At 33.0% G+C, this 72,089-nt stretch overlaps 1 protein-coding gene and 1 pseudogene across 1 annotated transcript; one reads left to right on the top strand and one right to left on the bottom strand.

The window, feature by feature from the left end:
• The first annotated feature begins 31,341 nt into the window (after window positions 1-31,341).
• Window positions 31,342-33,824, top strand: LOC128185242 (uncharacterized; annotated as a pseudogene).
• A 10,561-nt stretch (window positions 33,825-44,385) lies between these two features.
• On the bottom strand, window positions 44,386-71,778 carry LOC128186135 (antiviral innate immune response receptor RIG-I-like). The gene is made up of 15 exons (XM_052855871.1): window positions 71,424-71,778; window positions 64,619-65,333; window positions 64,219-64,521; window positions 62,640-62,804; window positions 61,807-62,034; window positions 60,373-60,534; window positions 60,121-60,203; window positions 59,772-60,029; window positions 58,932-59,094; window positions 57,482-57,580; window positions 54,522-54,727; window positions 50,133-50,268; window positions 47,987-48,217; window positions 47,711-47,878; window positions 44,386-46,902 (listed from the first exon to the last, which is right to left on the bottom strand). The coding sequence occupies exons 2-15, from the start codon at window positions 65,205-65,207 to the stop codon at window positions 46,271-46,273; spliced, it is 3,423 nt and encodes a 1,140-aa protein (XP_052711831.1). The 5' UTR covers window positions 65,208-65,333; window positions 71,424-71,778; the 3' UTR covers window positions 44,386-46,270.
• Window positions 71,779-72,089: the final 311 nt, after the last annotated feature.

Here is a 72,089-nt window from a genome sequence, read left to right as displayed (position 1 = left end):
ATATACATAAGACACGGGATACTTCAATATTAAATAATAATCTGAATATTTATCACACCTACAATAACAAACCTATCACCTTCATTTATACTTGCAGAGCTACAAACATAAGAATGAGATTTTCATGATCCAGCCCATTTGAAAAGAACAGTAAATAAAGGGAACTATATACTAAGTAAATATTCATGCATAATACTTTAATAGGTTTAAACAGTGTAACTTAAGAGAATCAAAAAAGTCTGGGGGCCCTTATATAAATATAAGCATAGGAAACAATCTTATCTTTAGGAAAAATCAGAACTACCATAAAGTATATAGTTCATATAAAAAGGTAAATTTATGTCAATAAGTTGTTTAAAGTTCGTCTCTTTGTTAAGTGTATCTTGGCCATCCAGGGAAAACAATAACATTTCCTTCAGATTCAGACCCACGGTATAAACATCGACTCTCATTAGTTAAAAAAATCCTTAAATAAATAAGCTTTACTAGCTTTATTCCGTAATTGATGTAAAAAAAATATTCCCTATTGCCTTAACTGAAATGTTTGTAAGCTGTATGTATATTTTCTTTTTTAAGTTTTGACTTAGAGAAATATAAGAGCTCATTAGACCTAAGATTATACGCATGTTCAGTTAGAAATTATGATTGAATTCAATCTAACATATCTTGTGGTGCTAAACCGTTTATAATCTTGTAGAATATCATTAGTCTATGTTTATCCCTTCGAGATTGTAAGGTTTCTAAATTAAGCTCACTATATAAAATGATTATAAAAGAATTAGCTCTGATCCCTGTCACTGTCATAGTTGCTTCAATTTGTACATGTTTAAGCAATTCGAATTTTTCCTTGATACAGCTGCTCCACAAAACATCACCATGTTCCAATCTAGGTCTGATAAATGCCGATGATTCGAAAAGTGTTTATCAATCAATCGTATGCTTGAGTAATCTTAATAAATTTAACTATTTGCATGCCTTTTCATGTATACCATTAATATAATTAGATCAACCATCATCCGACTGTATATTTAGGTGCAAACCTCCTTTTTTTTAAATTGATAACATTTTTGCTGTAGAGGGTATATGTTTTAAATTTTGAGAAAATATATTACGTCAGTTGCCTGTGTTTCTAATTTATAGTTAAATAATGGGAAAACTCAAAATAATAGAAATGAATTGCATTTTTAAAAAAGAAATATGACTCTGCATATGCAGAAATTTGGATGGTGCTTCAATAAAGTTAATCTGACGAGTTTTTGAAAAATTATTGTTAAGTCATAAAAAATAAATTAAAAACGTGTAAATATGTATATGCTGTGTATACATGTATATGTATAATACAGTATATATAAAAAGGGATAAAAATATGACAACCATTCAATTATTATTTTGTCAGGGAAATATTCTGACTTCTTCAAATTCAGCATATTAGGTATCTGACATTATATCCTTTTGTCTTAATATATTAAATATATATATACCCTTTACCCCCCCCCCCTAAAACAAAAGTATAGAAGTTATATATTTTCAATTATAAGAAAAATATACAACGTCTAGTGCCTGTCGAATAGAGCTCTGTTAAATTGCCTTAAAAGTGACGATAACGGGCAATACATTTATCAGATATGTTTATCAGAGATTATGACAAGTTTAAACTTTAAATTCTTACACACAAGGGAATGAAAATACATTCTATGTCAAAAATTATTCTAGCTCTACTCGCCTGTTCCATTCCGAAGCAAACGATCATCTTCTTAGCTTTATTTGTATAGCTTGTAATAATAAATGAATATCATATTTTCAGTCTCAAAATTAAATGATTAATCGGGCATATCAACCTAAAAGAAATTAGCCACGTCCGCATATGTGTCGGACAGTATGATCATTTTTAAACTGAAACTTTCAAATATGTGCATGATTGTATATTTAAACCTTGTAGAGTACGTAAGTTCTAGTTCAGACGAAAACTCTGAGATTGGGGTCAATTCTCAACAGGATCAATATTCAACGTGTCGAGGTCATCAGAGTTTAGAAAAATCTTTCTCATACCGTTGAAAAATGACCCCGGGTAGAAATTTCACGATTTTGGTCTCAATTTTCAACGTTGAAAAATGACCCCAGGGTCAATTTTCAACCCGGGTCAATATTCTTCGTTACACCCCCTCTGACTCGCACGAGCATTCGTTCCATGGAACGCATGATCGCACATCCAATCGCATTGGCGCACGTTCAATCGCCCGATCACCTGGTCTCTCGCGCGATCCTATCGCATTATCTTTCAACAGTCGCTTTTATTGTACAACAGTCGCATATAGACGCAAGATTTAATGCGTTAACATCGCAAAACGCTCTCTTAGATCGTGCGAATTTCGTACGAATACTTTTTTCAAATGCGATTATTTTGGCAACAGTGTTACGAGTCATATCTAATTTTATCGGTCGCACGAATATTCAGTCGCTTCTGCTAGGATCGTGCACCAATTGTGAAAGGGGCTCAAAAGAGAAAAGAGAAGGTAAAATGGAAAAATTAAAGTTACAGATTTTGATGTAATTCTCTTTTTGCTTGCAACGTTGTATATAAAGCAGGGTAGAATTTTATCTGGAAAGATGATTTTTACTTTAATAAGAACATTACATAGAATTGAAAATGGTTACACAGACAAATGTGGCAGATTTAACGCTTTATAAAAGAGGAAATTTCGTTGTAAAAAGACTGCCTCCTTGAAAAAAATTAATTAAATCTTAAAGTTTAGATTAAGACATCTTTGGAAAACTGCCATTTCCGTTTTGTTTCATAAAGGCATATTTTTAAAAAATGTAACTTTTGCGAAAAATCATAAACACCTTTGAAATGTAAGAACTTTTTGTTAAATTCCCCATCATAAAGTCACGTCTAGGTTAGTCGAGTGGTAACGGAGAGAGAATAGGAAGTAATCATGACCGACTTTTTTGATAGGGGGTTCGAATCCCGAAACAGTTGGAATTTTTATATACATATTTCTTTTAATCGCATGTAAATTAAAGGTTATGTATAAGAAAATTTAAGAATGTCAGAATAATAAAAGTTATTTAAACGTTTGTCAATGTAATATTCTGCATGCGTGCTTCATTTTTTTTCAAGATTTCTTGCTGTGTCCATGTGAAGTCCCCATTATCAACTAGAATTATAAACATTCAAAGGATTTTAAAACAATGTTCGCATATAATATAATGTAGAAAGTTGATTTTCCCCATTTTTAGGTAATAAGCGGGTACGCCGATCTCAGAAATACATGTACAGGTTGTTAAAAGCTAAAAAAAAAAAAGGTAAAAGAAATCAATAAAAAAGTATGAATCGGTAATGAAGCAGTAGGTTAATGAAAATATGTACGGATAAATTTGTTCAACCTTTTTATATGGACTTAGCGTTTATCTTCATGTACATACTATAAAAAAAATGCGATGATTATAATTACAACTCTGACGGTTTTGAAGACCCCGAATCAGACATTTCCATGTAACTCCATAGAACTTCATAGATAGTCTATCATAAGAATGATACTTAAAACACGCTGGACAATTGAAATCCATATATGTTAACACCAAAATAGAGTAAACATAACCATCTTCCTTACTGTATTTGGTGGTTGCCGTGTTCGATAGAAATACGCGTAAAATGTTTGTGTATCACTGTATTTTGCATACAAACGGAACATACCCGCTATGTAAATATAGTCGTCTACGTATAAATGTGTCTATATTTAGATATGACTCTTCAAGCGATACGGATATTTAAAGGTCCTTTTCAGGTTAGCGAATATTCCCGCTGTTTTGCAACACTCTGTTTAGACATATATATATATATATATATATATATATATATATATATATATATATATATATATATATATATATATATATATATATATATATATATTCAGACATTGTATAAATACGTTTTAAAAATCGATATTAACCAAGCTATCCAAGAAACATGCTAAGCAGGAATTTACTGGGATATGACTAAGTTTTGGCTTCAAGGAAGCCAATCAATTTTTTTAAGTTTCAATTATTAAATATCAAATTTAACATACAGTTTTGAAATATGAATTATAATTTCGAGTTTCACAAATAGTAAATAGTAAAAGTGTATATGCAACAAGAAACATACATAAATCTTCATTATTCGTTGCTTTAAAAAATGATTTTAAAAACATGTTATGTAAGTTTTGGCCTCATTTTTTTCATTTACATTTCAATTACAATGATAATTACAACATCACTTATGAAGTCAATATAAAAAGCAATGAAAAAGGCTAATGACACGAGCAATTTGTGTACATATTTATATAAACAGCAGAGGGAAATACAATATATTTGAGCTCTACCTCTGTCCCGGTGTAACGACGAAAAGTGACCCCCGTAAAATATTGATCGAGTAGTCATTTTTCTACGTAGAAAAAATGACCCACTCAGTTGTAGAATACTTGGATTACATCGTAGAAATTATGGCATTAGGGTCATATTTCTCCGTGTGGGTTGTAGAAAAATGACCTCGTAGAATATTGACTAACTTTTAATACATATTCTTTATTCAATGTTTGGGTCTATTCTATTTTGGATACAGGGATGGTAGTGATGGGAGGGGATTACACTGCCTGTTTGGTACTTAGATTCTTTTATTGTAAAACCTTGTACAAATAACCAGCTGAAGTTAACTTTTCTGATCACTTGTCTTTGCTTATCATCTGTGTTTCAGTCTGTTTTTTAATTTTTCAAAAAAAGAAAAGATATATATTTCTTTTACTAAAGTGCATTGTTCAACCATGACTGAATAGGAACGATGTTAATATGAATGGAAAATTGTAAACAGGAACTGCCACCAGTAAATTTACTGGGGAAGAGAAAATTAAATTGTTCATCATGAACTCTCTTACAATGAGAAATTAATCATTAACCATTGGTCTGAAATAGGCACATAATCATCTCACCACATGCGCGAATTAAGAAAATTTTATCCGGGAGGGGGGTTGGTGGGGTGCGGATGGATATTTATTGGAATGGGGTCGAGGCCTATTATAGGTAAATTTAATAAGTGACCTTTATATGTTTGAATTCCCCATTCCTTAGATCTGCGATCGGTTTTCATGCACCATCCATATTTTTCACAATCATTTCTTTATTGTTACAACAGACTTAAATGTCACGTATGTACATGTATTTGTTGTGAAAGTGGAAAATTCAAATAAAAAAAGAGTAAAAAAAGAAGTCATCATCAACGTGTTGCATATTGCATATAGAAAGTCGGAAAGGGGACCTATTAGTCTTGCAGTGTACTTGACGGTTCGTTATAGATCTGATTAGTTATAAGGTTTATTTTAGGCAAAATGCAACTGTCAGGTAAACAACATTCGGTCTGATATAATGTCATTTGTGAATGACTGCAACATTTCATCCCCCAATAACTTGATTCAGCGATGCCAATAATCATTACCGTTTGATTTGAGTATAGTTTTATGCATGTGTATATTTAGGAAACAAATTTAGGAACTTCAATATCAGAACATTGAACAACGCAAAACGTTTGTGACCTTTACTGTTCGTTGAAAAAAAACCTGAAACTGGTCTCTGCAATTTTTTTTCTCAAACAAGTATTTGATATAGGTATTGGCCGATACTGAGAGCAGTCTGAGTTAAATTACAATGCACATTTAAAAAAAAACAGATGCCATGCTAATTCAATGGCAGTATAACATTCTTAAATTACTTTGGAACTTAAAAGAAGACTTGAAAAATCTATTAGAATCAATCATTCGTACATGTGCCTGTAGTTATAAAGATGTTTCAATAGAATTATCACTATAAGACACTAAAAGCCATCTAGTGTGATGATTCATGTGTATTGCACTTAAATAAGTAAAATTCAATACGATCATCAATTATGTAAATCAAATATGAAAATAAAATAGAGGCCAAAATTTTTGTACAGGCCAAATTTTAGGCCAGGCCAAAATTTGGGGCCTAGCCTTTGACACCAAAGTCTTCATTTAAAAAAGTGTTTGTTTCTGTTTATTTGTTTTCCAGCTTTTGATTACAAGAGCCAGCCACTTTCTTTGTGGTTAAAACAACGAAGTCGAATTTCAGACCTCTGCTCCCATGGTAACATTTTTAAGTTTTTAAGTAAAAAATTGAAGGAGCCCCTTCCCAATCCCACCCCCCCCCCCCCTCCGTCTTTGGAGGCAGATAAAAAATAATAGAAAAAAATCCTCCCACTCCGCAACCTTACCGACCCCCACGCATTAGAATTTTGAAAACTGGCGGAAAATGTTTGCCTTTTTTCTTCTTTTCGCTTGTCCTGATTTCGGATTAGCCTGTCCTATTAACTTTAAAAATTGATGCTACGTGCCTGTACTTACACAACTTTATTGAGCATATAATTGCGGCGATGCAGAGACATCAGACATTTAGTGGAACGTAAGCGCAATCATTCCAAATTTACACGCGAGTCGCTGTCTTTTGTGTACCGGTTACATAAGTCTGTTGGTGTGACGGTGTTTTGTTTGGCCGCTTTATTTGTCGAAATTTTACATGTCTTCTGGGTTTTTCTTCTAAAAATATGCAATACGTAGTCATTAATTTTAGGTTTGTCTATTAAATCTTTTAATATAATAATGAGGCCTATTTAGCAAAACGAGCATAATGCAAAAAGGGAGCGCATGTGAGCACGTCATAAAGCATTTACCTCAGGCCTAGGGGGGGGGGGGGGGCCTGAAACCCTAAAAAGGCTTAGCGAAGGGGCCCCACAATGCAAGCTGACAAGTATTTCAAGATAAATACAGACATCGCTTTGTTAAAAGTTATGTTATATATGTTAAAGGGGTAGAACGGGAGGCGCATACTTAGTTCTGTCTAATCTTTCATATGCTTACGCTGCCCCCCCCCCCCCCCCCCACCCTTCCCCCGACACTCCCAAAACATGAATACGAAACGTATCGCTTTAATTTTTATAATTTCTATGTAGTTTATAAGTGAGGTCAAAATTCTATGTGGGTCAGTTTTCAACGTGTGTGTGTGTGGGGGGGGGGGGGGGGGGGGGTTGATCTACAGGTCTGGAATGGTTTTCTACTGTAGAAAAAGGACCCCACTTGTCATAGAATACTTTGTCTCCGTAGAAATTTAACCCTCGGGTCAATGTTCTACGCGGGTTACTTTTCCTCCTTACACCGGCAACGACTCGAACTCACGACCTCTAGAACTAAATATATGTACTGTATGGAATCATTTCCCACTTAGAGTTTTACAGATTCCCACTAGCTGAACTAAAAGATCTTATTCAGCCTAACTTAGTCGTGAAAAGTGTTATTATCCAAGTTTTAGAGGCTTGAGGGCTGATTATGTATTCATTCAATCTACAAACACCTTTTCAATAATCCAATTGGAATATTTTTCAACAATTTTTTGTCAATTATGCAGTTGGTTCCAATAACAAATTGATGACTTGTTGTATCCATTGTAACCTATAAATCTATCTTTTGAGAAACCCTTTTGACCTAATGAACTTTAAAATTCAAAAGCTGATACTAATGTAAAAGATGTTCATTTTTAAAGGGTTAGTTTGATTTTTTATAATTAAATTTCAAATTATACACCAAATATTTATTAGATTAGTTCAGCATGTTTCATTTCCATTGTTTTTTGGATATCAGTGCCAAATCTTACCATAAATACGCTTGCTAAATCTGCAAGAACATATACGACAGCTACTCTTTCCATGATGAAAGGAATCCAAAAGGCTGTCCTATGATAATGTTATGCACACAAAAAAAACATTGAGAAAACATTAGATAGCATGCCTTGAAAAAAAGTAAATTATTTTATTGTACTTTCATTATAGTATTTTGTACGTGACTTAAATGATATTTCTGCGGCCAAAAGAACAAATTTTCCAATGTGTCATTGATGTTTCGTTATTGCGTGTTGCGTTCTCTATACACTCTTCGGAAATAGTTATGGAATTGAAGAATTTTACATAATGATGTAAAATACAATTTAAAATACTTATATTAAGATTATGATGCCAAAGATGACTCATCAATATATGCCATTTATTAACATTTATTTAATCAGTTTATAAACTAAGGTCTAATTTTTTTTTTGTTGAAATACCCCAAATCCGAATTGAATTCATATTACGACTCTTATGTGTTTTAATAAATCTTATGGTGAGATACATTTTTCTTTTTGAAACTAAGGGGATATGAGTCATCATTTTTCACCGCTTTTCTTATACATGTATATGAGACGTTGTTAATTCATTTTTTCGACATTAATCCGAATATAAGTACATATATAACTTTAGATATTTAACACACTTCTTTTAATGCAGCAAAAAAATAAATTTTCAGTGATCGTTCAGCCAGTGTTTTGGAACGTGTTACTTGGAACTAAAATACCACACAGAACATTGATTCAAGTTATTCATAATTATAACATAATTAAACTTCATTATGTGAAATTCTTACCATCCAACAATTGTTCCAAGTATAATCTCTTTTGGTTGTTGTTTAATAAAACTCCAAAAAATTGATACATTTGTTCTTATTGTGGTCGCAATATTGCAAATATCCATGAGTATTCGCTTTTAATTTTCCCTGTAATCTGAAAGAAATCAAATTTTTACCATAATTTTTACCGATTATTAGAATAAAAGCTTTACACACAGATACACGTAAAACGTTATGGTACTGAAATAAACATAAAACGCATGTGTTTTTCATGAAGAGGGCAGATATATCTAAGTATATTTATAAAGATTTGAATATAATTCATATTTACAAGTAAGTGTGCCTTTCCACTAATTTGAAATTAAATATCATCGAAATTATGGCAACGTAGAGTTAAGTGTGGCTACAATGTGAATTTAACACTTCTGTAAGATCATTTGTGAAGAACCCATCTACAACTGGTAACCTTGGTTGCTAGTTCTTGCGAATTCAAAATAGTGTGTTGTTTTAATTAATTATATCTGATTATTGTAAAGAGTGAATATTTAATTTTTTTAATCGTTTTCTTTCTTGAAGATATACAGAGGATTATCATGATTTTGAAGATTTAAATGTTTTTGTTTGTTGATATTACCTGCTGTGCTTTTAGTTAAACAGCTGCATAAGAGAAGTAAGTGATTGTTTGTAAAGGTGCTGAGTTTTTAATTTTGGCAGACCATAGAAAGTTTGTCCTGCTAGTATTATACGTTATTTATTATCTATAATAGTTTTAAGTTTCTTAAAGAAGGTTGTCCTCTGAGAGGTTAGCAATTGCCATCTTTTTGATAGCTAATATGACTTTGGTCCAGGCTGCTGTGTGGAATTTTTGGTTAACAATTTCCTAAACTTTCAAACAGTTTTGTAATTTGGTGTTTTGGGCGGGTTTAAGGTAGTACAAAACAGAAAAGCAAACTTTTTAATATAATTTGATTTTTCTAAAATTTGTATATTTTTTTCTTTGGAATGAAATCCTTAGATATATAAAATTTGGAGAAAAAAATCCGACATCACAATTGTTTGCCACATTGCCCCAAACAGACTATTTCAATATCATTTTAGTGTAGTATAAAATGATACAGTCATTTTTATAATTTCCTATGCCATAAAGTTATTTTCAAGATATCAAAAATATTTGTGTTGCAATTTATACAGGAGACCTTCTTGTTACTTATAGATACTGATATAAATTTTAACTGGTAACTTATGATATTTTCTGATGCGATATAATGTAAAAATAACGTTTGTGAAAATTTGCAACACTTTACGGTATCTAAAAAGAAAATGTATCATTCAAATTTGAATAAAATTCAAAAGTATAATTTTCATGACCCTATTATTAAAATATATTAAAATAAAGAAAATTTAACCATCGGATTTAGATCAATTAAGGTGTAAGTAATTTTGACGCAAGTAAAAATTGATAAAAATCCTAGATGACCTTTGACCTGTTGATATGACATTCAAATTTAAAGTTTGTCATAAAGCATAAACACTGGTGGTGGTTGTGTCCAATTTTCAAGTATTTACTTTGAAAAGAACACAATCTACGCATTTTTAAATGATTTAAGGCTAAATTGCACGAACATTATATGAACACTATCCAACTGTTCTTTCAAAATGTGTCCGTTACTATACTAAGTATATTTCTATTATACTTTCTTGGTGATTATTGCACTTAAACATGTATTCGATTCCTTGAAAATAATGTTTTTTAATCAAACAGACTAAGGTATGGGCCGGGTTCACTGATCAAGTTAGTAACCAATAGATTTTGTAAAGACTTCTAAATGAATATTTGTTTTGTAGAACCCTGGAAAAACCAAGGCAAGGACCCTTTCCTTGCATTTTCATTGCTCGGCTTTTTTAGTTAGTGTTGATTTGACTTTCTTTTTTCATCGATCCGGGCATTCAGTTTTTCATTAAGACCTCACACTAAAAATGCCTTGTCTGCCATGTTTTTATATCATATTCCAAATCTTGCACAATCTTCAGTTGTTTTCCGGGTTTTAACTTTTTTACAATACATACCAAGGACATTTGGAGTGCATCCTATTTTGCTATATTTGTTACTCAGACAGACCCGTAAGATTTTTTAAATCAAACTTGAAAGCAATTTTATATCAACTGCACAATTAAATTGAATGCATTTTGAAAAAATCAATTTGCTAAAAAGTCACCGTACGAAAACAGACTACGCCGACCAGAGTTCCATGCATGCAACATGGTTGAATGTATTGATATCTCTTCAGATAGGAAAACTTGTAAGGCGCACTATTTACCTAGTCTAAAACAGCGTTAGATCAATAACATCAGTACCCCAGGTCCAAATGATTTTCACTTCAACTTCACTAATACTTTTAATTTGCAGGTTGATATATTTTTCCATTTCAAATCACTTCAATGTTGATACCTTAATTTTTGGATTTCAGTTTCATTGCCCATAATAGACAAAACCAAGGTTTTTTTGTCCTGTCTGACGTAATGTTTTATTAACTTAAATATTCTGTTCTAGTTTTTAACCGCAGCAAGTAAATTCTTCAGGCAAGTTATGCCATGAAAAATCAACAAACAATGCAAATTCATATATTTCAAATTATTTATAAAAAAGACCATCCAATTGAAATCTCACTAAATGATAGTATGGTCAGTAATTTTAGTTCATTACAGATTTACCGTCGTTTGGAGGGATGTATGTTTAACATAAACATTGAATGTTCTAAACTAAAAAAATATGTAACAAATGCATATATTTTTTTTTAATTAGCTAAATTTAATAAAATAATTCATTAAATATATTACTAGTATTTGATAAATATTACTAGTATTTGATAAATATTGCAGTTTGTACAATTTTATTTTTTAAAGCACATTTATCTAATTAAATCAGTTAAACAGATGAACATTAACAATGAAACAAAATGTTTGAATCTTTAGTCGCCATGTTTGTAATATTATTTTAGGAATCGCATAATAAATGTTTTTAGACTCCGGTGTTTCAGATCAGATTGAAACTTAATGTTTACGAAGAAAGTGCCAAAACGAATCAAAATTGGTGCTAATTAATCTTAGTTTTACGGCATTTTTACTAAACATAATATTAGTAACGTTTTGAGCAATCTTTTTAAAAACGAGAGAGAGAGAGAGAGAGAGAGAGAGAGAGAGTTCAAATACTTACATCTGCAATTATAAATTTCGCATCCGCGTTATGTCTTAAATCGAAAGTAAAATGAAGTTTGCAAATATCCATAGGTACAAGTATCAGATACGTCATTTTGTCCAATCAACTATGACAAAATCTTTTTCCTTCCAAGTTTTATCATATAACAGTTGAAGTTTGGAAGTGTTGAACTAATTGAAATTGAAAATTTGCTTTCTCATAATTTTTTTTATAGTTTTAACAAATATGGAAATCAGCACAATATTAAATTGACTTGACTTGAAAGTAAATGAAGATAGACGCCTTTTCGTTGCAGGTTTTCAGTACAATTTTAAAACAATGTACTACAATCCTAGATAATATAAATCTTCTTTTATCCATAAGTCAAATGGTATGCAATAAATGATAGTATTACATCTAATTATCCTAGGATTTGATGTTTAAACATATTTCTCTTTTTTTCAATATTCATGACCAAAAGTAGTCGTGCATACCCATTTCTTTAAAAAAAACATTATATTACACACATTCAAATTTGATACCCGGTAGCTAAATAAACAATAAGAAAACGTGTTCTCTATCTTTAAATGTCACAAAATGATGATAATTTACGAGCAAAAGATTACAGATTTAAAATTTTCCAAGGCCCTTTTTAGGAACCAGTCCTTTTCTGTTGATATCGATCTTTGGGCCTATTACTGTTAACCAAACCTGATTATAATTCTTTAAAGTTCTTGATGTTTCGAGAAAATTGCTTAGGGTCCGAATCTTTATCTCCTTATCAAGTCTGTTTACCAAAAACATTAAAGTATGACATAGTTAAGGATATCATTCTGAACATTGCTTTTCAAATTACAGTCCATTTTCAAATATTTAATGTCCTTGAATTGCTTTTGATTTTGTATATTTAAATAACTTTAATACTAACATTTTTGCTTCATGCATTGAATGCCTATTTTTAGATGTCATTGGTTCCATAACACACAAAGCTGTGCAGACAAATTAAATGCTGCGCGTAGAGTAGTGTTATATTCTGTCTACACCTACACAGCTTTGGTGAGGACCGACGCCATCAAAAAAATAAGCATTCAATGCTTATATTTATATCCATGTTTTTGTTTATTTGTATGAAGATTTTGTATATCGTCGCTTTAAAGCTTTTATGAACGCTCTAATTCAGAGATAATTCAGAGACATAAATATTGAACTGAACAGCCGTATTAACATGTTTTTAGTTTGCTTTAGCGACTAAAATATAGTGTCAAAAAATGTACAGAAACAAATCTTTGTTATTAACGAGCATATGTGATTTCATGTTTATTTTTAGATGAGATTTATTATTTAGAAGTCCACATCAATTTGGTTATGTAAGTTTGAACGTCTAATTTAAAGCCTTAGTCACAACTGGTCGTACGTGCTTCTACGGGTCGTCTACGGGCATATTTTAAGGAAAATCTTGCGAGACACGCAAGTGCATCTTACGATTTTGAAGGACGCACGCTTCCTATAAGCACGCACAGTAGCTGTTGGACACCACGGTTTCCTTGTGATATCTGAAAACGTACGCTACACTTGCGCTTCACTCAAGAAACTCGTACGATAATCGTACAATTTGACTTGCGCTAATGACGAAAGGAGATCTCACTTGTCCCTTGCATTACACGTATGTTAACTGCAAGTCGCTTGTCCTCACCATTAACATATGAACTGAACGCACAGTAAACGTACGTCATACTTACGTCAAGCGTACATCCATTTCTCGTGGTGCGTGCGAATCGCCCATAAACAAGATTTTTATAGAAAATGATTGTGAAAAAAATTACCATAAGAGAAACGACCGTTTTACCATTCATCAAGATCAAAGATTCTAGTAACCCCCTTTTAAAAACTAAAATCAAACAAATTATACGTCCTTTTTGAAAAAGGGATGAAAGACAAAGAAGGAAACAGGACAAGAAAGAACTATAGTTTGAAGTACTTGTACATTGCAGAGAAAAGGCAAAATATTTCTTGATTACTTTGACTTGCAAGCGTTCAAGGATAGAATCATATACATTTTCGGAATAAGGGAAAAAAATGATTTTTACGCGCAGAACGATATTTTTTATCTAATTAGAAAAGCGGTACTATATATGTAACTGAACATTCTCTCTCTCTCTCTCTCTCTCTCTCTCTCTCTCTCTCTCTCTGTGGGGGGGGGGGGGGGTGTTTGCGTATTGCTATTTTTTATAAATTATATAACATATAAAATCGGCTAGTATAAGTAGCCATTGATGATTGTTCGAAAAGAATTAACAAGTAGATCAATCAGTAACAAACAGAACCGATAATCTCCTAAAGATATCTCAAAGAAATCATCACTCGATTGGAAAGAATTAAAAATACGTATGGACAAACAAATATCGCCTGGGAAAATGCGTTCTACATGACACGTCAAGTGACGGGAGTCTTGTATTCACGAAGTGACCTTGAGTAAAAAATCACGTGGTAGTTATAATTTTAAACAGGTCAAAGTATAACGTTTACAACAGAGAAATCGAGCACAAGAAGAAACCAATTTTTGTCTCTTTAACCATGAGCACATGTTTGTCTATTGATCTCCTTTTAACATAAGCTTATACATATAAATATACAATTACCATTAAAAGGGGAGCCATAGACAAACATGCGTTGACTATGTATTATGTCTATTAAAAAGTGGGCGTCCCCATTATCCTATGGAGATTAAAGATAATGTAATGACTTCTACTTCGTTCTTTGTAAATATGAACTTCATATCGATGCAATCACATAAAGTTGCAATTAAGACATTTGCAATCCCGACAATTAAAAGAAAGATGCCCATTTTTAACATTTATTTGATCGCAATTTTTAAATGTCCTTAAGTGCAGTCATCCTTTTCAATGTTTTCTTTGTAAATGAAAGTCCCAGCGAATTCAAGTAGTTTTTATTTACTGAATTGAAATCAACAATACAAACAAGTTTCACTGAAAGACCCAAATTCAGATAAGTCCATTTACTGAAAACGGATCCGTAAGTTAAAAATAAAAGGAGGATAACTTCACAGATCAAGGTTAGACGCGCCCTTCCATTTATTTTTTTATATTTTATCTTATCTTCACAATGCGAAGATTTCAACAAAGTAATTCCATACTTATATTTTCATGTTATATTATACTTATTTTATTTAAACACAGTGTTCCATTGAACATTTATACTATGAGTTGTTTTTTATAAGCATTTAAATGCATTTTACTTTAATCTTTAATAGTTTATGTTCATATTGCATTTAAAAACGTAAAAACTGCATAGCTATTCAAAAATCTATACATATAGCTAAATAAGCAACATTTTTCATATCTAAGAGATACTTGCTATCTGAACGATATGAAAAATAATACAAATTGGTAACCTCGATCTCTGTTAAGTAATTCATGTACTAGTATCAGAAACTGAAATAAAATCCTTAGATTTTTTTTTAAATTTTGCTATAAGATAACGTCTTTTGAATTCTTGCTTGGAATATTTGTTTTGAATCAAATTATATATATATAACAAAATGTGCTGAAAATGTCTATTGCAATAAATAATGACAATCTGGCAGGGTAGGATTAAAGCTGTAAACTCAAAAGTACAGAATTTGATCATAAAAATTTTCTAACACTATTACATATTCCACCACACTTGGGCCACCTGGTGTGAGGCAGGTCAATTTTCCAAAATACCTGTTGTTATGTCTAGATCTACTAACTGCATGTACATGAAAATTACCAATAGATGGAAACTTGTATTGACTCAATTGTTTAAGTCAAGAGTTATATTTTCTCATAATGTTTATAAAATGTGGATCTTTAGTTTTGTCCAATTCATGTGCAACCAGGCCACCTACGTTTAAAGGTGATAACTTTGGTGATTTATAATCTCTATTTGTATCCATTTCTTAGCTTTCTCTCTTTCCTATTAATATTAAGAACTTTCTTTACGTAGAGAAATAGATGATTTGAAATAAAGTTACCTCTAATACAAATACAATTTGAAAAAAAATACATTGAATATAGTGCAATAAAACCTGACTCCTTTGTGACAGGATTTCCTTTTTGTCAAAAAAAAAACCCAAAAAACAAAATGATGACTGGAATAATCACAATAAAAAGGTACATGTACGTAGTAAATCATGTGATTAACGGTTATAAGGTCGCCTTCTTGAACGGTTTCTCGAATGTTGTACTTGAACACCAAGTGAATCATGAACAGATATCTTGATACTTGCAGCTAACTGAGAAATTCAGCGATCATTGAGGTGCACACCATCAGGATTAAGCAAGTTAGCATTTGGTTCACCATTGATCATCATATTCGAGTGATTTCTAGTACGAGTACCTATAAAAGTGTTGTTGAACAAGCATATTGAGAATTTTGGCCTTTTGTGTGATACTGAATAGACTTTCTGTTTCAAGTGAGATGATGATTTTTGAAGTTTGGTCATTTTTATTTTAAGACTCCCATGATATTTCAAACTTTTCAAGACATTGCTGTGGCTCGATATTTTAATGTCATAAATAAAACTAAATCTGAACTGCAGGTATCATATGACGATTCCATATAGCTGAGAGTTTCGTCTAGTGTGTAAGCAATGTATGGTGGCATATCTCTGCCCCTTGTATGCAAGTTATTTTTCTTTTAATTATGTCGACATGCAAGATAAAGATGTTGACATGCAAGATAGTTATGTCAACATGCAACATAACTATGTTGACATGCAAGAAAACTGCAATCAAATAAGCGTTATAAAAAATCTCAAATATCGCAAGTTGCATGTCAGCATATTTATCTTGCATGTTAACATAAATAAGTTGCATGTTAACATAAAAAAGATGCATGTTGACATAAAAAGGTAGCATTTAGCATCTTGGATGTCACAGGTAGGCGATATTTGAGATTTTTTGAGATTTTGTATAATTCTTATTTGATTGCAATTTTCTTTCATGTCAACATAGTTATGTTCATGTTGACATAATTATCTTGCATGTCAAAATATTTACCTTGCATGTCGACATATTTGATAGAAAAATAACTTGCACACAAGGGGCAGAGATATGCCACCATAGCAATGACTTCAGGAACATGAGCAACAAATGTAAGTTCCTGTTCTTTTTTTTTAAATCTTATTCCAATTTCTCAAACACGGACTGTTTAATTTCTTCCAAGAAATCCAATTTCACCTCAACTTAATTAGCCAATTTATTTACTTTTTACAATCAAAGTTTTAATTTGTAAAGGACATATGTAATAAAATATAAACAATAAAATGCTTTCTTTGATGATTTATGCGGGTTAAAAAGGTAGCGATCACAGCAGAAAAAAGTTAACAATATCGGCTATGTATTTTTTATGCAATGTCGAAACCTTCATATCCCACTTGAATCACCAAAGAACGTATTTTATTGTTAAAAAATAAATAATCTGGCAAGTGGTGGCAGAACGTTGCCACAATAAGTCTATATCATAATAACACTGTGCCGGATAATCACCCCGGTGCGAAGGCACTTTAATTTAGGTGTGTCTCACCTAAAAGGTTAGATATTTACCTTTAAAAATTAATATCACATACAAAAATAATTTTCCTACAGGAAACATTGAAAATCTTATAGGATTGTCTTAAAATTCTATTGCATGGAATTATATTTTCAATAATAGAGAAAAAATCCCTGTAGGAGTTTGAATCAGACAGGTAGTTTTCCAATAGGAAATTGAGATTTCATATAGGATTTTAAAATCCTATTGGAGTTTTGTTCAAATCCTATCGGTATTTAAATTCCTACAGGAAGCACTTTTGTTCCGGTTGGAAATTCCAAATACCCTGTACGAAAATTGATTTTTCTATGGGAAAAATTATTTACCTGTAGGAAGTTATTTGTCAAAGGTAAATATCTCACCTGACAGGGGAGATACCTTATCAACAAAAGTGGTTATAATGGTCTATCATATGCCATATTTGCATTTTTCGATACATGCAGCTTAGACAGGTGCAAAAATGCCATGGCACAGTCTTTAATAAGTATGTTCATGAAAGATGTTCCTTTCACACCGTCGTCCAGTTCATCAAAATAATCATCAACTGTACTAGTATTCTGATCATGGCCCCTAAACGAATCCATAGGAAAAAAACCGCAATATAATGTTCTCCTCTCCCACACGATTCTGGAATCAAAAAGACAGAATGGGCTATAGGAATCACCTGTCACATCACCTGAAATTTTCTCTTTAATTTGAACAAGCAACATATGCACACGTAACAAGGTTATCCTTCTAGGATTATTGGAACACGTGCATTTTAATTTAAATTTAATTCGATGCACATAAGAAAACAAGTCTCAATTCTTAACCAAATGGTTATTATTAAACTAACCTTATTCAAACTGATTATAGCTTCGGTTTATCGTTTTAACTAAATTTAAATATTATTCTACAATTTTATTATCTAATTTCGTGCAGATTGATTCCTAAAATCAATCTTTTTTACAACTAAAGATATTCGAGGTATATAACGTTAGCCATGAATATGCCCCTTTCAAAAAATTTAGTTGAAATCGACTCTTGCGCAAGGGTGTAAGGAAGCTTATGGGCAATTTAGCGTCTTATTTTGACTGTTATATTCAAAATCGTGAAATTAAGTAACTATTTTGAATAAGATCAAAAACTTAGTTTTATCCTTTAAAATAGATGTCAGTGCAATAAAATCACGACATTCAACTTTTAGTAATTACGTCATCAATATGTAAATCTACGTAATACAAACTAATTTCTGAAAAAAATTGTCTTCAGTATTTTTTATTTGTCTTTGGTCTTTACGGAATTACATGTAACTCAGATTCCATCTGCTTCCTGAACACCCCGGCGTGGTAGCCATTTTGGCAACCTCTAGTCTAAACATTCCGCATTATATATTAATTCTACTAATTATTTATATCATATACTGCAAAATAAACTTTATTGAATCAGACAGTTTTTTTTAATGAATATTTAGAGAGTTTAGAAAAGGGCTATTATTTATGGCGATAGGTTTTTAAGAACAAAATATACATTTTGCATGACTCAATAGTTTAAAAGTACTGTTACTTTAGCTTTACTTTTATATTCATTACATGTGTTCAACTTCCTACTGTATTAAATAATAATAGTTCAGACAATTTTTGTTTGATTTCTTTAAATAATCAAATTGAATAATCAATTTCAATGCCAAATTTTAACCATTATTTCAGGTAAGTTATCATTTCTGTTTGAGGCTTCAACTTTTAAAAATATGACATGTGACACGGGTCACAAATAAAATAAATGAATATTTTAAGCTCCCATGCACCTTTAAATATAAATGGTTTTTGGATTACTAAGTCTTGTATTTGAAGTGTAAACTTTCTTACAAATGTAAGTGAGCAGCAAAGTGAACAGTACTCGTCTATTTAAACCGTTATCATTTAGTTGCTCATTTGTTAATAATTTATAATGTGGTGGCTGGCATTGTCACAGGAACGTGTATTTTGTGAAAATAAAACTTGTTACAAAATTATATCCGACAATAATAAATTTATGTACTTATTTTGAAATTGAATGTTATTGATCGTCCTTTCCTATAGTGAACCCAAATCCCTATTCACTTTTTAATCCCTTTTCATTAAATTGTTTTAATAACTGGATTCCAAATACTTACTGTTCCAAATAATCCTGGAGTTTTTCCTTTGACATTGTTTTGAATCAAAGGACTCTTTAGTAGTCCGGTAATTCTCATCCAATGAATATTAATTAAACCGAGTTTTACTGCACCCTGAAAAATATGACCAAATACTATTTTTTTACTCGTTATTATTGAAATAAATACTCATACAGTATTTGAAAACACTAAAGATGCATACCTGATTTTCAAAAAATAGACATGTATATGTAGCTACATGACTGTACATAATAAACAATTAACAATACAACGTTAAATATTATTGCAGATCACTACTACTACCTCTTTAAGAAAATTCGGATGGACGGTATAACCAACAGATTTGCATATATAACATTGAGTGTATTTGTTAAGAAACGAACAAGATAATTTGTAACTTGTTACCTTCTAGGTCACGTGCATTTTGGGGCGACAGCGCAATTAGTGTCACTGAAAACAAACTTTTATTTTTATTAGTATATCGTTAAATCAAAGGCACAAAGAGATTGAAATGATGGTTGTACACCATTGAACATATTGTATATAACTGTTATATGATCTGTTGACCTTACCTGCTGTGTAAACATTATTTGTACTGTATTATATTCTTGGGCTGGGAGATGGTGGTGTAAATTCTTCAATTTATACCCAATCCCAATTGTAGTTTTGTACAATAAAAATATGTTCAAATCAAATCAACATTTTGAAAATCTTTTTAATTCGGCTGCTAAGGTATGCGTCTCTGAATTTTGCGGCTATGGCTTCAAGTGGAATCTTGACACTCAGTTTGATATGTCTGCATCAATTCGTTTCTGAATCATATAATATAACAATTATATCTGTTTCTCTATCAATACAGTTACTTATTCATCATCATCTAAAAGAACTATCATCAGTACAGAAAAAAAGTCAAAATATACTTGTTGAAATTTCTCTCTTCCTTACTTATGTGAATAAGTAGGAGTTCAGTGAAAAAAGAAGCATAAAACCGTTATATACATGTAGCGATAGCAAGTAAGCTTGTCTGTTCTTTGTTTGGTAACAAAACTAAAGCTGTTGATTTAATTTCGAGCAATGAGGTTTCAGATATTGTTACACAGATCAACTCCTAAGATCATAACTATTATGATATGAAAATTAATTCCATCAGATCTTACCCGAGAGATAAACGCTTGCGCTGCGAGATATAAGTGACCAGTAAATCCGATGTTCAAGAGAATCCAAATGGATAATAGTGACCTGTGTTTGAAAAAAAAATCCATTTTTTTTAAATTTTCATTCTGCATACTTAATGTTTGTGCTGATGCGGGTTATATGTTTGCCCTCGTGCTCGCTACCTTCATAGCTGCACGAAACACCATCACAGACAGTATTTATCTGTACCTTTTTCATCAATTGAATGATAATTGGGATTAATACATATTGAATCCTTTATATTACTCGTTCACTTATGAACAGGCAAAGAAGATGGGTGGATAAGGCGTGTGAAATGCCCATACACGATCGGACAAGCTACTGAAAAATTAAAGTATCAATAAATCTGATATATTTTTTAAAAATCATTTAAAACAATATACATTTAACATATCATTGATTTTTAACCTATAAACATGTTTAATACTTGAAATATGTTGACTTAAACAGGCGTATACGTATCAAAACCTGCAAATACTGTCATTTTTTAGAACTTCAAGGCAATTTTTTTCATAGAGTGGGTCTGTGCTCCACATTTTTCTCAGACTCTAAATAAGGTCTTTTGGAAAACAAACCGATTTCAATCAACAAAAACGTGGAGAGATGACCCACTATACATTAAAACAATCATTTTGTATCCCAACAATTGAACGTTTTGAAAAAATAATACGTCCGTAAACTCGTGGTCAAAGTCACACATAATATTTAAACAGCCTACTTTGTAATGTCTGAAATGGCTCAGTGGTTAGAGTACCCGACATAACCAAACCTTAGATATATAGGGTTTTTTATGTTATGGGTTCGATACCGCAAAAATTTCTGGCAATATTTTTTTTTCTTATCTTTTGTTAAATTTATTAAAAACTTAATATAGTTAGAAATTATGCGTTTGCAAACTTGTATTATAATATATTTGAATAGATTTAATTGGGAAAAAATAAATTCAAAATTGTATTTCACTACTAAACCGAATGGGCATTTGCGCCATCTTATTCCCCCATCTTCTTAGATTAAAGAAGATGAGCGAATAACATTGCGCAAATTCCAATTTGTTTAGTCGTAAAATGCAATTTTATTTCTTTTTTTATTCATTTGTGGTAGAGTCAGGTATATGGCTTTCCTAGCTACTAGCTCTGGCTAGCGGGTTAACCCTTTACCTCGATCGGTAGAGTGCTGGACTGGCGTGCCAGAGGACCCGGGTTCAAACCCCAGCAGTGTCTCTGTTACACATTTAATTTACTAGTAATACGTTCTGTTGAAAAATAATCGTTAAATCATAGCTTAATCCCATTCCAAACACAGTTTTCCCGTCAAAAGTTTGGCATTATAATTTTACCTATCTGAGGCGCGCTAAACAGCATATGATGTGGCTATTCTATCTTATACATGTGCCATATCCATTAAAAGAGAATATTACAGTAAGTATAAATTCATGATTTCAGCTTTACCATCAAATAATAATGCCTGCGATAGATTCTTTGAAATTTCTGGCGCCAAACTCCACAGGCCACGTGAAATATCTAAACACTTTTGATACGTTAACACCCATCGCTAGTATAGACTCAGTTGTACAACTGTAATGACAATTTAAAAAATGTAAACAAAATCATCATGGGTATTGATTTGTGAGAATTTAAGGTTTATAGCATCAATTACAACTGCCAAATGCAAGAACTTTCAAACCTAAACAACATACATAGATACAAGTATATGTATCGCACGTTAATTGCAATTTCAATGAGTTTATATTTGTTATATTTGTGAATATAGATCTACACTAAAGCTTACCAAAAGGTCAGCGGTAGATCGCCCAGGTCCCCAGTCCCAAGAAATACGTCTGCACGTCTCCAGGACAAGGGTATAAAGGCGCTGATGAGTGTTCACTGTAATTGAGCTCTATTGATAAGTGGCACCGAGCCCGGCGTAAATACCACATTCCCCCCAATCATGTAGGAAAAATTATTATATATTATACAAATAAATCATGGTATGAGTTATCCAAAATGAACTCTTCAGAAAAAGAGGTTGAAAAATACATCAATTGTCGTCTGTAAGGGGAGCATGGTACGCGTGAATTGTCTACGTTAGACCAAAAGTAAGTAAGTAAAACATTATATACAATTAAGCTATATATATATATGTACATTGTAATGCACAGTGCCGAAAAGATGTATAAACATCTCGAACAGACACTGCCATTATTTTTATATGACAATGAAATCTATAGACAAATGAAACTATAGATGTAAATACATAATAGTTCAAAAATCGTGTGAACGGCATAAAATAATACTAAGATGTGTAAACATCATAGTATATAGGAGGCATAAAATCAAGAGGCCTTAAAATATACAAGTAAATAAATAGTCTGTACTCTATTCATTGTAAACTTGTTGCAGATTTTGATGAGAATGGTTGACGGAATGTTAAAAAGCTTGGATACTTGTGCAGCCAAAGATGAAATAACCAAAGGTCCATGGGGCGATAAATACGGACTATCTGATTCCGAAAGAAGTCATGCTCTTGTCAATAGACTATTGTTTACAATTATTTCTCAAAATATATACATGTATTTAAATATTCAGAAATAATTCAAGCTGTTAATAAAGTGTGAAATTCTTAACAGATTATAAGATTTCAACCGTATCAAATATCTATATACATAATTTTCATAAAACCAGTCTTTCAGAAAAGTACGCATCAGAATAAAACAAGAGGCCCATGGGCCACATCGCTCACCTGAGGAACAATAGGTATGATAAAATCAGCTTAATGGAGTCATAATACAAACTATCTGGACAATGTACAATAATACATGTTGATCCTGTATAAATAAAATCCATTTTCCCCCTGGATATTCTTATGTTTATAATCATCTTTTCTAACAGGATGATTTTATAGTCATATCATATGTTGAGTATTGCAGTTCTCAAAAAGATCCTTAACAATTGTTTATATATGGGATATAAACGTACATAAACTCTGAACCTTCTTGTGAGGCCAAAGAATTGTCCTGGGGCCAAAGTTTTAACAATTGTAAAGAATCATCTGGCTGATTAGTTTCTGAGAAGAAGATTTTTAAAAATTTACCATATATATTCCTTTGTTAAACTTTGACCCCCCCCCCCATTGTGGCCCCACCCTACCCCAGGGATCATGATTTTCACAACTATGAGTTTACACTAACTGAGGATGCTTCCACACAAGTTTCAGCTTTCCTGGCTGATTAGTTTCTGAGAAGAAGATTTTTAAAGATTTACTCTATATATTCCTATGTTAAACTTCGACACCCCATTGTGGCCCCACCCTACCCCCAGAAGGTCATGATTTTCACAACTTTGAATCTACATTACCTGAGGATGCTTCCACACAAGTTTCAGCTTTTCTGGCTGATTAGTTTCTGAGAAGAAGATTTTTAAAATTTACTCTGTATATTCATATGTTAAACTTCGACCACCCATTGTGGCCCCACCCTACCCCAGAAGGTCATGATTTTCACAACTTTGAATCTACACTACCTGAAGATGCTTCCACTCAAGTTTCAGCTTTTCTGGCTGATTAGTTTCTGAGAAGAAGATTTTTAAAGATTTACTCTATATATTCCTATGTAACTTCGAACACCCATTAAGGCCCACCCTACACTCGGGGGTCATGATTTTCACAACTATGAATCTACACTACCTGAGGATGCTTCCACACAAGTTTCAGCTTTCCTGGTCTTATGGTTCATGAGAAGAAGATTTTTAAAGATTTACTCTATATATTCCTATGTAAAACTTCGATCCCCCATTGTGGCCCCACCCTGCCCCTGGGGGTCATGATTTTCACAACTTTGAATCTATACTACCTGAGGATGCTTCCACACAAGTTTCAGCTTTCCTGACTGATTAGTTTCTGAGAAGAAGATTTTTAAAGATTTACACTGTATATTCCTATGTAAAATTTCGACCCCATATTGTGGCCCCACCCTACCCCCGGGGGTCATGATTTTCACAACTTTGTATCTACACTACCTGAAGATGCTTTCACACAAGTGTCAGCTGTCCTGGCTGATTAGTTTCTGAGAAGAAGATTTTTAAAGATTTACTCTATGTATTCATATGTTAAACTTCGACCACCCATTGTGGCCCCACCCTACCCCCGGGGGTCATGATTTTCACAAATTAGAATCTACACTACCTGAGGATGCTTCCACAAGTTTCAGCTTTCCTGGTCTTATGGTTCATGAGAGGAAGATTTTTAAAGATTTACTCTATGTATTCATATGTTAAACTTCGACCACCCATTGTGGCCCCACCCTACCCCCAGGGGGTCATGATTTTCACAACTTTGAATCTACACTACCTGAGGATACTTCCACTCAAGTTTCAGCTTTTCTGGCTGATTAGTTTCTGAGAAGAAGATTTTTAAAGATTTACTCTGTATATTCCTATGTTAAATTTCGACCCCCAATTGTGGCCCCACCCTACCCCAGAAGGTCATGATTTTCACAACTTTGAATCTACACTACCTGAGGATGCTTCCACACAAGTTTCAGCTTTCCTGGTCTTATGGTTCATGAGAGGAAGATTTTTAAAGATTTACTCTATATATTCCTATGTAAAACTTTGACCCCCCATTGTGGCCCCATCCTACCCCCGGGGGTCATGATTTTCACAAATTAGAATCTACACTACCTGAGGATGCTTCCACACAAGTTTCAGCTTTCCTGGTCTTATGGTTCATGAGAAGAAGATTTTTAAAGATTTACTCTATATATTCCTATGTTAAATTTCGACCCCCCCATTGTGGCCCCACCCTACCCTCGGGGGTCATGATTTTCACAAATTAGAATCTACACTACCTGAGGATGCTTCCACACAAGTTTCAGCTTTCCTGGTCTTATGGTTCATGAGAAGAAGATTTTCAAAGATTTACTCTGTATATTCCTATGTAAAACTTCGACCCCCCATTGTGGCCCCACCCTACCCCCGGGGGTCATGATTTTCACAAATTAGAATCTACACTACCTGATGATGCTTCTACACAAGTTTCAGCTTTCCTGGTCTTATGGTTCATGAGAAGAAGATTTTTGAAAATTTCTCGAAAATTTTCATAAATTTCTTATTATCTCCCTTTGCAAAAGGGCGTGATCCTTAATTTTCACAAATTTAAATTCCCTTAGGCTAAGGATGCTTTGTGCCAAGTTTGGTTGAAATTGGCCCAGTGGTTCTTGAGAAGATGTTGAAAATGTGAAAAGTTTACAGACAGACGGACAGACGGACAGACGGACGGACGGACAGACAGACAGACAGACGGACGACAGACAAAATGTGATCAGAATAGCTCACTTGAGCTTTCAGCTCAGGTGAGCTAAAAACTGTTATGAAAGATTAACTACAATATTGGGTTGTCCAAGAGAGGTCAGAACTACAACACAGAGAGTCTTATCACGGTGTTTTAGCCATTCATAATGTAACACATCATCTCTAAGAAGAAGCCTATCTTTAAAGAACCACAAAGTTTTGATTCAGGGCTTGTTAACATAATTTCAAGATCAGATGGTTCAACTTGGTTTTTAAGCCAGTGAATAACTGGCCCAATAGTTGTGTCATCCTTTTGTTGTTGTTGATTGTTTGAATTAAATGTGTTATTAATATTGTAGGTGTTACATTGTATTCAGACTTGATGGAGAGAGGAAATACATCGTCAACATCATGCTGAAACCTGGACCATTGTTTGTGAGCCTGTGTACAATTGTGATAATCACCATGAGGAAGATTTTCTGGCGAGTTTCCAGCTTCATATCATGCACACTCTGAAAGAGTTTTAGGAATTCTAGAAATTGCATTTGCGTTTAAATGAGAAGATCCACCCAAACCTTTTAAAGAAATATCTTGCGGAGAAGCAGTGATGGTTGTAATCGTTTTATTACCTGAAAATATACTTTCGTTGACCAAAGTCATCATAGCTGCTGTGTCAACAACTGCTGTAGTTTGATGGCCTTGAACAACAAAAGGATTATCCAGTGCTAAACCTTTCGAATTTGCATTTTGATTGATTTTTGGATTCTGACCTTTATCTAACTTAACCAGTCTACGGTCAGCTAGGCTGGTTGAAATTAGTTTAAATTTTGCAATTGTGTTAATGAGTTTTTTGGTTCTGTGGACTTATTAACATTGGGTCTAAAAGGACTAACAGCAAGAGATCTTACATTTGCTCTGAAAGGAGAAAGTGACCTGTTCAATGTGTTATGTGAGTCCTGTCTATCAAACTGTCTGTAGGGACTAGAAGGTCGGGACCTTGAAGGAAAGTGTGGTGAAATGTTTGAAGCCCTACTGTTTGAAAAATGTTCATCAATTGTTTGATTCATGCCAAATACCATGTCCGTCAATTTTGAATTTTTTTGTTCTAATTGGTCAATATTTTTCTGTTGTTTTGAGGCCTTAATTTCTAAGCTTTCGTCACTTGTATTTTGCTCTGACATGTCAAAACAAACCTATCTGTGATAATAGGCCTTGCTGGCAGCATAAACAGCTTGTTGGTTTGCAATTGATGTTTTTATCATGTCTAAAGCCTCGTGGATGTTTTTAGGATTTGTTTCCATAACCGACCTAGCAGCTTCTTTGTCTCTGCAACCCCTAATGAAACTTTCTGTCCAGATTTGATCTACTGCTTTCCTACGTGACTCAATATAGCCATCTATTGTTATGAAATGAATCCTTTGTGCAAATTCTTGTAGTGATTCGTCTTCATACTGTTTTATAAACTGAAGCTTTCTTCTTGCAGAGATAGGATTGTCTTTGTTGTTAAATCGTCTGCTCATTTCCCTCTTGATGTGTCGGTACTTTTCTAACTTAAGTTTGCATACATATTCTAAAGCTGGCCTTTCTAAACAACCCAGTAGCTTGTCTGTTCTCTTTCTCTTGCTCCAGTCTTTTCTCTCAGCCAATCTTTCAAACTGTGTGATGAAAGTGTCCCAACTGATTGTACCATCCCCCCTGAATGTGTTCATCTTTGGTGTTGGACTACGACTTTTGTGTTTGTGTCTTCTGTGTATGTGTTCATGTGTGTCATCTTCTGAACTACTGCTGGATAAAGACCTGAAACATGAGTCATAAGAGGATGATGATGAAGAAATATGTCGTGACTGTCTGTGTGTTTTTCTTCCCCTATTTGCATGATCATTTTGTCTGTGCCTGAAATCGTGTAATTTATCTTGTAATTCGTGTTTGACTGGTGCATGTTTTGGGGTATAAATTCCGTCTGCTGGAATTGCATCTAATAGCACATATTTCAGCTTGTCTGTAAATATGTGCCGTTATCAAAGCAAGTTTATTTACAATCCTAAAATTTACCTAGGACTTATATAATTAACATTCTCAAAATCTATCATTGTACTATTCGGAACATTGTTGACTTTCCGGAAATATATTTTGTTTACGGTTGATAACCCGTGTTTACGTGGTCACTTCCTTTTCTATTTTGATCAGCTTCAGTGAGGTCGGTTAAAGTTGATGAAGATAATTTTTTTGAATTATTATTTGTCAGTTTGTTTAATATTATAATTATACACAGACAAGTTGTTGATATTAACTTTACAGTCATCATTGTGTTATTATATTTCGCCGATGACTATTTGTTTTAGAGATATTTACGGATTTAATATCTGGTAGGATATGCCATGCGGCCATCGTATGGTTTGTTAAAATCACGTAAAAAATTATAATTAGTTGGAATGCTCAATTAAATTTGTCTCTTGAACAGTTTTATTTTAATTTTGAGCCCCTTTTGCAAAGATTAAGAATGCCTAAACGAAAACCAAGTCAGCCGCAGGGCGACGTGCACGTGGAAGTCGAGCCGCGCACCAACCATGGAAAACGGAAGAAGGACCGGGCCACCATGGATGTACCACAGACCTCGAATCTTGTTCCGGTGGAGCATGCTGAAGGTACTAATGTGTTGGATAGCGTTAGCATAGAAACGGTGGGTGTAACACCAACACCGATAAACTCCATTCAATTTTCTTTGGGGCACAATGTGAGCGAATCATTACGAATGAAAATTGTTGAAGGGAAATATGTAGATCTGGCCTTGTTGTTGAAAAATTCAAACATTGAAGATACAGTTAGTGAAAGAGTTCTTGTTGTTGGAAATGATGGTCAAATGGTCAGTAAATCAAGGTCTGCAGTAAAAATAACCTCCATTGAAAAATGGACAGATGCATTCTTGATCTATGTTAGTGTATTTACATCTGTTCATGTAAGCAAATTTCAAGACATGCTGAAATATATGCATGATGTTAGGACAGGGGCTGATAGGTCGGCAGGTTGGAAGTTGTATGATGAACAGTTCCGGTTAAAAATTGCAATGGATCCTGCTAAGTCTTGGGCTTCAGTTGACTCTGAGTTATGGGTTATGTACATGGTAGGTGGGCAGCAAAATTCCTCAGCATCAGGGGCCTACAATGGGAATAAGTGTTACAATTTTAATTTCCAGGGATTCTGCTTTAAAAAGCAATGTGTGTATGACCACAGTTGTATTAAATGTGGGCAGGGTCACTGCATGATTAACTGTCCTATGTCCATACATGTGTCAAATAGGCAGTCCTTTTTCAGCCCAAGACAAGCATACAGGCCAGGACACCAGCAAGGCTTTAGACCACAGGGAGCCAATTTCACAAGACCCTCTAGATTTTCAACCCCCAGGTTTATGGGACCTAGGTCGCACCCCAGTTAATGTCTCGCATATGTCTATTTATCTAGACAAGTATCCTATTAGACAGGTTGCAAATGAAATTTTTCAAGGTTTTACATATGGTTTTATGCTTAATTATCAAGGTCCTAGAATTGGTGTTTTTTCAAATAATTTATTATCAGCTGACCAACTCCAAGCTCAATTAGAAGACAAAATATGCAAAGAAATTAGAGAAGGAAGAGTAATGGGTCCTTTTTCACATCCCCCAATGCCAAATATTCATATTTCCCCTATAGGCTTAGTACCCAAATCCAGTGGTGGCTGGAGAATGATAACTCATTTGTCATACCCTCCATCACAGGGAATTAATTTTTTTATTGATCCAAGTACATGCTCAGTCAAATATACTGCTTTTGATACAGTTGTTGATATGATAGCCATGTTAGGGCCCTCAGCTGAGTTAGGTAAGGTGGATATCAAAAATGCTTTTCGTTTGTTACCAATACATCCAGGGGACTTTGATTTGCTAGGATTTAAGTTTAAGAATCAATTTTACTTTGACAAGTGTTTACCAATGGGCTGCTCAATATCATGTGCTATATTTGAAAAGTTTTCAACTTTTTTGCAGTGGGTTGTTATAGAAAAGGCAGGTTTATCCACATTAGAACATTATTTAGATGATTTCATATTTGCTGGAAGAAAACAAACTGGAGAATGTAGGACTTTGATGGAAATCTTTAAGCAAACATGTGATGAATTTGGTATTCCACTGGCAGATGATAAAACACAGGGTCCAGTGACTTCTCTTATTTTTCTTGGTTTAGAAATTGATACTGTCTAAAGGTGTATTAGAATTCCTACATCAAAGATTCTAGAATTAAAAGGTTTATTAAAAATTTTGATTGATAGAAAGAAGGTCAAAAGGAAGGAACTAGAATCATTAGTTGGTAAATTAAACTTCTTCAGTAAAGCTGTTAGAGGAAGCAGAGCATTTAATAGGAGATTCTATGATGCCTTAATTGGAGTAGCTAACCCAAATTTTAAGATAAGGATATCTAAGGCAGTTAGGGAGGACATGCTCATGTGGCTTGGTTTTTTGGATAACTTTAATGGGGTAACTTTCTTTCCACAGCAGGAATGGGTCAATTCGAGAGTGTTACAGCTGTATACTGACAGTGCGGGATCTATTGGTCTGGGCTGTGGTTGTTTTTTTTCAAAATAGTTGGATGTATTTTGAATGGCCACTTGATTGGGAGAATGAAGCAGTGATGAGAGATATTACTTTCCTTGAGTTGGTTCCCATTGTATTATCAGTAATGACATGGGCTAGGCACTTCAGTTCTAAGAAAATTCAGTTTTATACTGATAACATTGCCTTAGTAAGCATTATTAATACACAGTCTTCAAGGTCCAAGAGAATCATGTCCCTACTCAGGGAGTTGGTCTTGATGTTGATGCAATTTAATATTACATTTAAAGCTAAACATATTCCTGGCATAGATAATTCTGTATCAGATGCTATTTCTCGCAAACAGTGGGAAAGGTTTCATCGATTGGCACCACTAGCAAAGAAGGATCTGGAGAAGATCCCTTTAGAGTTTCGGAGGCTAATCTTGCAGGTGAAGCATCTAGATTGTTAAGGGCAGCCATTTCGCCTAATACAACATCTGCATATAGCACAGGGTTGAATGCATTTGAACATTTTCGAATTAAAGCTAATATTTCAAATATTTGGCCACCTCCTCAAGACCATACTGTGAATTTTATAGCTCATCTGTCATTAAATGGCTATGCTGAATCCACAGCAAGAAATTACATTGCAGCCATTGGTTATCAATGCAAAATCAATGGTTATCTTAACACAACCAATAGTTTCATAGTTTCAAAGTTACTTGATGGGCTTAGGAGATTGAAGGGAAAAGCAGATAGTAGGCTTCCAATTACAGAGCAAATTCTTGGTAGAATTGTTGGGGCATTGTGCAATATTTGTTCTAATACTTATGAATCTAAATTATTCACTGCAGCATATACCCTGGCTTTCTTTGCCTTCCTTAGAGTAGGAGAAATAGTATTGAGTAAGGGCAATGATTCTCATTCAATACTTGGTATTAATGATGTAAGATTGGATAACAACCAGCTTACCATTGCAATAAAGTCTTCCAAATCAGATCAATTAGGGAAGGGGATAACAATAGTGCTCAACTCCTATGACTCCTGCATTTGCCCAGTGAAGTGTATGTTAAGTTTTTTACAGATTCGACCAAAGTTGTCAGGTCATTTGTTCTGTCATTATGGGGGAAAACCTTTGACAAGATATCAGTTTGCTGCAGTTTTAGATAAGGCAATCGCTGCTATTGGTTTAGATAAAAACTTTTACAAATCTCACTCATTTAGAATAGGTGCAGCTACTACTGCTTTTCAGCGAGGGTTGTCTGATGAGGAAATCAAAATTGCAGGAAGGTGGAAATCTAGTGTTTTTCAAACATACATACGGTCACCACTCACACAATTTTCACCTCTTTGTTAATTTTCTTTAACATTTCAGAGCTTAATCTTACAAGTGTTTGGATAGTTGGTTCTTCAATCATAAAGCATGCAGCCATTGAAGCAAGAGTAAGACCTGGGGGAACAAGCCTTGGACTGAAAAGCAGGAGGATTGAGTTATGGTGGCAGGGGTATGGGGGTTTAAAATAAATTTGTAGATGTGGCCAAGAAGTTGAGGTACCTAGCTACATTGCAAGATTCTCCTCAATTTATTGTTATGCATTGTGGGGGCAATGATTTGGGCCAAATTCCATTGTCTAAATTGTTGTACAGGGTCAAGTGGGACATCAGACTTATGGCATCAGTTTTCCCTGACTGTCAGCTTGTCTGGTCCTTCATATTGCCGCGAATAACATGGAGGTACTCCCAGAGGCCTAGGTGTATGGAGCAAGCTAGAAATAGGGTAAATAGGTTAGCTGCGAAGGAGGTTTTAGCTTGTGGAGGGAGAATAATTAGACACCCCCAGTTTATTGGCAAACCCCAAAACCTCTACAGTTCAGATGGTGTGCATTTGTCTAAGCTAGGAAACTACCTCTTTCTGAACAATATTCAGGGGGCATTAGAATATTTTGTTAGGGACGGGAGTAGCAGACACTTCCCAGTTTCATAAACTCTGAAGTCAACTTGGGTCAAGACATGAAGGGGAGAATATGAATATCTAGGTTTAGTTATGGCTACAGTGGTATAGAATTGAAGGTTCCTACCCCACTATGTGGCGGTGGGCTGCCTGAATATTGTGTAATCATATTTACACATTCATTCAGGAAGCCCCGGTGGCGAAATCGTCACCTTCAATTCCCAAGTTTGGACTATGATGGTTTACATTGAATGTTGTTTTGTTGAAAAGTTGTTGTTGGTTTGTATAACATAGACTCTGAATTCTTTTAAAAATATCAATTTATTAAAACATTAAGTTAATATAAAGATTTAATACCTATCAGGTAAATATATAGTTTATTGTTGTCATTGTGTTGGTAGCATGATTGCGGTTTTACCCAGCATGCTACTTGCCCGTCAGGGACAACACATGGAAATGTTGTAGTTGGGGGCGAGCCAGTTGTTCGGCAGTCCCACTGTTGTATATATGTTGCAATATTATATGAGAACCACTGTAGCCAATTTACGCCATTACTTAATAAAATTTTAGTCTATTCTTACTGGTATTGTATTTTATGTTATTTAGCACTTTCAGTAGTCTTTTGATAATAGCACATATTTCAGCTTGTCTGTAAATATGTGCCGTTATCAAAGCAAGTTTATTTACAATCCTAAAATTTACCTAGGACTTATATAATTAACATTCTCAAAATCTATCATTGTACTATTCGGAACATTGTTGACTTTCCGGAAATATATTTTGTTTACGGTTGATAACCCGTGTTTACGTGGTCACTTCCTTTTCTATTTTGATCAAGGTCGGTTAAAGTTGATGAAGATAATTTTTTATTCCCACCCAAACCCTACCCATTTTATTTATTTATTTATATTTTGGCAAAAGTTCTGCTGGGTTTGTTTTTTGTTCATTTCAGGCTACCAGACTATCGGCACAGTGGTTAAGAATTCGTCATCCGACTTGGTTTGTGGAAAGAGTTGCGAAATCGTCACCTTCAATTCCCAAGTTTGGACTATGATGGTTTACATTGAATGTTGTTTTGTTGAAAAGTTGTTGTTGGTTTGTATAACATAGACTCTGAATTCTTTTAAAAATATCAATTTATTAAAACATTAAGTTAATATAAAGATTTAATACCTATCAGGTAAATATATAGTTTATTGTTGTCATTGTGTTGGTAGCATGATTGCGGTTTTACCCAGCATGCTACTTGCCCGTCAGGGACAACACATGGAAATGTTGTAGTTGGGGGCGAGCCAGTTGTTCGGCAGTCCCACTGTTGTATATATGTTGCAATATTATATGAGAACCACTGTAGCCAATTTACGCCATTACTTAATAAAATTTTAGTCTATTCTTACTGGTATTGTATTTTATGTTATTTAGCACTTTCAGTAGTCTTTTGATAACTATTTTCTTTGTTTTCTTTGTTCGTCTAATTCATGTTCTACTTTCATTCTTCTCTCTCTCTCAAGCTGTAGCTCTCCACTAAGACTACTTAATTTAACATCTAATCCCTCTCCTCTCTCATTTTCGTGATCTAAATCAAATGTATCTTGATCTTTAGAACCAAATGAAACAAGACCTATCTTTTCCCACTCTACCCATTTTTTCTTTGAAATATTTGTGTATTTTGCCAAAATGATTGGGTCTAATTGCGGGACATTTTTCTGACATTTATAATGTCCTCAACGTCGTAACGGGTAATTGGTAATTCTGAAATTTCGAATTTCGAAGCAGATTGCAAATTTATTGTGCTCATTGCTTGATTGTACTGTTTAATTAATAAGCCTATACATAAACGGGCAAAAGAGCAAAGAGGAAATGGATCCAAAAAGAAAAAAAAGCAATAAGTTTAACTTGTTGTGTAACTATATTTGATAAACGAAAAATCCTAATAAAGTACAAAAAGAAAAACAAACGATCTTTGTGTTGTATTTTTGAATTTAGCGCCTAAATGGGAAAGTACGGGAAAAAACGTAACTAAAGTAAATATTGAAAACAGTGACCTAATTTTTATCCTCGTCGCCAATGTTATATTTGTGAATATAAATCTACACTAAAGCTTACCAAAAGGTCAGCGGTAGATTGCCCAGGTCCCCAGTCCCATAATAATAATAATAGAATAAAGGCGCTGATGAGTGTTCACTGTAATTGAGCTCTATTGATAAGTGGCACCGAGCCCGACGTAAATACCACAATATAATAAAATCAAAAATCGAATCGCTTACCTGTTTGTTTACGTTATTGTGTCCATTCCGCGTACGTTTAATTTTACCGTAGCACAGGTAAGTAAGTTATCCCGCTCGAAGAATATTCGGTTTTAAGATTCAATTATTCATTTTGAGTTCTACATTTATTGATAAAATAATTTAATTCTTAAATTTCGTTTCATTTAACTTGCATTCCTATATGTTGAAGGTATGGGATAGGATAGGATAGGGTAGAGCTTATTTGCAGGATAGGATGCAGGATACAGGATAGGATAGGATAGTTTTGTCATCTTTCACGATAGCAGCACATGTATAGAAGAAGATCTCTATATAATAAATAATAAAATACCAAAATTTCAAAGAAATTTTTTAATAGTTTCTTCATTTCATAAAAGTTTTTTGCTAAACAAGTCACATCTTAAAATTAAAAAAAAAATTAGAAATAGATTTGAGGGATAATTTGCTGACCATCTAGCCTCTTAAAGGCTTATTCTGCAACTGTATAAAAATGAAATAATTTTTTTTAACAAAACTCGTATGAAGAGTTTATAAAGACTAGAGCAGAGCTCGTGGCAAAACCACGAGTAGGTCTTCCGTTGTTGCTGCGAGTTGAAAATGTATGTGATATGGTGTCAATAAATTATAATGACTAAACTTTCAGTTCTGCTTTTGTTATAAAAATGTGTTGTGATTGAAAGCCTGTATATAAAACGTGTTTTGAAAAAGAAAGAAAATGTTTTAGGAAAACTATCTGTCGAACACAGTTTATGTAATCGTTTCAAACATTTTTTAAAAAATGGGATGTTTAATGGCGAGTTAAATTTTCAGAGGGTAGCAAGCATTGTTACATGTACTCATGATTCATGTCAGGAATTGTGTTTTTGGGGAGTTGATTTTAATCATTTCTCCTATGCAGTTACTCTAGCAAACCGAAACTGAAACTGTGTTTGCACCTAAGCACAAATCATCGCCGCTGACAAGACTTCGTTCTTGAAAATAATCGATAACTTCGATGTAATATACGCTGAATTTTTTTTAAAGGAAACTTATTTATAAATACCTTGGAAATAGTCAGATTTTTAATGGTACGAACAATTAGAAGTTTTTTGTAGTCGTGTGTATTCCTACGCCAGAGTTCAATATATAGTTTCGTTCAACCATCGGCTGTCTCCTTACATCTCCGGCAAGTAGAGAGTCAGTCTATATTTAGAGGTCGCATCATCAAGCTATCACGTGACCTGGCATCTCTTACTTGTCGGAGATTAACGGAGACAGCCGAGCATCTAGTTGAACGAAACTAGAGTTCATTGTTGGTTGGATCCATACAATTTTTGAAATATTTGGAATACCAAAACACAGTTTGATGAAATCAATTCTATTTCAAAATATAACACAACATGATTCATTAGAGGTTTTCTCGAAATTCTTGTCGGAAAAGTCAGAGAAATCATATTATAAAAATGTGCATAATTCAAATGCAGATTATAAACTACTTGCCAAGCAAACTAGCATATCGTTGATTTTAAAATAAATAATATTCGATATAATCAACTCCCGTCAGTACATCAGTACTTTGATTTAAAAACCGAACCCGCCTACAAAACACGTAACCTTTTCTCTTAGATAACTTCTTTATTTAAAAATATTTCTAAATTTTTTAAATCTATGTGCAAGTTTAGAATTGTTGTGTGATGACAAAATTTACAGACCCTGAAACGTACTAATACACCAAAAACGTGCGACTTAAGTGCGAGAAACGTTTCGTGTAGACCGTTTAGCGTTTCGTGTGATTGTGAAACGTTTCGTGTAAACCGTTTACTGTTTCGGGCAAAGCGTGCGAGAACCGCGTGAAACATTCATCAGATTTCATTCGGAACTCTCTGACAATTTAATTGTTTCAAAATGGCGCCCGTGTTTTACATTACTTTAAACTGTTTGTGATTGGCAAAACTCTTTTGTACATGTAGGTATTTTCATGAAAAAAAATCTACAAGAAATGATGAAGCTTTTAATAGGCATTTCCTCCAGAAAAGTTGTTACGTAGTGTTTTGACTGACTTTTGTCCAATCAGATTGTAGAAGGCGGAGTTGAGACAATACTGGTCGTGACTTAATTTTAGAGAGAGAGAGAGAGAAAGAGAAGGTTAACTGGTTAATGGAGTAAATTATAGATGACGCAGATGAGTGAACTATCTATCAACAATAGTTATCGTATAAAGTGACAAATCACGGTCTATAGTATGTCCCAAGTTATTGCTTCCATCAATTTTTGATGATTTTTAATAAAAATACACATACCTGTGAAAGAAACACAACTGAAATTGATGAAAGGGAATATATCCAAGATTTTACTCATAAAATTTCACAGGAACGAAAACAATTTTCTTACGGATATTTATAATGGGAAATGTTTACATCTTTTCTTCATTCGAAAGTAATCGGGATACCTCGCGCAATTTTTTAACGTTATCATCCGGGCTTATTAATGGCTGATGCAATGCAAAATCCCCGTAGACTTTCAATATTGGGATGTGTATTGAAACCTGAAGCGGTAGAGGGGGCGTTTCAACACATAATCTGGATATTTTCCATATACATGTAAGTGGATGAACGTAGTTTGAGCACTAAGGTATTTACTATAATTGAAATATCAAGCAAAAAGTGGTGGAAGAAAAAACTCGGGACATAGTATAGTATATCTTATAAATTTATGAAACTTTGAAGTGTTTTGAAATTCTTTAACCAGGGAACAACGATGTCTATATATAGATCAGTAATAGGATAAAGTAATGTCAAACATCGAAGACTGTACGAATATTTAAGAAACTGTTTTTATTACAAGTGTTACCGTTAATAATCAAATCAAAGTTTGACGAATCTTTCTGGAATTAAACATAGGTTGTAAATTTACTTTGTATGAAAACTTTCTTCATGGTTACTCAGTGTGAAACATTCTTTACCTTAGACGTTTTACTTTTCCACTAAGCATCCGCCTTCGTTGCCTTTCCTTTACACTACATCTAAATTCATCATGTTCATAAGTGATCATTCGTTCGCATTTCAAAATATTTAATGTCCGTATTCTCGGACTCCATGCTAGGAAATTTAGTTGGATATAAGCTACGTCATTCTTATCCATGTGCATGTTGTCGACGGCGCGCGGCCGAAGAAATTTTCACAATCGTTCTTTAAAACGCTTTAAAGTTATACAATATAGGATATTCATGTAATTTTTATATACAGACTTTAATGAATTTGTTTGCAAGTTTATAACTAATGATTATTCCTTTATCGGCACCACTTATAATTTACTCAATTCACTCTCTCTCTCTCTCTTTTCTTTCTCTCATTCAAGTCACGAGCGGCAATGTCTTAACTCCGCCCAGCTACGATCTGATTGGACAAAGGTCAGTCAAAACATTAGGTATAAACTTTTCTGGAGTAAAACCCTATAAACGCTTCAACGTACTTCGCTGTAACTTAAACGGTCATGTTTTGATAAGCATATATTTTTTTTTATTTATTTACACCGATAACTCTTACTGAGACCATTCGACTTTGTACAAGCAGCACACATAACCTCGGACATCGGGTGTCTCCTGCACCTGGCTGAACCTGTCAATCAAACTCAGTGTATTTGTTTTCATTGGATGGTCAAGCGTTTCTTTTTTTTTGTCAATAGCCAATGGAAAATTAATGACTTCAAGGTAATCGGAATCAGTATTTGATGAAGCATACAATTTAAATTACAAAAATTTTATTAATTATCTGAAAATTATTTAAACCACTGTTAACGGAAAACAAAGAGTCTTAGAAGTAATTAACACACAGGGATTTGCCTACAATGTACACAGTCATGCAATTACTAGTTATTATTATGGGAATCTTTACGCGAACAGATTATAATAATCTATACACTGTACGCCGTTTAACATGTACGAAGCGCCGGTAATATATACGAATATTGAGTCAAAAAATTAAATCATTTTTATTTCTTGTTCTTTTCAATACAATGTGAAATTACTTTCAGAAAAAAATTCCGAAATACTAATTACAACTTTCTTTTTTGTGTAATCATTTGATTTTTTTCTGAGGTACATGTATATATATGTACAGAACATACTTATTTACGAATGATACGACATAGGAAAAAAAATAATCGGTTGTTTGTAGAACATTTTAATCTTACGATTGTGACTAATTTAATTTTAAATATTTTTCAACATTATCAATGTAAATAATATCAGGTGTATTTACTGTTTGTGTTTTTACATCGTAATCTCTGAAACCATGTTAGCAGAAAAATCAAATCCCACCGAATACTGAAAAACCGATTTCAGTTTGCAATCATACGGATTTTATTTTTGGTATTGACTATTGAGTTACGGTAACTTTTTTCTGGATGATTTTATCATTTATTATTTTATGTAAAAGCACAATTTCAACTGTTACTCAATTATATAACAATTGATGACCTGGGGCTATATATGTTCAGAGCTGTGTGCGCTGAAGCGACACAAGATTCTCGGTCGCACGTGGCGATTGAATTTACACAGACTGACCGAAAAAACAAACGGGTGGGAAGGTGAAACAAAATGTTACACATGAAAAGAAGCCACCAAAAATTATTTTCGATAGATCTTGACAATTAAAAAAATCCAGCGCGAGCTCCTGTCAGCGGAACGGGAGGGGGGGGGGCAGCAATGAGTTCGCTTCTACAAAGAAACGAACGACCATGTAGAAAAACTACAGAAGTGATTGATATGTGACCGATAGAATCTAATCTAAAGTTGTTTAAAATTCATGTGAAAATTTTTAAAAAAAGATAATTGAATGCCTCAATTCAGGACATTTTTTTTATCGTGCTAGCACCTACCGCAATCATGTTACATAGAACTTTGATTATAATTTGATTTTTAAACTACCTTGTACGCTATCTATAAATCAATGCTTAATCAACTGTACAAGTTTAATGAATTTATCTTTTCATCTTAAACGAATATACTAGTTGAAAACATAATAAAATATAGTTGTGTCCGTGCAAAATATGAAACATGAACTCGTGATAAGGTACATGTAGAAGAACACGAACCGACCGCGGATTACTTGTCCACTCGCGCCGGTTTTCTTCAGCCATGTGCGAGGGATGATTACCATTTAAAGCTTTACTATTTGTGTGTGTGTGTGTGTGGGGGGGGGGGGGGGGTGATTTAAAACATTATTTGTACAGTTTTTAAAATATTTTACATAAACAAACTAACCATCAATTTATGTCTGACGATGTTTCCGATTTGGAGTTATATCGCTTATTAATATTCATTTACACTCAAATGTTCAATTGAGTAAATACAAGATGGAGTTCCCGTTTTTACGGCTATATCAACTCAAACACGTTCATATGCATGTAAGTTTGCGTCGCGGTGTGAAAATCTTGTCTATTAGATAACCGCTTAATTACCGCTAGGTAGTGCAGCCGTGGCTGATCTCATCGGCCGTGGGCGAAGGATATATTACGTAAAGGTACATGTACAACGCACAGACAGGCACAGCTCAAAACCCAGGAAGATTTGAAAAGTTTGCAGTATAATGACCATACATTACTCTATCAAATAGAAGTTATTTGTTTTAAACTTAAAACCCACAATTGATCGGTGTCTATATTGCTTTAGATTGAGAATGACATTGCCTTTATTAATTAACTGAATGATTTCTTAATTGACACCCAATCGTTTAATCCATAACAAATTATGTGTATTCAAAACGAAACCAATTCTTGAGTTCGCGGCTAAATAAACTCATACATGTATATGAGAGACACAGCTCTCGTGTATTAGATAACCGCTGACCGCTAGGTAGTCCAGCCGCGAGCATGGTGACCGATTTTCTCGGCCGCGGGCGAGGGAGAACTTACGTAATGGTACACATACACACAGCTCTGATTCAACGTAGATTTTAAATGCATGGAGTTAATAAATAAAATGTAATGCATAGAGTTTTTTAATTCCATATTTTGTGGTTTACTAGAAAAGAAAAAGAATGTTTTGTTTTCCAATTGCCGTTTTTAATGATTGTGCACTATAAGAACTTAACAACAATGACTTAAACTCCTAAAAAAAAAGCATGTACTCCAACAAACAAAAATATTCTTATAAATTATTGCCTCCTGTATAAACCAGCATACTTTCTGTGGCAACTTTATGCCAGTTGTACGCACAAAGACTTTCGTTTACTTGTCAAATGAAACCAGGTACATGTCAACATGTAAAGCTTTTTACACTCATACTACACAAATCACTTACAAAATAATATTGTTACGACCTTTATGAGATCCCAACAAACAACTTTTCCAGCGACAGCCATATCAAAATCCTAACCGTTTTTGAGTTATTAAGCAAAAACTTTTAGGGGCTATTGGCCCTTTATTTAAGGGGCCAGCCCTTTTTTATTGGTGTCAAATGAAAGCCCTTGATATTCTGCACAACTTTTATTCTACATGTTTTTACAAATTATTTTTCGTTTAAAAGATATAAAGGAAAATATGTCTAAATTTTTGCAATTTTTTGAATCTTGTTTTTTGACCCCCTACCTTTTTCTAAATAAGGAACGTAATCGTAAAACAAAAACCTATGTGCACCACTACAATGTCTCTGCTATTCAAATTCGTTGGATTCCCATTCCCTGCTATCATAGTCTCGGAGCCTTTGTCTGGAAACAAAAGGCCCTAAAAAAATTTAAAAGGGGAATAACTCTTTAACGAAAAGGGAATTCTAAATTTTATGAATTGCCTAAGATAGTGTTTTGTAAAGTACACTAGCCCTGAAAATTTGAGCAAAAACCGTTCAGAAATGAGCAAGATATGAAGCCTCAAAGTTCGCGTCTAGGAAACAAAAAAAAAAAAGAAAAATAAGAAAAATCTTAACCCGCACAATAATAGAAAGGTCTTCCGTTTCCAACGGAAGACCTTAATAACTTGATAAATGTAACTTACTTCACTGATGACACTAATGAACGAAGAGGAAATGACAATAAAGCATGATAGCTTTTGTTTAAAAGGACGAGGTAAGTTTCGGTACCGAGCAGGTCAAGATATACCCCGTCGCTGCTGCTTTCTATTTATCATACATGCATATTGTGACCTACTACGTGTAATATTATCTGGCTGGCAGGCAGGGACGTGCAGAACCAGATAAAACACAAATAAACCATGATCCATTTTGCATCCTTTCCGGGTCGGACAACCTGAAGTAAACACGGCAAGGCGAAATTAACTTATCGTCGATTTTATTCCGACATTTTTCACAATTACTTCAGGAATACCTCGATCTAAAATAAAGCCGTTGACATAAGGACTGCGTGCTGACAGCTCTCATCGAAGGTATGCAAGATATGCAATGGAAGGGGGCTTACTGATATAATAATAATTTAAGCAATTTCTAATTCTTTTCCCCCCTGGGGGGGGGGGGGGGTGCGAGAAATACATGTATTTTTGTTTGGGAAGGGGGGAGGGGTTCCGAGGCATATTTTCAATAATTAACTGTGTTAATTTTAGAAATCTTAATTTTTTTTTTACGTCGGGTCCGCCCCCTCCCCCCACGATCCTCTGCGCATGTCACTATAATATAAGTAAAATAATTCAAGTTGAAGAAATCATACGGTGACAAAATGTAGTCGATATCTATACAATCCAAACAAGTTAAACAGGTCATTGATATAAAGAAACCTGTGTGAATTTTTATCATATTAACAAATGAAACCATTCAGATTTCGATGAATCGATAAAACCTAAGATGGTAAATTGACAGTTTTCTGAAAAGATATTTGCATAACTGTCATGGTAAATAAGAGAAGAATCCCGACCCCCCCCCCCCCTCCAAATCCTCGACTTTGCTTTAATATTTCAAACCTCTTTAGACCAAATAAAATTCTTGTTTACTGCTATGAATTGAAAGATGAATCATAAACAATAAACGTTGTAACTTTAACTAATGCAAAAATTTATTTGATTCTTACCTTCATCAACAGCCAGTTCCCTTGGAAAATGTTTGCTTACATAGACGTTTTAGCCTTTTAACAGAAAGTAATATTATGATTTGGCGTATAAGTTGTTAAAATAAGACAAAACTCCAATTTTTGAAATTTCCTAAAAACATGCAAAGCGCCATTTGACGTTTTCCTCCTTCAACAGTCAGTATATTTATAGACTTTACCGAATCTTTTGATGTTCATGCTTCCGACATTTTCTAAATGAAGCCAATTTTTATTCTTCTTGTTCATTTCCTGGAATTTAATTTTTATGATAATATCTGTTTGCATACTAATCAATTTTCAGTTGAAAGATCATTGGAAAACAATCTATCAAGGAGGGAAGTATATACGATTAAACGTCTTTCTTTCAAAACGATTCTGGTCTTTCTCTGGCATACCGTTACATTGTATGTCCCTTTCTAATATAGGCACCTCATCGGCTATAATTGGTAATAACTTTATCTTGTACTAGACTATGACCCGTGCGTGCACGGATTGACATTGCATATGATATCGGACATTTACGAAATAGATACTTCGATATACCGTATATTTTTGTCATTTACATAACCAAGCCTACAATAATGCTATTAATTTCACTACACTCTGCCAGCGCTTAGAATAATCTAACTGTGTCTCGAGACAGGCCTTCACCGGTCTCCCATATACCCGCAATGTACATGTAGCAAAAAATTGCAGAATCGCTCCGACACGATTTTGGAGGAAATTAATAAAGCTGCATTGAAAATTACAGTCAAATTATTCATAACAAACCATTTTGAAGCTGTAAATACCTTTCATCTAAAAATTTAATTCATATTAATGAAGAATTCAACACTTTTTCACCAACGTTAAACTTTTATTTACACACTATGTTGACGTTCTGAACTCTCGGGAGTTTTCATATTAAATGCACTGAGTTAGAGTTATCTCCCGTATTTTCTTTGATGAACAGAATATATAGCAAAGAACTATACCGTAAATCTGGAAATGTTTACCGTAGATAAATTTTTAGCTAATTTGCGCGTGCTCTGCATTCGCAAAATTTTTTTTCCTAAAAATTAATCAACAACAAAAAAAAGTAATAAAAATTTTGCCGAAGTCTGGTCTCTTCTCCTTACTATAGGAACAGGTGTCCGTAAGTAGTGGTCATTTAATAAAAAACTGTTTATATAACCAGGTAATTATACCCCCAAGCTATAATCAGCGTGTGGAGTAGGACTTCACTCAAAATCGTATCTGGTAGCCTCATGTCTATCTTAAGTGTACATGTATACTGATGACACTGCATGCATGCGTGATTTATTCATAGATATGATATGTACCGGCGTTACGCTGAATGTAGCGTTATTTTTTTTTACCCCATTCACAGTGTACTGGCGGGACACTAAAATTCACGGAATACGAAAATTTGTACAGTATTTTGAATTTCTCGCTGAATGCCGCCATTTTCTTCTCATTTTCGCTCGCTTGACACAGGAAAACATCATCACCTGTGTTTGACACGTGACCCTCCGATACTTGTGTGGTGTACACAAACCGTCGCATGTGAAGGTGTGAACTGCTAATTGGGATAATTATCTCGCTATAAATCCGTATCAAGATACCCCTTTAGGTAGTTTTGTTGCATTTGCTGCTGTTATTGTATATATCGGTAATTTGAACAAGATATAAATTGCAGACATCAACTCTCACATGATACTAAATGAAGTTGGTAAGCATATATACGATTCGTGAGAAATTAGAGGCGGCGGTAATATACGATGTCCGAAGGTTAGCTAACACTGTGGATGTCAGTATGTTGACATTTAATATTTGAGTGCTTTTTATTTTTCGCGCCGATGACAATTCGCAAAAATTTAAAACGTAAAAATTAATCTATAGTTTTATGACTCGAATTCGCAAAATAAATCGACGTAAAAATTTCCAGATTTACGGTATATGATAAGAGTTTAATTTTGCCCCCATAATTCGACATTTTAAAAGTGTTTCGGGTACAATAAAATGTTATGTTACATTTAGAAGAGTTACTGTAGAATATATTTTTCACCTATTTATTTGATTTATTTGCACTCATTGACAGTATATGACGTCAGAAGTGACGCTATTTCTAAAACTCAATCAAAAATCAGTCAAAACTGGACAAATTTGTTATCTTTTTATGAATGGGAAATATAGAGCGCATGCTTGAACAAGGAAATTTTTTTGTCACTTATTAGTCTTGGCTAGATACATCTCTGATTAAAATATTTTGCTTGTTCAAGCATGCACTCTATGTTTTCTGAAAGAAAAATTGCTTGAAAACAAGCTGTTTTTATGCTAAAAATGCAAAAATGGTGGGAAAAGGTTGTCTATACGATGTCATATTTCTAAATTGCGGGCAGTTGAATCAAAATGAACATTATGTAAAACCATCACATATATATCTGTACAAAGAAAACAAAGAATTACAGTAAAATAATGATGTTCATTTTAAGGGGCCATTTTAGGCTCATATCATAGATGTATATAGTCCTTTCCAATGAAAATTTACATGTATTTGTATTATCGTTTCTGAGTTTATCCATGCAAATGTAATTAAAGCCCAAAAATTCGAGTCTATTATTTTAATGTAGTATAGATATAATTATTACAGATGCAAACTTTCTCCTACATGTAGTTTGACTTCCCAATTTCGGCCGGAGGTATATAACATTTATAACTATACATAGATGTTTCAGAAGATTAATAATATTTTCATTAACAGTATACTTGATCTTAAATGATAAATGAATGACAAAAAAGAGAAACTATTTTGCATCAATTGAAATTTTACAATCTTAAGCCTGGGATAACTGTATTTTTTTTATTTTATAGTTTAGACGTTATTTATTAAAATAATTTATATAGCGAGCGCGTCATATGTTTTAAGGAGATATAATTGTATATCTAAATGGTCAGAACCACCTCATATTCTATGTATAATCAATTTTTCGTATTGCATTTGAATAATTACATTGTATCTTAATGTGTACTTCTTTGAGATTAACGATGCAAAGTCTAATTCGTGTGCACATGACTGTGCGCAGGTTTTTATTTTCATATAGTTAATAGGACGTTATTACTTTCTTTAGCAATGTGTTTTTATTCAGAATTACATACTCTTAATGTTCGTTTTGGTATTTAAAAAAAGTGATTTTATGACATCAATTGGATAAAATGGTTAAATGTCATTAGCTATATTCCTTACTGGTATTTTGAACCTCATGTTTGTATGAAACTGCAGAAATACTGAAAATTCCTTCTTTTACGCGAGTACTTAATTTCGTGATTCCGCCGTTTTGTATCAAATCGCTTAAATATAAAATCGCCATCGCTAATGTGTTGGTTATAATTTCCTCCTAAGATCAAAACTGTCTGAGAAATAAAAGCGAGATTTTAAAATTTCCGAGGATTGCCTCTCGCGATTTTACGATGAAATGAATTCCTCTTATTATATAGGAATTATACAGTAATATGACCTGACGATAATAGAGAGGCACAATATGCCTTGATTAAAACGAAGACATTAAGGAATTTAATGCAAAAATTATATTATTGTGCTAAATACAATGCATGTAATCATAACAATTATTGTCTATCAATTTTTTCCTTCAGCAATCTTGTCCCGCAACTTCTTGTGCTCCCAGAGTTCCTTGGTGGTCAATTTTGGAACTTGGAATGGTAGTTTCTTCCACTGCTGGACCGGTAGGGGACGATGTCCAGCTTTAGTGTCGTAACTGAATGACTTCTGAGACAGATAAAGCAGGGGAACACCCTTATACAAAAAGATGGTTCCCAGTTTTTTCTGGCAGCCCTGGTGATTCCACTCGGCATGTATGAGCTTGTCTGGATTTGTATTGGGCATTTTTGTCGGAGGTTTTTCATCAATCTTGTCCCACAACTTGACATCAAGCGCAACATAATCTTTGTTATCAATGCAGCGCAGTACACCGCAATCAATGTCAAAACGACCGCATTTGCAAATCAGTCTGTGGTTTGCAGCGCCCTCTGCTTTTGTTTCTGCCTGTGATGCTGTCGACATCTTCAGCTCTTGTTCTGCAACCATTTCTTCAATGATGTTTTTGATTTTCCCTTCAACATTTTCATCAGATCTAATCATTTCTTCAGCCTGCTCCATGTATTTTATCCGAGCTTTGTTGATAGTCTCTCTGTCATAGTCAGAGGGTTTTCCCAGAACAAGGATTTTGGCTTTCAATTTTCTTGCTCGCCCTTTTAAAGCAAGTAATATTTCGTTAATTTTTCGAAATAACAAAAGCCAAAAGAACATAATAAATTAATCTTCATATCAATTTTGCAATCAATATTGTAACTTGTGAAAATAAAGTAAAAAATATAATAATAATCAGAAATCAAATTAAATTATGTAAAACTTAATTTAATTTACTTGTATTTTAAATGCGCCTTAATAGAGGTTTTAAATCTGATAGTCTACCTTGAAATTCAAGCAATGGTTACAGATATATGAAAATCAAAGTACTGTTGAACATATATCATTTCAATTGGTACATTTGCCAAATATTTTAAAACTTTAGAATTATTTTTTTTTCTAATTTTTTTGTGAATATGGGATACAACTTATATGTAGATGTATATTATTACAAGGAGAATAATATTTTGAATTCATATAAACCTTTTTGATTATGCTTTTAAACATTTAGATTTATACTTAATTCTGGTTGTAACTTAATTAATTTGACTGTTCAATCGAAAGCAGTACATTGCAATTACTTTACATTTTCTAATTCTGGTTCTAAAAGCACTATTGAATAATATTGCAGTTTTTCTAGTGTTTTGGCGGTTTTGTTTAAACCCTCTATCTTTTTTAGCAGTTCCACATAGCTAGTCGTCAAAATTTCATCATCTGTACTATATGTATTTTAATTTACTATTATCTTTAAAGTGCGGTTCTCATTACGGAAAATATCCAAAGGAGAATTCACTAGTATTGTTCTACATTTGTAGCAGAGCCATTTACAAGAAAAAAAACCCCAAACCACAACTATATTAACCATCTTACCCATGGCTTGCTTATACGATATTTCATTTCCAATATAGTTATACAGAATAACTAGGTCACAGTCTGGGATATCTATACCCTCCTCTGCCACTGAGGTGGCAACAATTCCTTGAATTTTCTTCTCATGGAATTTATCCATGGTGCTATCTCTATCTGTTTGGCTCATTGCTAATTAAAAATACAAAAGGTGTTAAAAGATTTACATATCTTTTCATAAGGATTTTAAATTTTTGATTTCTTAAATCTCAACATGGTTTCATGTTTATGATGCCTTACCTTTTTTTCCAGTCAGGCTTTCACAGTTATAAGCCTTGATCTTTAAAATTTCACTCAATCGTTTAGCCACTTCTATAGTTTTTACAAAAATTATAAACTGTGTTGGTCCACCATTTGTTTTGTCTTTTAGGATATTGTCCTCCATTGTTCTCAAAAGAACATGAACGTTTTTTGCAGAATTTGTATTAGTGAAGGAATGACTTTGCATATTTTGTAGATCTGATTGCAGAGCTGAAAAAATAGTAGAAACATTTTAACATATGAAGAACCAAACTAGTTCAAAAACTGTACAATTCCACAGCAATATTCTATTAGGAACATAAAAAAGAATCATATTTAGGCAGAACAAGTATAAATGCGTGCAAACCTAAGACTTAAAGAGTCACTTTCTAAGGTAAGTAAACATGGGAAAAAATAAATAATGTCTACATTTTTATGGCCAAATATTTTCTAATTTTCAATTATTCTATCAAGGAATAGACTTCATGAATTCCTATACAAATATGGTCCATGTTAATCAGAATATTTTTTATCAAATCAATATAACAGTTCTTGAGGCAGATTGTTTTCTGTATTAATTCTGATAATGTCTGCAAAATAATATCAAATTTCAACAGTGAGAGTAGTTTATCAAAAGATATTTGAAAAACATTATTTTTTTTAAGTGGGGAGAGTGTGCGTAATATGCACGTGTTTATCTTTCCTTTTAAAAAGGTATGGGTTGAATTGAACAAATTTGAACCCCCTTTAGCCGAATGATATGTTATGACAAGTCAAATGCCAGACAAGAAATGAAAATGGAAACAGGATAGCAATACTAAACGAGCTAACCCTTCAAGCGAATAAAACACATCAATGGATCAATGGACAATTTTTACATGTAATAGGAATACAATTGGCAATAAATTACGAAATGTCAATCGTTAAATTAGAATATTTCATTTAATCATTTGAACTTCTAATATTTGCAATGTTTCATCTTTATATGTTTCTGTAACATTATATATGAAATGAAAGGCATATTTTAGCTCTAGGAAAGAAAAAAGACAGACTGACAAGAAAGGAACAAAGGGAAAATTGTCTTCGGAGACCACGTAGATTGATGGAATAGGATTTAAACTTAAGTTTCCATCCTGAAGTTGTGGGGATTTTGCTAGTCAGGTTCGTGTTCCATGTCTTTGTAAGATATAAACCACAAGTAGATTTTTGCTTAAAAGGGGTCTTTGAATAAAGAATAAATAAACACTCTTAGTACATGCATCCCTCAGGGAGAAGGTTTTCTTTTACCTGTTTACTCCGTTTACCACATACCACATCGATGATGCTCAAATCGTGTCGGGCACGTAGCATCGGGGGGGGGGGGGGTCCCTCCCTCACTTATTTTTCCAAGCAAAGATTTTTCTTAATGTTATAATTATACAAAAAATTAAATTAACATGGAGTTGCCCCCCCCCCCTTCCATTTATGGTACCATGTACAAAAAATTGAATTGAAAATAATGAAATAAACAGCAAGTTTACTCCCCCCCCCCCCCCCCCCCATGGATTAGGATTTTCAAAAGTAACGTTCTCACTTTTTATTTTTATGTTTTTGGCTTGTCACGATTTTTTTTTTAAAGTCTGTCTCCCTTTCAAAAACGATGCTACGTGCCTGCGTGTTTCGTCTTTATTACACATTATCAACAATTTATGTCGTTCTAAATTAATGAATATCGGACTTATAATGCCTATCATATGCTATAAGAATTATCTAATTAAAGAAATGAAAAAAACGTGATTCTTATTTGTAAACAAACTGTTCTGCCATCGTTTTCTCAGTATAATGCTGGGTTTTTCCGCTCACATGCGCAGTGGCGGTATATATAGCGGATCAAATTAATATTCATCAGACGTGTATAAGACAGCACATGTTTTATGGGTCCAGATTGTGTGAAACGTCTAATATCATAAGAAGCATGATGTATATTTTTACTCAAACTCAAGTTAAAATTTTACTCCAAATACGCCAGATATACCTTTAACTCAAAACATATGTGAAATTTTATTTTATGAGTATCTGATAACTGATTTTCTAACCACTACTTCATGTAATGCATGTATTATATTGACAGAGTAAAGGGTTAAATGGATAGCAATTGCCATCTTACTGATCATCAGAGTTGCAAGTTCTTTCTCATTATCCGTGACATGTTCCACCTTCATGTCCTCCACTTCCTTCTTCAGAACCTCCAAAGCAATGTCTCTTGTCAAACAGTCATTTACCTCCAGCAACTCACTAAGTTTCTGAAACAATTCATATATCAACCTTCAGGAGTGACTATACTTCCACTTTCTTAAGAAATTGTATGGTACAAGGGTTGGTCCAAAAGTAATGTCACAGTTACGAGAAAACCGTGGAAAATCGACGTAAAAAGACAAAAATTCATGCTTTGAGATATCTACACATTTCAATTCAAATCTGGAAATTTTAGTGCTTTATGATAACTATTTCGAAGGATAATATATTTTGTAGAGCGTGATGTAAGCTAAGGATAACCGCTGCACGCTGGCAACGTCATTTATACATATATGTATATCTTTATCTTTCTTGTAGAAATTCGTATTAAGTACTATATAAAAACTGACCACGATGCTCTATTTACTTTTCTTATTATTCATTTTCCATTCAGTAATTGAGTACTATTTCGGTAATCGATGGAGTAGTATATTGGATTTTTAAGGTGTGTTTAGTTTTTTCGAGGCCTTTTCAAAAAGTCATGAACATAGCTTTATAATATAGCTCATGATCTGAGGACTTAGTTTTAACTTTCGTCCAGAGCTATGTCTTCTGTCTATCTAATTTAAATATTAACACGACATTACATGTATTTTATTAGATATTGGAACCAAGTTAAGGGTACCCTGTTCAAAATAATGCAAAAATGCATCATATTACCATTTACATGTCCAGAAACAAAAGACATTTGGTTGATATCCAAAATGGACGGTAACGCGTTCCCTGATTTTTTTAAACAGAAAATATTTCATATGTTATATCTGTTTCAAATATTGTGTTTTAGAGCTTTTTTTAAATTTTTAAACATGTACTTTATTCAGAAATACAAACCTTAAAACAGGTTAATTCATAACGCAGGGTGTTATATATATATATATATATATATATATATATATATATATATATATATATATATATATATATATATATATATATATCTTGTTAAGTATTCAACGAAAGGATCTACTGTGAATAACAATGTTATTGACCTATAAATGAGATGGATTGGTCGGAAAAAATCACCTTGTGAAAATTAACGGTTTTTTCGTTATTTTCTATCATACATATTTCTACATTTTTCGAATTTGCATTGTAAAATTATCATATTGCTCTTGCATTGTATAATCAATCTTCAAAGTTGGCTAAAACAGCATTTTCTCAGTAAAATGGCATAATAATATTTCTGCATGTTTTTGGCCTTGATATTCTTCAGGACCGGCCTACCCCTTAAACAAATCTTAGATATTTCGTTAGGTTTTGTTCAAAGGAATAAATTAAATAGCAATTTTCTATGGCCCTGGGGTCGAATTTTGGAGAAAAAAAAATTGGAAACTAATTGTAATTATAAACACGCTTTGTTTGAGGACAAGAGCCATTCACTCTGTGTTACTCGATACAGGAAACACGTAATAATAATCATGCCGAGCAAAATGTGTTATGTTTGCCTTTTAAGAACATCTACATGTATAATATATTGTATTACGGAAAAGTACTGCAAAGTAGATGAAGTTTGTTCTTTGCAAAGAACGCGTGCATTGGTGACATTTTGAGCCAAAAATGCAGGAGGAAAATTTAGAAATTAGAAAAAATGGGGGTGGGTCAGTTAGACTTTCCCGTCGCCTTGCCATTCCGGCAACAGGTTCGCCCCCTTGTACAAAGGATGCAGCTGTTGACATGGAAAAGAATTCAGTTGAATGTGCAGTGTTCGAGCCTCTGTAAAAACATCACTCTTTTTGTATTTTCTATCGGAAAATCTAAAGTGACGTGCATTATTTGTCGCAAAGAGTCAAAGGGTTTGCGACTACTGAAATTGCGCCACAAGAAACTTTCGATATGTCATTGGTTGTAAATAAACGCATTTTAAGAACATATATCATAGAATGTAAACTTAATCAAAATTTTATAAAACTGCTCATAACTCATACTGCTCGGACAACAACTGTGAAACTTTTTTTTAATCACTATACATTATGAGAACTAGAACCTAAGAGTTTAATGTGTATGGCCTAAAATCAAAAGAGGGAACGGAAATCGATATTTTTTTTAAAGACAGAAACCAATCCCGGTCCTTTAGGTCAATTCATTTTTATTCACGATAGATCCATTAAGGAAGGAGTCTTCTCGTTATCAAACATACTTCTTATAATAGGAAATTCATTAAATTTTAACTCAGTCAAACGGGTCATATTACCAAATGATTCTAAGTCAAATGGATCGTATTACAAAATGATTCTATTAGTTTAATCAAATTTGACCTTTTTGTTTTCGCATAAGGTCAGGTTAAGGTCACTACCTTTTTTTCTCAACGTAAAGGATGATAAAAATAAATGTAGCTCTTTGTAGTTCTGTAGACATTTGTTTAGATTTAATTAAGAGATTCTATTCTTCAATAAAATGATAGAATATCAGAATGTCAATCAGTACATAGTGCTAAAAAATTTTATGCTCCCAACAACAATATATTTCTGATTTTTATGTATTATAAAGACTTTATATAAAGATATAAATTGACAGAAAAGCTAATATATTGACCATTTGATAAGAGAGAAAAACTGATTTTAGTGATTTTTCACAAAAATCAATGTATAGAATGGGGGCTTTAAAAAGATTATAAAAATGAAATTTGGTAGGCAAATCATATTTTTACTTTCGGATCAACCCTGGTAAAAAAAAAAGTTACCTACGTCATTACCTATCATTCCAATTTTCAATAACGTTATAAGAATGATGTAAATTAAACAATAAAATGCTTTCTTTGATGATTCATCCTGCTAACACGGGTAATGTATTTTTTCTGTAATCCCCCTTCCTTCATATACCAAATGAATCATCAAAGAAAGCATTTAATTGTTTAAATTAAATCAATTGAAAAAGTAGATAATTGCATAAAAGATGACTTTTTCGCATTATTTAGTAAATATTTTCTTCAAAACATGTGATGCAAATGATTTTAATACCCTTATACTATAGGGTGCAAAACGCAGCTTTGTATGTAACGTTATAAGGACGTTTTTAGATGAGGGACAGACAAAAACTGACCCCTATAAAATAAATTGTAAAAACATGTTACATATATGTCAATAGAAAGATTAAATTATGAATTTTGTAAATATTTAAGAATAAAGCACATATTACAGAATGCTATAATTTAATTGGCACTCAAAACATGAGGAAAATAACCAAAGGACGCTTTCTAAATGCAGTACACCCATGCATTTTAGGCTCCCCCTAACAGCAGAATGCAAGTAAATCAGCCATTTTAATTGCTGTGATTTTCAGGAGCAAGTCCTTAGGCATCGTTTAATAGTATTTTCAGGGTAGATTCGCCAGCTTTTCAAAGAGCTATATGTCGCAGTTGTTATTTAAAAGTTTTATATTTTGCGTATTTATATTTGGCTTGCATTGCCAATCGAGCATGAATGAGAGGTGAATGAGTGAATATATGAATGATTTTTGGTTAGTCACGTGAGGATTTTGTTTGGATTTTGTTTGGATGTTGACCACGTATCTATTCTTTACTATTATATTAAATCTGACCAATAGAAATTTACAACTGAATTCATTAATATGCATGACTTTCCTAAGTCACTATAAATAGCGTAAATCCTGCCAATTCCCCAACCCCAAGACTTTTATCTTCATGGTAGGAACAGTGAAGTATACTTTTACCTTACCTGTACAAGATATTTCATCCATTTTGTTAGTTCATAGTTCTTGATACCTAGTGAGCTTCTGTTTACCTTGTTATTGAAATATATTAATTGTAAATTACTTCTAATTCATTTTATCGAAATATTCTAAATTACCGTGCGATGTTGCGTATGAATTGTGTCACTGATTGTGAGTGTGTTTGTACTTATAGGTTTTACTTATCAATATAATCCTCGATGTTTCTGATCAGTTACCTCCTTTTATTTTAGAGTCTCACAAAGTTATTTTTCATTTTTCATTTTTCTACATTCTTTTTTTCATGTATCGAAAGATAAAACTCTTATGATGCAATGTTTTTAAAAAATGAATTTTCATGTATACGGCATTAAAATAGCCGAAATCCCCTTCCTATCATGCTTCTTTCTAGAGACCCCCTCCCCTTTGGATTTTATACGAAACTGTGTTTAGCTACTTTAACACGCAATGAACATATTTGTTTTGTACAATCAACAATCTGTATTCTTGAACTATACACTAAACAATCATAACCAAATGGGCATAATAACAGTACAGAACATTTTAAGTTAAAACCCATTGTTCCCTACAGTACCTTCAGATACTCCCCACCGAGTCGTATTCTTTCAGAAGAATCGGGCTTTCTAGACAGAATTGGAGTGGCATCAACTTGCAGACGACAACACCACTGCACATATGCTGGCGAGTTTCTACTTGCTTCCAGTGCCCTGTTGGCATTTGGTTTCCTCAACATCGTCTTCAATATCTCTTTCTCATCTTCATATTTTGTATCTAAGTGTCCTTTTTAATTGAAAAACGAAATTATTGACAGCAATATTCACTTATAGAAAGAATGTTAATGGTTTTGTATAATCTTAAGGACGTTAGATCCTGCGATCAAAAGTCTTAATTAAAGTTTTTTTTCTAAAGTATTTTTTTAAAAATCTGCACACATAGCTTAACTAAAATTCTAAACAAAATATTGAGGTTTATATGCTTCATTTGGCGCTACAGTGAATTTAATATGACATTTCTGCACTGAATGTGCAGATTGCACACAAATCGCTTTTCCCTCTATATTGTATTATCGGAATAAACTACGGCATCAAGTACAAATTTAAACTATTTTAAAAAAATATAATTAAAATTATCATAAAGAAAAAGGTTACAATTTCTTCATCTAATTTATATTTTTACCTTTTGCACTGATAAAACGCTGTTTTTATCCATTACCGATTCAACATGAAATAAAATTATTTAAAAGTCTCAAACTTTTTCTAAAACTATGATAACCTTGTCAGAAAAATCTACAAATTTCAGAAAATAAAACCAAAAGTATGGGTCTATTATGTAAAATTTCAGATATGGCATGAAATAATCTAATTTAAGCCAAAAATTTGGATTCATTTTTCCTTGACTTTAATGAAATATAAGTTAAATTTGCCAATATTTGTCGATAGAAGTATTGAAAAATTTTAAAAACATGTTTTTTGATAATGAAATGAAGATATCCTAATGCATAAACTATCCGGTAATAATATTTTGTTTGCACTGAAAATAAGGAAGCTAAAGTAACGGTACTCTAAAACAACTGAGTTGAAAAAAAATCATTTTTTTAAAAACCTTCCGCCAAAATACATAATCCCATACTAAACTTTGTAAATATGTAATTTTTCCTTTACTATTTTATTTCAAAGAGTTTAATAGGCATTATAAAATATGAATTTATGAGAAGAATCAATCTATGATGCATAAGTTCCAAAACAGAGATTACGCAAAATGGCTACCCAAAAACAGAGGAACGAACCTCTTTAAGTCATATTCTTCTTGTCACTTTGCTAAATATTTGTTGAAAGATGTAGCATTCAACATTTTTGGGAAACTTTTGAAAAAGAAGATCCACACATAATATCAGTAAATCTTTGCTCTGTTGGCAAAGATGACCAAAGATAGTTAAAATTCGGAAAATACACATGTAGTTGGTTGATTGTTTTCATCTTCGCTAACCAAGGTTCCTGTCGTATATTTTCATCTCTGGAGATGAGGACAAATGAATATTAAAAAAATCTAGTCCCGCTGTCACCAAACTTTTCACATTACCGTATATCCGGTAATTTTCACAATGATTTAATTTTCGCTTTTTTCGCGATGTCTTTTGAAATCGCAAATTATTAAAGCTTCTTGGTCCGATTCTTTTGTAATTACAGCATCAAAATTTGTTCCATACAAATCATTTATCTTAGAAAGTTATGGACTCTCTCCTATTTACACCAGCAGAATAAGTCTCCTTTCAAAGTAAGAAATATTCAAAGTAAATAAAAATAATTTCTCTTTGGGCAAACGAAAAAACAAACCAAAATGCATCACGGGAATGTTTAGAAAAGGAAACCGCTTGGTTTCGTCCCCCGAATGATTGGGGTTATTCAACCCGCATGCTATGCATCGATTGTAAAGAAAGCAGACTTTGGAAATATTAGCGAACAAAACGTACACATGTTTATTTGTAATTTGTCTGATCATGTCGACCTTTATTTAAAGCGATGTCAAAGTCGTAATACAACTATACCTGTCTGGAGTAAAATTTAACATGAGGCGAAATAACGCGGTACCTTTTAATGTCGTTTGTTTTGTTAGCAAATTTTGTACGTATTTTTCTTCATTGTAATTTGGCATAAATGACGGGTAAAACTACTGCAATGTCTATTATTATACATATACTAAGCATAGCCATCGTTTAAAAGCGTGCATAAAATTTAATATAAAATCGGACCAAGCAGCTTTAAATACGCAGAAATTTTATTCTGTATCATTTTCTACAAGAAACTTTTCACCTCGCAAAAATGACTGACGCGTTTTAAAAGTGCTACACATTTTCCACATTTACGCAAATTTTGTGACACGCGAAAACAACCCCCCCAAACACCCCCCCCCCCCCCCACTATAGAATATACGGTACTCTACCCAGTTCTCAAGTCAAATCCTTAACCGAAAAGTACATGAATTAGAGGTCAAAACTCAGATTTGAGTAATGACTTGAGGAAAGTTAGTGATGGTGGGGCTATCCAATGAGATGGCATGTAATGATGTAATATTAATGAAGTAATTATCTTGACACCTCAATGTACAAATAATAAATGTTGTAGTCTAAATAAGGTATAGTGGAAAACAACCGGATTTAGCAATTGAACGTTAGATAAATACTTTGTTCGTAAGTTCGTGGTCAAAGTCACACATGACATTTTAACAACACACTTTATTGTGACTGAAATAGTTCAGTGGTTAGAGCATCAGACATTAAGTAAATATACATGCAGGACTATCCTTTTTAGGTTGTGGGTTCGATACCACTAAACTTGAGGCAATTATTTTTTTTATTGTTCACGTTCGTTAAAATACCGGTATTCATTACTGAAATTGTGCTTTTGCAAACTTGTATTTTAAAGTTATCAAAAAGATTTAACTGGGAGAAAATAAATTGAAAACTGCATTTTACGACTAAGCCAAATGGTCATTTGCGCCATATTATTCCTGCGTTTTCTTCTTTCATCGTAATACCTTTTTCTTCATCAACGATTTTCTCAATTTCTTCCATTAATTGCTCAATTTGTTTGTGAATGGGGTCACTTTTAACATCCTGTAGAAGTTTAACTTTTTCTGCAAATAAAAAAAAACATACATCGTAACACCCATAAAGTTAGAAATCATTGGTCTTTTCGTTTTTCATCATTTTGTTTGGATTATTGTTTTTACTCTTTACAAATAAAATAATTATATACTGTGGAATCATTAGATTTCGTGGTGGCTCAATTTTCGTGGAATTCGTGGGTACCCCTCATCCACGAATTAAAATCCTCCACGAAATAATTAATTTGGGTAATAAAGGCATATTTCCTTTGTAGGTTTAAGAGAATACACGAAATTACGTCCCCACGAACCTCTAAAATTTAAGCAATCCACGAAAATTGGCCCCCACGAAATTTAATGATTCCACAGTAGTGCTGACTGAACAATGAATTAAATATTCTAATTTTCAAAATCACTCAATGACATCATCTGACACGACCAATTTCCATTTATAAGAATCCTTTCGTTTTTTTGTTGGGGTTCGGGTTAGGAGTATGTCGGGTGAAATTATCAAAATCACCCCCAAGAAGCTAGGGTATCCCCTTATAAGAAAGTGAGTAAATTAAAAAAGATAATATATTATGCTTAGGTCTAAATAATTTCAGCCTAATATTCAGCATGTTACATCTTAGTCTGATAGTATCTATACTACTATATTAAAATAATAGACTCGAATTTTTTAGCTTTAATACCGATAGATCGGAAGAGTTCTGTCTTTTGTTTTATATATTTTAAACATCATTGGTACTTGAAGATTACCAATTTGTATTTATTTTTTCTCAATCAAGCTTCGCTAATTAATAATTAACGAAAACTCCTCAAAAATTTCCGGAAACCACCTAAATATTTTGGATTTTACAATCTTGCGCATGCGAATTAACTTTAAAAATCCCGAGGGTTTCCAATGTCAACATGGTGTGTAAAAAACGTTTTTGAAAAAAATGTTAAATTCTGCAATTAAAGAATTAGACTTTTACGGCTTCAAAATGGTTTGTTATGAACAATTTCACTGTTATTTTCAATGCAACTTTATTAATTTTCTCCAGAATCGTTTTTCTGCAACATTACGGGTATATGGTAGGCATTTTAACTGTGGTGAAGGTCTTTCCTGAGACACAGTTAGATTATTCCAACTCAGCAGAGTGTAGTGAAATTAATTGCATTACTGTAGGCTTAAAGCTTGATTGTGCAAATGTCAACAATATACGGTGTGTCGATGTATCTATTTCTTAAATGTCCGATATCATATGTAATGTCAACCCGTGCACGCACGGGTCAAAGTCTAGTATGCATTAATACTTACAGGTTCAAAGCTGGTGTGCTATGAAAAACTCGTTATTCAGTTTTATGTAAAAGGAATTCATATACCAGTATCACCTACCAATATCAATTTGATCTTTGTTTAACTGTGGGTCATCTTTGTATTTGATGACAGTTGACAGCAGATGGACATCTAAGTTGGCCATGACCTGGAGGATGTGCTCTTTTGCTTTGCTTGGAGTGTTGGCCTTGTTGGTACCAAGTGTTGCTGTCAGACCCACAATCTAAGAATAAACAATGGAGTTCATTTGTGTGTGTGTGTGTGTGTGTGTGTGTGTGTGTGTGTGTGTGTGTGTGTGTGTGTGTGTGTGTGTGTGTGTGTGTGTGTGTGTGTGTGTTTGTAACATAATTAACCCATACCACAGGGTCAAATAATATAAGTGTGAAGTTCAACTTAACTAAACACCATTGAGATGATGGCCATCTCATACGAATAAGTAATCTTCTCCATTGTAGGTCCTTGACCTTTGACCTAAAAACTTGGTTGAAGGTGACGAAACACCCTTTGCCATCAATTACTCTTTATGTGTAGAATGAATGAGAAAAGGACTAAGGGAAGATTATATAGGATATTATCTGAAATCCGGGGCAATATTTTATTAAAAGTCTTCCCCACTCCCCTGGGTTCAAAATAATTTTACTGCAAATACTGCATGGACCTGTGTTAAGAATATTGCATAATATTTTGAACCCAGTTTCAGTATTTCGCAGTATCAAAATATATATGACATCAGTATATAAATGCATATAACTGACTCCAAAAATTTATCAGCTGATGAGGAAAACTACATTTAAGCTTGTGACCTCAGAAATAGTTTTTAAAGTGCAAATTTTGAGCACATACCGGTAATAAATTTATTGCAATAATACAATGATTAACCCCCATACTCTATTTGTTTACCTGAGGCAATTTCGTATTTCCATCACTTTTCATCAAGTGATATTTCAGCATGATTTGGTTGTAGGTGTGACCCTTGCAGGCATGGTGACATTCATCAAATATCATCAGCGAAAACTTGGACAGAATGAGTTCATCCTTTTCCGGATGGATAGCATTTTCCAAGATGGCTGGTGTAAGAAGGAAAACTTGGTACTCTCCCACGAACATGTGGAGTTGTTCACTTTTTTCACTTTCACCAGTTATTTTTAGTGTTTCATCCTTGGTAATACATGAAAGACAGAGTTTATGAAAAAGGGCCAATTATCTGAAAATCATGAAAATAACTGACATTTAAAAAGTACAAACTTACCACTAAATGAGGCAAAAGATGTCTCAGGACCATGTAATGCTGGTTAACCAGTGGAACTGTCGGGGCCATTACAACTACCTTACCTGTTATCAATATAAATGTAATACTATCATCATCATCTCACTGACATCATTATGATTGTTATCAGCTGGTTATGTTAATTAAGGTTAACATCTTCAACTGCTTCTTAAATCAATTTTTGTTTTGAACTAAAGAGTGCTTGAATTCAAAATGGTAACTGTGATCCCTTACCTTCGGGATGTTTCTGTATATGATCATCAATGATAGCAAATGCCACACGGGTTTTCCCAGTACCTGTTCCTGAGCAGACAATGGTGTTCTTTCCTTTAATTGCGTTCTCTGCTAGCTCCTGTTGGTAGTTGCGAAGCTTAAGTCCTCGAGGTTTTACATTTTCTTAAATCAGAATGTACAGTAAACCTCGTTTATTACTAAAGTATGAATATAATTTTTGCACAATTATGGATATAGCTCATTTTGCGGAATCCCAGGCAAAATTTCACAATTCCTTCCGAAATATTACAGTTAAAATGAAGAATAGATATGCATGAATTGTATTTGGCACGCCACACAAAAACACAGTTTCACGGTCGATAAACTAGTTTCATCAGCTGTAAGCTATAGTAACTTAGACTATGAATATCGACTTTAGTCTTTATTTTAAATCTGTAAGTGTAAACCATTATAGTTAAACCGAAAATATATATTCAGAAGTGTAAACTATGATAATAGTGAACAATGAAAGCAATCGTTTGCAGTTGCATAACATAGTATATCTGATAAATACAGTGTCAAGATGTGGAAACTATATTTAACAATCTGATAAATATAATTTCTCATTTTTATTAAACTATAATGATATAATGATATACTCTTAAGAATAATTAACAATGGTCTACAGATATGAATCTATATTTTAGCAAAATCTATGTTAAAGACAGATAAACTTAGATAAAGATTCGTAAAATATACTTTAAAACCGTTCAATATGATTTCACAGATGAAAACTACAGTTAACGAATTGTTAACTATAGTTTACGGTTTGTTAACTATAGTTTACAGTCAACAAACTAGTTTTTAAACTGTTAAACTATTAAACTCATTTTGTGAATTTAGCGTGCTATTATAGAAGATACATCCAATTTATGTCCATCAAATTTTGCTGTTACCAAGTTTTACTATATACATCATATAGTGCATACTAGGTTTAGAATAAACATTTATATGCTATATTTGAAAAATGAACAAGAGACCTTTTGGCCATATTATTACATGTGTACCTGTAAGTGAGCAACAATGCCATTGCATGCAGACATCTAAATATCACTTTTTCATTAATAATGAAATGAATTAAAAATCTAGAATTACTAATACATGTATTATCATAAAAATTGAAAACACTACTGCATGATAAAAAAATATTTCATAAGCTTGTGGGGCTTGTTTACCATAATAAATGCAGAATAAACTGATTGGGCATTTAATTAAAACAACCTTGATCTGTGCAAATGTCATGTGCGGATCAAGGGGGATCAAATCGTTGAACCTCAGCGGCAAACAAAATCATTTCTTTGCCCCACCCCCTCAAAAAAAAGAAAAAAAAATCTTGATACGTGCATGGATCAAAGGCAAGCCCTGCTACAATACATAATATTGTTACTTTATTACCTTGGTTATCTACATCTTCATCATCAGACAAAAGATCCATTTGTTCAAAATCTGAAGAAACTTCAATGTCATCACTATTATTAAGTGAAATATTATCGGGTTCCTTTTCGGAATCCATTTCTTCCACTTTCCTTTTGCGATTATTCTCTTTTCTCAAAGCTTGTACAGTTTCCATTTCGTCTACATCGACATCAGAATTCTCTCTTATTCTGCACTCCATTTCGTAGTCTAAAAGTTTCACAAAAAATCTTAAAAATGACGTTTCTTTGCGATTCCGAATTCCAACAAATAAGTTTAAAAATCTCAGTCTAACTAAATTATAATGTCAGATTTCTCAAAGTTGCAAAACAATGCTTTAAACAAAATCTTTTTAATTATGCTCAGAACTAATCCCCCACCCCCTAAATTTTTTTATTTACATAGTATTATTAGGGAGCGTTGAATTTACCGACAAGCTTTATTATCGTCAAAACCATAAAAACTGGACTTTTTTTATTCTAGTGAATGAAAATAGAGTATAACGGGGCACACATATATCTATGAGTGTAGAGATAAGTGTTGAAAACATAAATCTCAAATCTCAAAATTTTAATGCTCAAGCACATGTACAATTGTTATCTTTGCAATTTACAATATTCACATGTTATAGAAATGAAAATCTGAAGCAATATGATAGATGTACTTGAAATAAGGCCATACTTTCTGTAACGTATAGGTACACGGTGTTACTGACACCCTCTCCGTTTTCATTCCAAATCAAAAAACGATAATAAAGCTTGTCGGTAAAAGTTGTTTTGGTGTCACATAAGAAGGACTTGTAAAATTGGCAGTACTTAGAGAATGAATAGGATTTTCAGTGTAATGGAAATCAATTCCATCTTTGCTTTTCTGCCACTTAATTTTCTCAGGTCTCGTTGTTGGTGAAATTTCTGACTTAATAGTTGATCTAGATCCATAACAAACAGGCGAATCAACAAATATCTTCGCACTAGGGACGTCTGTAAAGAAAAAGGAGAAAGTTCTCAAAAATAAAACACAAAAACAAGTAAACAAAATTTGAGCTCAAAATTTCAAATCTTATTTTTCCATATTTAATGTTTAGAATGAATAATATGGGTATTTTTAATGCTTTTTCAAAATTTGAAAGTCAGATATTGAATTATAAGCAAGATACAGATTTGGAATTCTTTGTTTTGTAAACAAAGCACAAGCCTTGTTATTGTTAACATATGTGTTTTATTGGTATGAGTTTCAATCAAATGTTGCTTTCTTCTATTGATGATATATGTTATAAACACAAGTTTGAACAGGTTTGCCTTGTTTCTTATGAGTTATTTAGCTAAAGAAATGGTAATTCCATACTTTACATTATTTGTAAAAAAATATAAGACTCGAGCTTTGTTTACGTAACAATGGATTATAAACCGTGTATCTCTCTTATAACTTAAATTACAATGTATAATATCGAAATTTTAATCAATCATTCAAAATAGGCAAGATAACCACTTTATATCTTTAAAAATTTTTTTTTAAAACAAATTGATAAAAAATCGTGTCCATGTCCCTTTAAATTTGAATATTTACACTTGCAAATGTTTTCCCTTATATAACACTGTTTGCACATTCCGCTGTTATTTCTGCATAACATCATTATGGGTCAAGAGGTCAAAGTAGGGCATGAATTATCTAGGTCACTACTTTTTCTATGTGCTCAAACACACCTATTACCCTATATAGATATCGTAATGAAAACAATTGATTCTGCGACAGAGATTCCCCTGAAATGCCTAAGTAGACTCTAACTCAACTTTAGATCGCTTTGTTTTCAAATATAACATAACACAATATAACATGATAACATAATATAAATCTTCCATAAAGCCCGAAGGGCTTTATGGGATTTGATCACGTGACCAACCCGTATTTATACCCCGATATACATCCAAAAATGATACATTATTTCTTAAATAAAATGTAGTTATAGTTGTAACGGCATTTTTTATTGGCTGAACAAATCCATCTTAATCGTAATACATTGTCTACGTCACCATATGATGTGAGTACAAACCGGTTTAATCCGCTTGATGTTCTATTTAAATTCTGCACAAATCAACGCCATATTTTTTTTAAAAGGCGTCTTATTTTCTGAATATGGTAGTGAAAAATTGATTTATAAAATTATAAAGAATGAATTGAATTTATATATTTTGTTTTACTAGAATAACATAATGTTACACTTTTTAAACCGCCTCATGATGTGATGTACATGTGATGTGGGCACTTAACTCTTTACGCATATACATTATACATGTACATGTATGAGAAAAGAATTTGCCTTTAGTAAATCATGATTACGTTGCTAATTGACTCTATGAAATTTGTTATTCAAGAATTTTGCTACTTGAAGTTTACCTTCTAATACATATAAACGAATGGTATTTTTTGATTTATAATCGGGTCCATTCGATTCAAACGAGAGGACGGCCTGATAGTCTCCTTCATCCTCCTTACATACGGATTTTATGACAAGTTTTTTCTTTGTACTTCCCCAGTACTTCTCCATGCTTGTATCAATACATTTTATGACGTCTCCTTTCCGTTTCTGCCAAGTGATAGTCCAACTTGAGGATTTAACATTTTCCACATCTGCTTCAAATAAAGCTGTTTCTCCACATTTTTTTTCATTTTCACCTTTTATGGAAATGTCTGGTTCATCTGGGAAAAAAAACCATTGAAATTTTTGTTTTAAATAAGATAATATTTTTATTAACAAATCTATGAATGACAAAAAAATGATTTATGAAGTACTTACCTTTACGGTCCGTCTGTTTTTGTGTATTCGCAAAGGCATCTAAAAGGATCCTGCAGGTTTTGAAATGGTCATCTGTAAATTTTGAGCGTTCTATCATGATCAGCTCTTCTTCATAATCTGTTTTGCATCTAATTTTTGAATTAAATCGTTTGATAACCAACTTTAGATTTCCCCATACATATCCAAATTCACCATCAGAAATTGATGTCGAAATTGCGTGACCGAAGTAGTTGTTTCTGAACAATCTTAGACGCTCTATGTCATCACTAATTTCTGTATCCGTGGCCTTTGGCTCTTTCCCCCATCCTTGAGCTGGACTCGGTAAACAACATAAATTCCGAATGAGCGTATAGAGCAAAGTTACATCAAATGTGTTGTAATCAGGAAGACCAGGTGGTTGAATAAAGCAGATCATTCGTTGGTCTGGCAGAAGTTTCAGAGTTGAACATGACTGGATTTTTTTAAAAAGATCAACAGGCTTAATTTGACTGGCCAAAATGTCTATGAGGGGCAGTTTTATTAAATCAACACTGGCCACTGTAATACACTGAAAGTTTCGTTCATCGTTTGATGAACAAAAAGATGCCATTATGATACAATGTTAATAGTTTGATCGTGCGCTTGTTTTCTTCTGTGCTATAAAGTTGCTCAGATCAGTTCCAAGTATTCTGATTAGTGTTCTTTTCATCTCATGTTTTCGTCCCCATTTCATCATCTGTTTACAATATAGTGTAAATTGAATGAAATTAACGAATAAGGAATTCTTTTAGTATAATGAGGGATCAAATACACTTGAACATGATCAAATCTATCATAAAGCCTTTTGGAGGGCGATCAATTCCAAAAAGTCCGAAGGGCTTTATGAACAAGTTTACCACGCTCGACCATATTTTATCACTTTATAATATTAGAAGAATAGTTCCTTATTACTAAGTCTTTATTATTTTTCAGCAATTGTATGATTAAACATAAAAAGTCATTGATGAAATATTTTTCGTAATACACTTCATTATCGACCCGACAGTAGTCTTTAACAGAAAAAGACACTAGAAAATGTAAATATTATTCAGTAAGAAGCTAATAATCATTAAAGGAAGTGTGCGGTCATCTTGTATATTTTAGCATAAGAATGTAAACAATTCTTGAACTGGCTTGTTTCTGCCTGAAACTGACCAAAAATGTAGCAAAAAGATGTCGATATAAAAGCAATAAAATGAGAGTCTACATGTTCCGTATGCAAATCATGCATACAAGAACAGGACAATGACTTTTTTCACTTTAAAAAGCAGTCGAATTGCGCAGCTACAGACTTATTTTGAAGATTTTTAGACGGTGGCTATAAATAGCCACGGTCTATTGCTACGGTCCTGACCGGAAGAGTATTTCTCACGGGGACCCTAGCGGATAACGAACGATAACTCTGTTAGGTACATGTATGCAGCGTTATACAGACAATGTTTTATCTACGTGTCGATTTCAGTATGAGAACTAATTTTAATCTTATCAGATATTTTAAGCGTTATAGCTGCTAATTATTTTGTACAAACATTTAAATAATGTATGAAATTGTGTTTTATTTTAAATGAGTCGTTACCCTATCTGCTTACGCGGTATTAATAATATAAGCACCAACTGCCAGTTTTGACGTTTAACTCTGTATCAGGACTGCATAAACTATATCACTGCGATAATTGGTCAAGAGATCTCACAATAATTGCTTCTTGTTTTTTTATGATATAAATAATTGTCAGAAACACACTATTCAAACTGGTTTGCCATTTCATATTTCAGCAATTATGCTTTATCGATAAATTCAGCCATTTTCAACGCATTAGTTTTAAATGAGCAATATATTTTTTGTTATTGTAGCTTATTCCAAAGAATTCACAACAGATACTGACAATGAATATTACATAAATTACATTTTATTGAACTTTAACCGATCAATGGCACAGTTTCTTCTACAAGTGTGCATGTGTTTTCAAACACACAACAAACTTTTAATTTACGATACAAATGTGTTAAATTTTCGACCGACCTGTGATTTACAATGTACCTTATTTTGTACCTCACTCAGTCTGTAGAAACATTAATTTTATTACAGGCACCTCAATATTCATTAGACAATATTTACTGGAGATGTTGATGTTACATTTTACGATGTTTCAAAGATTTTTAGTTCAGATTTTTGTTTTACATATGCTGTAAAACGTCTTATGGATTTCACGGCGTGTCAGCTCGTGTATCTCTAATTTGCAGCAAACTCTAGCTTTTTTGTGAGAAAAAAAACATGCGATATTCCATATACATTTATGGTACATTGTGAACGGCAATGTAAGATATAATATTTTGTTAACTAAACAGTGTCTGTCGAATTTTTTCACAATGAACTGAATTCGATGAGCGAAGTACAAGTAGTGACTTTAATTCATATTCGCCCGTCCCTGCTAAATGTATTAGAGAATCTTTTCTTTGGTTTGGGGGCATTTTTTCACTAACAGATAACATTATTTACATACGTACGTAAACATCGCCCCGTTTGTTCTCAAATAATTTTTAACTCGCGAGTACAACTCTATTATGAGCTTTCTTCGACATTTGTTTCCAAGTGTTAGCATCATTTTGTCAACATGCATTTACAAATAGGCGGGCCTATATAAATGCGCCAGTTTGTTGCGACTCGCAATTGAAATACACACCGGTTAGAAAGTGTCATCACTTAACGCAATGCTACATCGGCCGTAGCGTATACATTCATGCTATATTTGCGATAAATAATGAAACATGAAGGCAAAAAAAATGTGCTTCATAGATGACTGTAGAATTCTGCTGAGCAACAGAAATATAGCTTTCCGAAAATATTGCCGGGATTTGCGAACCCTAGATCTATTGTCTAGTACATGCAAAGAATAAAATCAAAGAAGATGGGTGAATAAGGCGTGTAAAATGCCCATATGAGGAATGATTAGATACGGCAAAATTAAAATATCATTAAATCTGATACTTTTAAAAAAAATAATTAAAAACAATATATATATTTAACGTAACATCGGGTTGTAATCTTTAAATAATTATTTTAAATACTTACAATATATTGATTTAAACTGGCGTATGCGTGTCAAAACCTCCTAATCGTGTAATTTTTAAAACTTCAATGCATTTTCTTTCATAGAGTGGGTCTGAGCTCAATATTTTTTTTTACAGTCTAAATGTGGTTTAATGGAATTTAAACCGGTTGTACTCAACAAAAATGTGGAGAGATGACCCACTACAGTTCAAAAATGTCATTTTGTAGCTCAACAATTGAACGTTTTAGAAATAGTATACAAGTCTGTAAATTCGTGGTCATAGTCTCATATAGCATTTAAACAACGCACTTTGTTGTGAATGAAATGGCTCAGTGGTTAGAGCACCAGCCATTAGGAAACTTTATAGAACTTGGGTTTTTAGGTTGTGGGTTCGATACCACCAAAACTTAAAGATTTATTATTTTGTTCTCTTCTTTTTGAAATATTTTAAACTGAATATAGTTAGAAATTACCATTTTGTAAACTTGTATAATAACATATCAAATATATTTAATTGAAAAAATGCTAAATTTGAAATTGTATTTTACGACTAAACCAAACGGGCAGTTGCGCCATCTTATCCCCCATCTTCTTTATATACACAGCTGTACGGTCAGAAAAACGTGCGTTGAGCTTGAATTTTGTTTGTTTGGTGTTTTTAAAAACTTATTTTGTATAATTAATCAATATTTGTTGTAAGTTTACTAGAAAAGTTTAATGTAGCAAGTAATTTATGCGTGTTAAAGTGTACTGAAAAGCAGTAAAATATACATGTGACTTTCCCGAATTCATTCAAATGATTTGAATAAATCTATAGCTAAATACAATAGAACAATTAAATGTTTAAAACGTTGATTAATGAAACTGCCGCGACCAAATGTTGTATGATATTTTTTAAAATTTTCATTCACTTTCGTTGTGAGCAAATGGAAATGGAAATAATCCACTGAAGTCGAAGATAAAATACTGATTTACTCTTCTGTTTCATGATGACGTGCATTCCAAAAGCAATACAAGTTTTATCAAATAGGTTCTTGTAAACCCATTCCGTTTTCTTTACACCTAAATGTATTAACTGACTATGAGATGTGATGATCCACAAGACTGCAACTTTTTCCCCGTGAAGAAAATGAGGGAAAATGCTGTCGAGAGGGACAATTAACATACTATATGTTTGCCCAAGTAGTTAGTAAAAATAAGTATTTTATCATACCAAAGCTTTATTTGTTCTCGTTACTTTGAGAAATCTACAATATATTTAAAGCACAATAGTCCAATCCACACTTTTCAAAGGTTGTTCCCCTTTGCGGGGTCAACCCAAGGTCAAAAGGGAAAAAACCTGTTTCAAACAATCAAATATTTGGGCGTACTGTGGTGAAATCGCTATGGATTTGATTTATTCATTCAATATGTTATGGCAACCATTCAAAGGGGGTTTTAATGTCAACTGATATAGATACAAACATATTGATACAAAATATAGATACAAACTTCTATACGACAAAGACTACTGTGATAAATCTTTGGGTTTTTCCCAAAAGATGACGACCAAGAGACACAGCATTTGTAAAGTGTAGAGTGAGATCACAGCTACGATTTCCACAGAATTATCCATGTAGGAAACTCACGACCAGTTGTGCGAGTAAGCGTTAAGTATTAGTACATGTATGCGATACTGGCCGCGGTTTTCGACAAAAATTATTATCATACATCACTCATTGTTACATGTAATATGCCACTTTCAAACGACGCCACCGTCTAACAGTACTTTCAGTACTTTGATTTAAATCTTCAAAATAAGCCTGTAGCTGCGCAGCTCAACAGCTGTTCTAAGCGATAATCAAAGTACTGAAGTACTGACAGGAGTTGATTTTATCGATTATCATTTATTTTAAAATCAACTTACTTTGCATGGCAATTAGTTTCTAGTCTGTATTTGAATTGCACACTTTTTTATAAGATGAATTTTTAGTCTTTTCAAACAATAATGTCGAGAAACCCCATATGAATCATGTTGTGTAATAGTTAAAGATAGATTTCAAACATTAGTAATCAAAACAATTCTAAAAATTGTATGGAACTCTAGTATCGTTAACCAGGCGCTCGGCTTCTCTGTTAATCTCCGAAAAGTAAGAGACCCTCTCTGTTTGTCGGAGATTTACGGAGACAGCCGAGCGTTTGGTGGAACGAGACTATATTAAGGTATTTCACTCCTCATGTTTTGATTTCATTGCGCAGATGATCATTATATTTAAAATGAATATGATTTTATTTATTTAATCATCACAGATAGATTATTATTTCATAATTACACAACATTCATAAAGAAAATCCATTTGAATTTAAGAAACAAACAAGTTTTTTGGGGAACTATTTTTTCGTGCGGAAGGTTTTTTAGACGAATATGACAGAAACAAGCAATTTTATGAATTTTCAATATACTTTTCTTTTTAATATACTTTATTCATTATTCACATTTTTAACATTTGATAGGTTTGTAACATATTTTATAGGTTCTGTGTGACATGTACAAAATCAAATCTTAAGAATGTGATTGCCATTTAGCATAAAATAATGCATGTATATATTTAACGTCTGAATTTTTTTAAGCCAAATTTTGCGAGAATTTTACCTTTGAAGCCCTATATCTAAAATTTGACATCACTGACCCCCATGTTTTATTATGTCAAAATGATACTGAATACATATTTAGGCAAACTGGATTAATCTTATAAAATTCTTGATATTCAAAATGTTTTTATTTCAAATCAAATTGTAACAATTATAGAAATTGTCTATTTTAAGTGCAAAAAGGTCACACAAAAATTTATGCAGCTTTGTACAAATTTTTGTCGTAATCCCTCTATTCAGTGTGACCATTGTGCATAATTAAAAACAATATTTGAAGAAATAAGTTTGCTTAATCAAAAATACTGACAACAAATCCTAATCAGGATGAAATTGCATTTTAGGTGCAAAAAGGTCAAATTAAATAGGCCATAACTCAGAGGGATGGATACTGATCCCCCATTATCTTTGTATTTTTTAAGTTTGTTTTGTCTACAGATTTCAATGATATACTTCTCCAGAAAATCTTGATACAACAACATTGAGGAGTGGGATACCTTAAACTCTGGCGTAGGAATACATGAGACTACAAAAATACCTAAATTGTTCGTATCATATAAAATCTGACTATTTTCAAAGTGTTTATAGATAAGTTTTCTTGAAAAACAATGCTTCAGCATACATTACATCGAATTTTTCTATTATTTTCAAGAACTAAGTCTTGTCAGCGGTGATGATGTGTGCTAATTAATAGGTCCAAACACTGTTTCACTTTCGTTTTGCCAGATTAACTGCATAGGAGAGTTGATTAAAATCAACTCCCAAAAAGGCACTGTCCTGTTCTTGTATGCATACTGTTCAAACACAATGACATGAAGGACTACATATTTATTGCTTTTATATCTATTGGCAGCATTTTTGACCAGTTTCGGGCAAAACCAAGCCAGATCAAGAAATGTTTACATTCTAATCCTTAAATGTACAAGATGGCCGCAGTTCCCCCTTAAATAACTACTTTACACTTTGTTATATGTCATGCTGTCATCTATGTAATGTTGATTACATAAATATTTTTTTGAAAGATGTACATTTGTTGTTATTTTGTCAATGTCTTTGAAAAAAAAAACCTTTTTCTAAAACGAAAGTAGATGATTTCTAAATTTACTTACATTACAGTAAATTTCCCAGTAGTGCTCTAGGTCCCTGTATACGCATTAAAAAAAGCCTTTTTCTTCCTTCTTTATGAATCCTATTTTGCAGGCAAAACAATATCCAGATTCAATGTGTTCCTGGCAGCAGTCATTTTGAGTAACAAAAACGTTATTGCAAACCGAACATTTAAATGTCAAAATACTTAAATACGAACAGACCAGCTCTAAACGGAATCAACAGACCCGTTTGCGAAATCAACAGATTCCGACACAAAACCAAGAGTCATTCACTGACAACGTTAGAAGGCGCTCAAGTATCTCTAGCAAATGCACGGTGTACAATTTCCATTTTAAGGCCACTCGAGCGTCAAGAGCAATAGATTGTAAATCTATTGCTCCGGAAGCTTTAAATGGAGAAAAAAACACCAAATAATATATTTAATTATATATTCAATGATTCCATGAAATGATAAAATTACAAATGACCAGTAATTAACAAAACAATTACGTAAACCGGCTTAGCTCACAGAATGATATTGATTCAAAAGTCTAGATAAACAAGCACATATCTACACATTATATCCTTACAAGAAAATAATTGACACAAGAGTGCATGTATATAGCGATTGGTTTTTCTTCACTTTGCTAGGAATTAAATGTCTTATAGTTAGTTTCCCTCTCCTC

Source organism: Crassostrea angulata, chromosome 5, assembly GCF_025612915.1.
Source record: "Crassostrea angulata isolate pt1a10 chromosome 5, ASM2561291v2, whole genome shotgun sequence".
In the NCBI taxonomy this organism is placed as follows: Eukaryota; Metazoa; Mollusca; class Bivalvia; order Ostreida; family Ostreidae; genus Magallana; species Magallana angulata.
Note: the sequence above shows the minus strand (reverse complement) of the source record. Positions and strands in the feature narration are given on the sequence as shown.

Excerpts from the sequence above, each read along its gene's own strand:
- LOC128186135 (XM_052855871.1), bottom strand. The coding sequence starts at position 65,207 with ATGGCATCTTTTTGTTCATCAAACGATGAACGAAACTTTCAGTGTATT. Across the intron at positions 57,581-58,931 it reads CAAAGATCAAATTGATATTG|AAAAAGTTAAACTTCTACAG; the intron begins GTAGGTGATACT and ends TTTTATTTGCAG. Across the intron at positions 54,728-57,481 it reads AATCGTTGATGAAGAAAAAG|GACACTTAGATACAAAATAT; the intron begins GTATTACGATGA and ends TCAATTAAAAAG.